The following is a 67,658-nucleotide window of genomic DNA, read 5'->3' as shown; positions in this document are numbered from 1 at the left end:
CACAGGAAAGGGGAGGAGACCTTTCTTTCTGCTCCTAGGCTGCCCCAGGACCTTTGCACTACCCTTGTCCCAGTGAGGAAGGCTCTGGGCTGCGCCTGACAGGTCTGTCAGCAGCCTCCTCTCTACACTGACCTGTGCTCCTGGGACACCAGGCAGGCCAACGAGCCGCAACTACCTGCTGGGCGCACACAACTCACTGAGCAGGACATGTGCCTTGCCGTGCCTGAGGCTCGGGTTCAAGGCTCAACACCACATGGAGGTCAAGAGGACGATCACACAGGTGCTGTAGCATCTCTCCTCTTTCTCTGTCTCTCTGCATGTCTCCAGCTGAATAAAAAAGCTGTCTGGAAGCAAAGAAGTTGGGCATATGCAAAGCCCCAGCCCCACAACAGTTATGATCATAAACAAAACAGTTTCCCACTCTGGACACAGCCCCACCATTACTCCAGGGGCTGGCAGCCACACTGCTTCACGGGCCTGCAGGGCTCCCAGCCTTGGCCCCCCAAATCCAGAGGCTCCCTGCATCGAGGTCCTGCCACCCTCAGGCTCCAGCCCCTCCACAGTTCCCAGGCCCATCCCACTCATTTTTGCCTGCAGCAACTGCACCCACATCCAGTTCTGTCCTTGAAACCCCAGGACCTTTGCACTCAAAGTTCCAGCCCTTGACTTGAAGCCTGCAGGGCTGCCTCTCTGCTCCACTGGGCATGCACCCAGGTGCCCCTAGCCCAGACAGGTCTCCCGCCTCCCCCCAAACTCAAAGACATCCGTCATGCTGCCATCCTGCCCTGAAATGATTGCAGACCCCACACAGCCTGTCCCAGCCCAGGAATGCACAGGCCAGGGGCCCAGGAGTGGCCCACTTACCCGCAGGTCCCCAGCAGACTGTCTCCACAAGTTCTGCGGGCAGGCTAAGGGTTGAAACCCCCCTTTCCGGACCTACCTGCCCTGAAGTGGCCCCACCAAAGGAAGCCTGTGGGCTCAATACCCATCTGTTCTCCTGCATGAATGGCCTTCCCTGGGGTCCTATCCAAAAAGAGAGTGGGCCATGGGGAAGCTTTACAAGTGTTGAAGCAGTGCTGCAGACATCTCTTTGCCTCTCTATCTCTCTGTCTCCCCTTCCCTCTCAATTTCTCTCTGTCCTATCAAACAAAATCAATAAAAAGAGAAAGAAAGGGGTTGGACGGGGTAGCACAGCCGGTTAAGCGCAGGTGGTGCAAAGCGCAAGGACCGGTGAAAGGATCCTGGTTTGAGCCCCTGGCTCCCCACCTGCAGGGGGATCAATTCACAAGAGGCGAAGCAGATCTACAGGCGTCTGTCTGTCTCTCCCCCTCTCTGACTCCCCTCCTCTTTCAATTTCTCTGTCCTATCCAACAACAACATAAATGACAACAATAATAATAATCACAACAACAAGGGCAACAAAATGGGAAAAAATGGTCTCCAGGAGCAGTGGATTCATAGTGCAGGCACCGAACCCCAGCGATAAATCTGAAGGCCAAAAAAAAAGAGAGACAGATAGAGAAAGGGGGCAAAAGAGGTAGCATAGGGGGTTGGGTGGTAGCGCAGTGGGTTAAGCACACATGGTGCAAAGCGCAAGGCCAGCATAAGGATCCAGGTTCAAGCCCCTGGCTCCCCACCTGCAGGGGTCACGTCATAGTGAAGCAGGTCTGCAGGTATCTATCTTTCTCTCCCCCTCTCTGTCTTCCCCTCCTCTCTCCATTTCTCTCTGTCCTAACCAACAACAATGACTTCAATAATAATAACCACAACAATGATAAAAAACAACAAGGACAACAACAAGAAAAAGGGAGTGGATGGCCTCCAGGAGCAGTGGATTTGTAGTGCAGGCACCAAGCCCCAGCAATAACCCTGGAGGGAAAACAAAAACAAACAAACAAAAAAAAAAACAAAACAAAAAAGAGAGAGAGATAGCATAACGGTGATGCAAAGAGACTCATGCCTAAGGCTCCAATGTCCTGGGTTCAATACCCTGCACCAACATAAGCCAGAGCTGAACAGTGCTCTGGGGGAAAAGAAAGAAGAAAAAAAAAAAAAAGCCGGTTAAGCACACTTGGCGCCAAGCGCAAGGACCAGCATAAGGATCCCGGTTCAAGCCCCAGGCTCCCCACCTGCAAGGGAAGTCGCTTCCCAGGCGGTGAAGCAGGTCTGCAGGTGTCTTTCTCTCCCCCTCTCTGTCTTCCCCTCCTCTCTCCATTTCTCTCTGTCCTAGCCAACAACGACGACAATAAACCAACAAGGGCAACAAAAGGGAATAAATAAATATTTTTAAAAGCCTGGTAGTAGCCCACCCAGGAGAGTGCACACATTATAGTGTGCAAGGACCTGGGTTTGAGCCCCTAGTCCCTACCTGCGGGGGAGAAGCTTCACAGAGAAGCGTTCTCTCTCTCACTCTCTCCCTCCCCTCCTCTATCTTCCTCTTCCCTCTCGATTTCTTACTGTCTCTATCCAAAATAAGTAAACAAAATAAAAAAGGTAATAAAAGAAAAACGGAAGCGAAGGAAGGCAGGCAGACAGGCAGGAAGAGAGGGAGGGAGGGAGCAGGCAGTGTGGGGGGGTGTCACCTGCTCCCCACATTCCCTGCAGAGGTACCTACCTGTGAGGCAGGGAAGCCTCCTTCCAGCCCAGGGCTGCTTTCCTGGCCAGGTGGCAGGTAACAAGATGTGGCCGCAGTCTGCGGTGTTGTCAGTCAGTGCTCACAGCACACCGGGAGGCAGGCCCCCTCCCCCCACCAGAGGGAGCACAGAGCTCCCGTGACACTAGACTCGGAGAGGGAAGCAGAGGGTGCTGCTGTGCACCCCTCGAGAGGCCAGGTGTTACCGGGTGCCACAGAAGAGCACGGTCCATGAAGGAGAGATGAGCGTTTGGCCTGGGTGAAAGCACACATGCCTGCTCCATGCGGGAGCCCTGCGGGGAGAAGGCGCACGGAAACCAGGCTTGTCCAGAACACAAAAACAGCCTCTAAACCTCCTGGCAAGGCAGCAGAGAGCCCCATGAGAGGGCCGGGCAGCGGCACACCCAGTGAGCAAGGACAGAGGTTGGAACCTCCACTCCCCACCCGCAAGGAGGACACTTCAGTAGCAGTAAAGCAGGCTGCAGATGTCTGGCTATCTCCCTCTCTGTCTCCCCTCCCCTCTTGATGTCTCTCTGGTCTAGCAAACAAAAGAGAAAGGGAAACAAATGCCACAAGGGGGCAGGAGATGGCTCTCGGTGAGAAAGCGTCAGCTACTGTGTGGGGGCACCCTGGCTCCAGCCTCCAGGGCACTGGAAGGGCCAGGAATTGAGGAGCTCCAGGGACGGTGGCATCTCTCCCCTCCCTCCTCTCTGTCTCTCCCTCTCTACGGTGGCATAACATTCTAAAGAAGGCTTTGCTCGGATGACAGAATAGCAACAGTTCAGAGCTCGGCCAGTGAGAACCCCCAGGCTGAAGACAGTGCCAACTGCAAAGGCTAGCTAGCAGCCAGCTTCTAGCCACGCTGATGAGAATCTCAGGAGATAAGGCCCTGCACCTGGCAATTGACTAGGACAAGAAAGCTCCCGCAATGCCAGGGTAGCTAGACACATTCCTTCCCCATTTCCCCGTGAAACCCACCTTCACTGGAAAGGCCTGTGCCAGTGCCTCTCTGCCCAGCTGTGGCCCTCCCTGCTGGCCGGCCTCCCTCGGTCTCCCCTGGGAGGCCCTGTCTCCTTTTGACTGTCCACCCTGTCCTTCTCGGAGGTGACTGCTTCCTAGCTTTTTCATTCCAGCAAGCTCCCTATACCTTTGGCTGTGTGCTGCCTTCTCCTCTCTCGGATCCCCTGGGTATCACCGGTCGCGAGAGGGGCACATCTGTCTTCACCCTTCACCTCTCCAAACATCTAAAGAGTTGGGCTGGGAGCTGGTGCAACATTATTTCAGATGTGCGAGGCCCTTGACTTCTTTGTCACACACACTCACATACACACACACACACACACACACACACACACACACACATACACATACTCTGACCAGGGAGGTGGCTCCGAGGATGGGTGGAGCATAGGGCCTGCCTGAGTGAGGCCCTAACGTGGAGTCTCAAGTGACACTGATGCCAGAGATCAAGTCTCATGAAAACAAACAGGGCTTTAAAAAACAAAAAAAAAAAAAAAAAAGGAGGGGGGAGGACGTGTCATCAAGAAAGAAATACAGATGGCAAAAAAGCGTGTGAGAAGATGTCATATGTCCTTAGTGAAGTGACAATTCAAAAGTGGTGTGAGATATGCCTCTGAGAATGGCAGTTCCCAAGTCCTGAGTCCCAGGCCCTGGGGCAGCCCCTTCAGGGCAGTGTGGGCTGCAGAGGCCAGCAGCAAACAGGGAGGTGTTGCCACACCGGACAGCCACCATGTGCCCCTGGAGTCGCCAGTGAGGCAAAAGTCTGCTCACAGCACCTTCACTCGGCACCAGCAAACACTGCGGCACCTAGATGCTCTTCGGTGACAAAGCCGGCATGTTCTCACGTCACAGACTGGCTCAGTGCTTAGGGAAGAGTGGCACCATGGCAACACGACAGAGCTAGTGAGCACATGCAGGACACAGGGGCCAGGGAGGGTGCCACCTGACTCTAGGAGGCCTTGGGAGCAGGGCCAGGAAGTGATTTTGTGTGGCCGGCACCACCACCCAGGGAGCCAGGCAGCAGAAAGCGCACCTCCCAGACAGGCAGCAGCAGCACACCTCGTGTCAGGGAGGCGGCCCCAGGCAGACTGCCATCGAGAATCTGGTGGGGGGTGGGTGGGTGGAGAGGGCCTGAGCCCGGCATGCTGGGAGTGGGCAGGGACTGCAGGCTCAAGGCAAGGGGCACCAGCCGGAGTGGAAATTGAGAGCCAGTGAGGGAGAGGCCGATCTGGTGTATAGGCAGGCAGAAATGGAGGTGGGGATGTTATCAGAAGGGATGGTCCTAGCCTGACTGGGAGCTGTGATTGGCATTGTCAAAGGACTCATGTCTGGGGTCCCAGCTCGCCTTGCGAAAAGGGTGCAGTGGGGGAGGGGCAAGGCCGAGAGTGTGGGCTAGCTCAGTGGCAGAGCGACTGAAGGGTCTTTCAGGCAAGCCCCCCCATCACTGCAGAGGTGGCCGGGACATCCTCCCATGGCTTCATCCTCCCAGAACTCCGGGTGGCAGCAGCCCTAGGGGACATTCACGTGTCTGTGCTGCAGAGAGCTTGGCACCAACGGCGCCCTTTCGGGGGCTCTTTGACCAAAGGGTGGCAGCACACGCAACCCACACTGATGACCCCCGTGAGCCCAACACTTCTTTGTCAGCAGAAGGGCCCTCACCACAAGGGCACAGTCAGTGCCCACACTTTGCCTTCAGACCCAGCTCCCAAGAAGTACTCACTCCCTGGAGAGATGGCAGGCTCAGGGCTGGGACAGAAAGAACGCGAGACGAGCAGGGTGTGCAGTGTGTGGGGGTGAGAACAAGGCATGTATGCTCACACTCGGGCACTTGTGCCCAAGCGCCCAACGATGGGGTTATTGCAAAACCACCCAGGGACCAACTGCCCCGGCTCCCAGGGCTCCACTCACTGAGGTGGGGAATCTGAGCCCGAAAATCGAGTGGACCCGGGAAATGGCCTGACCTAGGACACCAAGTATGGAGTTTGAGCCCGACTGCCACAGGAAGGTGCCACGCATGGTGCCATGGACCACGCCATAAAAACTGAGCAGTACTGCCTTGGCCCTCCTCCTCCACATATGAAAAGGAAAGACGGGTTAACCGCGCGTGACGCCAAGCGCAAGGTCCGGCCTAAGGATCCCGGTTCAAGCCCCCGCCTCCCCACCTGAGGGAAGTCGCTTCACAGGCAGTGAAGCAGGTCTGCAGGCGTCTGTCTTTCTCTCCCCCTCTCTGTCTCCCCCTCCTCTCTCCACTTCTCTCTGTCTATCTAACAACGATGACATCAGTAACTACAACAATAAAACAAGGCAACAAAAGGGAATAAAAATTTTAGAAAATACGCCAAGCACAAGGACCAGCCTGAGGATCCCGGTTCGAGCCCCCGGCTCCCCACCTGCAGGGGCGTCGCTTCGCAGGCGGTGAAGCAGGTCTGCAGGTGTCTGTCTTTCACTCCCCCTCTCTGTCTTCCCCTCCCTCTCTCCATTTCTCTCTGTCCTAGCCAACAACAATGACATCAATAGCTACAACAATAAAAACAGCAAGGGCAACAAAAGGGACTAAATATAAAAAAAAAAAAAAAAAAAAAAAGAAAGAAAAAGAAAAAAAGGAAAGACAGGAGCAGGTGAAATCTGTTGATCGACTGGCACGTTCTTCGGCCGAACAGTGCTGGCCAGGTGGTGGCACACCTGGTTGAGCGCTCACATTACACCATGCAAGGTGTAATGTGAGTTCAATACCTCAGCCCTCACCTGCAGGGGTGAGCTCCACGAGCAGTGCCGCGGGTCTGCAGGTGTCTCTCTGTCACTCTCTTTCTCTAGCTCCCCCTCCCCTCTCAATTTCTCACTGTCTTATCATATAAACAATCTTAAGATGTTAAAATATCTTCTAAAACTAGTAGAGCAATGCTGGGTCAGAATCCCGAGCAGAAATGCCCAAGGCCTTAGAGCTCACTCACTGGGAAAAGACGTGGGGTGGGGTGGTGGGGTAGGCACTGCCCAAGGTCCCCCTCAGGATCCCCCATCCACCCTGATGCACCCCAGGGCCCTCCTCCAGGCTGCCTAGGACAAGTGAGGTCCGGTATCAGTGTGAGATCCTGCGACTGAAAAAGCACTGGGGGCGGGGGCGGGGGCGTGAGCCAAGGACACAGTGGACAGATGCCTGCGTGTGGGGCCGGGTACGGTGTGCCCTCTGCTCACAGCCAAAGCGACCCTCACACAAAGCATGAAGCACAGCTCCTGGGGTCTATGTGTGCACACATGCAGCTGGGGAGCAAGGCTGAAGGCACCCCCAGGCCCCAGCCACCCCCCCCTCAGGCCCCCACTGGCTGGCTGCTGGCTGCACAGAGTCCCTGAGAGGGGTCCCGCCTTTGTTCCCAGCTAATTGTAATTCCACACTTCTCCACCAGCCTCCAGCTGCCAAGGGCCTGGGGGGGGGCAGCTAGCCCACCACCAACCACCCCAGATTCCACCCCCCTCTCCTGTCCTCCAACACTGGGTCCCTTCCCAACTCCACTTCCCAGGCCTCCTTGGACAATGGGAGCCCCACCACCTCCTTCCAAGGCTCCTCCTCCCACCCCAGCCCAGATGGCGTGGAGCAGAAGGAATGCCCCAGGTGGGGGGCTGGGGGTTGGGGTGGGCTCAGGGGCCAGGAGCCATGGGGCAGCTCAGGATGCCTTTGGGGGGAGGGCGGTGTCCAGGCCGTCCAGGTCCTGGGGTTCACACTCCCCTCATCCCCAGCAGCTCCTGTGAGGGAGGGTGACAGGATTACAGCTGTCTCAGCTCCCTGAGGAGCATCCTGGGGACCCTCTGTAACACTGTAACTATCCCTATCAGTGAGGACACAGGTCAGCACACAGGAGCTCCCAGCCTCGGGAAGGCCATCAGAGGGAGGACCCGGCTCACCCCGTGGGCTCAGACCACAGAGTGACTACCATGCAGAGGAGGACTCCGGTGCCTCCCTTTTCCACCCTGGGTTTGGGTGCCAGCTGAGCTGGTTCCCAGGGATCAGAGGGGGCCCAGGAAGGGCCAGGGCAGAAGCGAGGCTTGGGAGGCGGTGCTGCTGGCGCAGGGAGCCGGCCAGGTCGTGCCCGATCTTGTACACTGAGAGAAGAATTTCCTTCACTCCCCAGGGTGGGGCGGGGCGGGGCGGGGCGGGGGGCTGAGGTACACGGCAGAGGCCCCATGTGCAGGGCCTCAAGTCATGGGGCGAGGACAGGAGTGCCCTTGGGGAAACCTGGGGAGGTGGGGCGGCCCTGTCAGGTCTGCTGGGGCCCTGCTACACCCCAGCATTCAGAGCCCCCCCCTCCAGCAGTCTCTGAGCTCAGTAGTCCTGCTACAGCTCTCTGTGGCCACCTGTGTCACTGAGTCCCCTGGACCCAGGGAGGCATCAGCAGCTCAGGCATAAGAGCTGGTGGCAACCTTGGCCTCGCCGCCCCCCACCTTCAGAACAGCAGAGAACTTCCCCAAAGTGCTGGGGTCCGGAGCCTCTGCAGCGCCGCCCTCCCCGCTCCAGCAAGACCGCTTCTCCAAAGAGGCCTCACTTCCCCACTGCCTACAGCTCCCCGTCTGTCTGCCTGCCCCCGGGTCACTGCCCCCCACCTTTCCAGCTTTTCCTGTGGGCCCCACCTGCTCTCAAGTGTACACGGGGATGCCTGTGATCCTGCTGGGCTCTGAGCTGGCCCCCTAGCCCCGCATGGGCTGACACTTGCTATCACCCCTGTCTCCAGACCAGCTGCAGTGTCACGGTGGGCCAGCAGACACTCAAGTTAGGGTCTGTGCCACTTGGAGGGGCCCCACCCCTGGTGCACCTTGCCACCCCCCACGTCCGCTGGGGAGGTGTCCAGAGCAGGTGCTAGGCTGGGTGGAGCTGTGGCCCTCCCTCACCTAGCAGGCTCAATCTGGCTCGGGCCGGAACTGCTTTTCTCCCTGAAGCCATGGATGGCTGAGGGTTTAGCTTAGCAGGATGAGCCATCTGGGGACCGCTGGGTGACAATCCAAGAGCCGGCTTGGGGGAGGGGGCATCTCAGAGCCCGCCAGGACAATGACCCCTTTCCTGCTCAGCCCACGGCTGCTATCTGCCCTGGAAAATTCCAAGCAGGCTGCTCAGCTGGTGGCGGGGAGGCGGCCGGGCACCGTGACTCTTGCTGGGGAGGCTCGGAGGTCTCTGGGGACAGCAGGGGGAGAGTGGGAAGCTGGGGCCTTCCAGCTGAGGCCTTTGAGGGAGGGTCTGTGCACCCACCAGGCGCCAGGGGGCAGCCTTGTCCCACAGCCGCCCAAGTCTCCCGCAGGTGCAGGTGGAGGGCTGCCAGTGCGCGACCACACACTTCTGCATGGGTGACAAGACTGGCACTTGCTCGTCAGCCAGGCGGGCTTGTTTCTGCCCACAGTAAGGGACACCCTTCACCCCCAGAGCAGCGGCCATGACCTCCAGCTCCTCTCCTGCTCCGCTGCAGGTGGGCAGCCCCCCACCCTGGCAGCCCATCCTCTGGTGCAAGGCGGGTAGCAGATCAGAGTGGCCCTCTGCCGTTCAGCTCTGGGGAGTGCGGGACCTGGGGATGTGTGACCCAACAGTGGCAGCCCCGCTGGGAGTCAAGTGAGATGGGCCAGGCAGGAAGGTGGAGAAGGGAGAACCTAGCGGCAGGCTCCCTGCAGAGGGGCGAGAGCAGGCGTGGGGGAGCTGGGTCAGGCAGAGGCTGGCCGGTAGCAGCCCTCCTGCTCCCCCAGCTGCTGCTCCAGCTCACAGGAGGGAGGTGGAGGAGGTGGGCGGAGAGATGGGAGGCGAGGGGCGGGGGAGGGGAGCGGCGCAGTCGTGGGGGTGGGGCGACAGTGACATCACCCGGGAGTCGCTTCTTAAGCGGCGGCTGGCCGGCTGGGCAGAGGCGGACCATCCGAGCTCAGTGGCCAGTCGCTGAACCCTTCGCGTCCCCACAGCGGCTGGAGCCACCGCCAGGAGGAGGGGGCGAGGCACCCAGACTGCCCTCCGGAGCCGTGGGCCAGCAGGTCTCGTGGTGGGGGTGGTGGTGGAAGGGGGGACGGGTGCAACCCCTCTCTGGCCAGGCTTGCAAACAGCGGGCACTCCATGCTCTCCTCACCCCACTAGGCAGAGCCTGGGGCCGGGTGCGCCGCCGCAGCCGCTGCCTCTGCCGCTGCCGGAGCTGCGGATAGGATCCTTGGGAGCCACCGCCGCCCGGCCGGGGCCCACCGCCACCCGCGCGCCCCCGGGCCCCCGACACACATGAGATTCTTCAGGCTCACTTTCAAGTGCTTCGTGGACTGCTTCTGACTGCGCCGTCCCCGCCGTCCCCCGCCCCGTCCCCCAACCCGGCCGACCCAGGCCCCTAGGTGGACCCGCGCCTTCGGCTCCCGCACTGCCACTGGCGCCCCCCACCCGCCTTCCCACCTGCCCACCCACTCCCCAGCCCCCCGGGCCTGCCAGAGCCATGGCGAAGAAGAACACCGAGAACGGCATCTACAGCGTGTCCGGAGACGAGAAAAAGGGCCCCCTGATCGCTCCTGGGCCCGACGGAGCCCCAGCCAAGGGCGATGGCTCTGCGGGGCTGGGGGCACCCGTCTGCCTGGCCGTGCCGCCACGCGAAACCTGGACCCGCCAGATGGACTTCATCATGTCATGCGTGGGCTTCGCCGTGGGCCTGGGCAATGTATGGCGTTTCCCCTACCTGTGTTACAAGAACGGCGGAGGTGAGCACCCCCCCCCTCAGCTGGGGCAAAGTCCGGGGAGCGGGGAGGACCCCAGTGGCCGGCCGGGGGCTGGGCCACCCCTTGCAGCCGCAGCCTCCACCCCCAGCCGGTCATGTGCTTGGCACTGTGGGGGGGGGGGAGGGTGACTGCACCCCGGGATAGTGCGCTAGGGCTGCCCCCCAGGCCCGGACTTCATGCCCAGGACCACTGGGCACTGCAGTGGGCAGGTCAGGCTGCCCCAGGGGCTCCCAGAGGTGAGGATCCCGGGTGGCCCCCATTGGCCAGCACACAGTGGCACATTGTGCGATCCTCCACGTGCGCACATAGGAACACACACACAATGGGCCACTCTGTCCCTCCCCTTGCACTCCCCCCGCCTGTCAGCTGGGCCTGGAACACTGGGTGCCCGAGCCAGGCTTGGGAAGCTGTGGCCTGGGCTGCCTGGCGCCGCTGCTGGCCGCACTGCATGCCCGCCCCGCGCCCGCCCACCCAGCCCCGCTTAGCAACGGCAGCGGACACGCGTGTCCCTGGGACCGTGAAGCAGCCCTGGGCATACGGGAAACCGAGGCCCCTGTCCAAGGTCATAGGCAAGAAGGATGCTGGGCCTAGGAGACAGGCAAGCCCCAGCCCAGCACTGCCCAGGGACCTGAGCATAGAGAGCCGGCACCCAACCTGCCGCCCCTGGTCGCTGCCTACCCCCAGGTTGGAGCTCGAGGGCTCCCTGCCTCCCTGCTCCTCTCGGCCTCCCCACCCCCAGCCCCTTCCACTCCCTGCCCTCTGCATGGGCTTTTGCACTGCCATCAAGGGTCTGCACGGAGAGAGGGGAGGCCAGCCAGTGCCAGCCCGTATGCCAGCCATGGTGCACGCACACATTCGCACGCACGCACGCACGCACGCACGCACACGCCTGCTCCTTCCTGTGCTGCCTGCCTGGCAAATGCGACTGCGACACGAGGAATGGCCTTGTGTGTGAGCACGTGCATCGTGCGGGCCGGCTGGGTCACCCCAGGTGGGCGATGCATGGGCTGAGGGGGTGGAAGCCCGTGGGCACAGGCTGCCCTGGGCCAAGGGAGCAGAGCTTGAAAGACCTAGCAGGCAGAGCCCCTCCAAGTGCATTCACCTGTGAGTCACGGGCCACCCCACCCCCCCGCACTGATTCAGCCTGTGGGAGGCTGTGCTGGAGCCTGAGCTGGCTCTGCCACAGAAAGCCACTCTCCAGGCCCAGGGCTCTGCGGAGGGCAGCCACCCATGCTCCCCCCTCTCCCCCAGGTGTGTTCCTGATCCCCTACATCCTGATCGCTCTGGTGGGAGGAATCCCCATCTTCTTCCTGGAGATCTCACTGGGCCAGTTCATGAAGGCCGGCAGTATCAACGTCTGGAACATCTGCCCCCTTTTCAAAGGTCTGCACCCCTGCTTCCCTGTGCTCCCGGGGGCGTGGGCAGGTGTGCTCCCCCAGGTGACCTTCAGAGATGGGGGAAGAGTGGGGCCATGGACGGGCTGGGAGGGGACCCAGGAGGCCTCCTGCACTGCTTGGGCAGGGCCCCCTGAGTCTGAAGGTGGCTGTCCCTGCCAGTTCGAGGTCGGAAGTGAAGGGCAGAAGGCCAAGGTCACCTGCGCCCTTTCAGTGTGGGCAGTGTCCCAGCACTTCTCAGAACCTTGGAAGGGGTGGCAGTGGCACTGAACCCCCTAGGGCTGGGTACCAAGCTGGCTGCATGTGACCCCCAGGAGCCCCCCCCCCCAGTGGCTGTGTGTGGCAGGGACCCACACGTAGGGTTGGATGCGGGCTTCAACAGCACGGGACGGGGAGGCCGAGCTCTGAGGGTGGGCGGGGAAAGTGGGGAGCCTTGGGGGTGCTTCAAGGTTTCCGGAGGCATGCAGAAGGGGAGGGAGGCTGCAGTGGGTCCCAGCCAGGCCAGGGACCAGCCGCTCCCCGCAGGCCTGGGCTATGCCTCCATGGTGATCGTCTTCTACTGCAACACCTACTACATCATGGTGCTGGCCTGGGGCTTCTACTACCTGGTGAAGTCCTTCACCACCACGCTGCCCTGGGCCACGTGCGGCCACGCCTGGAACACTCCCGACTGTGTGGAGATCTTCCGCCACGAAGACTGTGCCAACGCCAGCCTGGCCAACCTCACATGTGACCAGCTTGCTGACCGCAGGTCCCCTGTCATCGAGTTCTGGGAGTGAGTCAGGCGCTCTGGGCCCATCCTGCCCCTCAGTTCCCTGCCCCACATGGCCGAGTCGCCGTGTGCCAATCTGCCCCACCCCCAGACCGTTGAGGTCTGGTCTCCATGTTATGGGCATGTGTGGGGAGCAGGCCTCAGGCCTGTCCTGCAGAGTCTTAGTTTGGCAGGGGAGAGGGATGCAGAGGCCCGGTTCCCCGCTGAGCACCACTGCCACCCGTGGGTCTGGTCACTCGGTCTGGAGGGAGGATAGCTACTGGGCACACATGTGTGCCGGGGACAGCCCCCTCCCCCCCCCCCGCAGGCTCTTTGGTCCCCTCACGGCTCCACCCCCTAGGAACAAAGTTCTGCGGCTGTCCGGAGGGTTGGAGATACCAAGAGCCCTCAACTGGGAGGTGACCCTGTGTCTGCTGGCCTGCTGGGTGCTGGTCTACTTTTGCGTGTGGAAGGGTGTCAAGTCCACGGGCAAGGTATGGCCGGGCATTCAGAGAGGGCCCTGGGCGGTGGGGAAGGGAGGGATCAGAAGCCTCTGCTGGGGTCTTGCTGTCGCTCTGCCTTTGGCCGCCCGGGCCTAGCCCCCAGAAACCAGCAGGGCCACGACTCCAGCCCAGAGCCCTGCAGGGCCAGCTGCCCAGTCGCCCCCAGGCCGAGTGCCCACTCCCACCCAGGACACCCCCAGGCCGAAGGCCTGCCCGCCCCTCTCCCCACCTGAGTGAGCAGCCCACCTGAGGGCTGCCTGCCTGCCTGGCTCCGCACCCCGCCCGCCCCAGCCTGGCTCGGAGGGAGGGCGGATGCAGCCAGTGCGGCCACTCTGAGCCCCGCCTCCAGATAGTGTACTTCACGGCCACGTTTCCCTACGTGGTCCTGGTGGTGCTGCTGGTGCGGGGAGTGCTGCTGCCCGGGGCCCTGGACGGCATCGCCTACTATCTCCAGCCCGACTGGTCCAAGCTGGGGTCCCCGCAGGTGAGGGGGCAGCAGGGGCACCTCCCCCAGACCCCACCCCACCTCACCCCACCCCACCCCTCAGGCCGTCACATTCCCTGATGCCACCTGTCTCCTCCAGGTGTGGATCGATGCCGGCACCCAGATCTTCTTCTCGTATGCCATCGGCCTGGGTGCCCTCACTGCCCTGGGCAGCTACAATCGATTCAACAACAACTGCTACAAGTAGGCCCGTGCCCGCGCCCGTGCCCGCGCCCAGGCGGCAGCAGCCTGGAAGGCGACAGCCCACACGGCACCCTCTGCCCACAGGGATGCCATCATCCTAGCGCTCATCAACAGTGGGACCAGCTTCTTCGCGGGCTTCGTGGTCTTCTCCATCCTGGGATTCATGGCCGCAGAGCAGGGTGTGCCCATCTCTAAGGTGGCCGAGTCAGGTGAGGCCCCAGCCGGCTGCCCTCTGCAGACCCCTGGGCCCAAGGGATGCCCTGCCTCGTAGCCAGCAGCATGCACAGCTGTACCAGCTGGGCCAGGGCTGCAGCGCACCTGGGGCCGGCTGTGTCAGGCCCCTGCTGGCTGAGCCCAATGCCACACAGCTGCTGGGGGGGGAGGGGCAGGGAGCTACCCACCCTGGCGAGGCCCTGGCAGCCCGGGGCTTCTGGGCACACTTGTCTGCTCTGCCTTTGCAGGCCCCGGCCTGGCCTTCATCGCCTACCCGCGCGCCGTCACGCTCATGCCTGTGGCGCCGCTCTGGGCCGCCCTGTTCTTCTTCATGCTGCTGCTGCTGGGCCTGGACAGCCAGGTTCGTGGGGTGCTGGCTGAGGGGGAGGGGCATGCGGGTGGGGTCAGGGCATAGCCGAGCACCTTGCCCTCCCTCCCCTGCAGTTTGTAGGTGTGGAAGGTTTCATCACGGGCCTGCTGGACCTCCTCCCGGCCTCCTACTACTTCCGCTTCCAAAGGGAGATCTCTGTGGCCCTCTGCTGTGTGCTCTGCTTCGTCATCGACCTCTCCATGGTGACAGATGTGAGTGACACGGGCGGGGCCCCAGGCTGCCCCAGCACCGTCGCCAGTGCCCTTGACCCGCTCTGTCCCCAGGGCGGGATGTACGTCTTCCAGTTGTTCGACTACTATTCGGCCAGCGGCATGACGCTGCTCTGGCAGGCCTTCTGGGAGTGTGTGGTGGTCGCCTGGGTGTACGGTAGGTGTGGAGGGCCGAGCCCGGAGTGGGGGCACGGCGGGGGCACCCCCTGACCCTTCCTGGCCTACTCTGCAGGAGCTGACCGCTTCATGGATGACGTGGCCTGTATGATTGGCTACCGGCCCTGCCCTTGGATGAAATGGTGCTGGTCCCTCTTCACACCGCTGGTCTGCATGGTGAGGGCCAGCTGGGCATGGCCGGGTGGGTGCGCGCGGGCATGGGCGCGGGCACGGCTGACAGCCAGCTCTCCTCAGGGCATCTTCATCTTCAACGTGGTGTACTACAAGCCGCTGGTGTACAACAACACCTATGTGTACCCGTGGTGGGGCGAGGCCATGGGCTGGGCCTTCGCACTGTCCTCTATGCTGTGCGTGCCCCTCCACGTCCTGGGTTGCCTGCTCAGGGCCAAGGGCACCCTGGCTGAGGTCAGTGCCCACGGGCCGGGAGCCTCGGGCGGGCGGGGGTGAGGCCTACCCCACTCACCCGCTGTCCAGCTGCCAGCCTAACCCAGCCCTCTCTCCTGCAGCGCTGGCAGCACCTGACGCAGCCCGTCTGGGGCCTCCACCACCTGGAGTACCGCGCGCAGGACTCGGATGTCAGGGGCCTGACCACCCTGACGCCAGTGTCAGAGAGCAGCAAGGTGGTGGTGGTGGAGAGTGTCATGTGAGCACGGGCCACCAGCGCGCCCTCTAGCCATAGCAGCCCCTCGCTTCTGCCCCCACCCACCCCACCGGGGGCCGCCTTTCCCTGACTCTAGGGGTCTGCCTGGGGGGAGGGGAGGAAGCACCTAGAGTGCTTGCTCAAATAACTTTTTCCATTTTTAATAAAACGCCAAAAATACCACGACCCACCAAAAATAGATGCCTCCCCGCCCTCCCTTAACCAGGCTGGTGCACATGCTGCTTCCCAGGCCCCGCCAGCCCTCCCGTAGCTCCCAAGCCCAGCCGGCCCGCATTTCCAGGCTCTGCCCAGTGCGCCTGGGGCAGCTTGGGAGCAGGGCAGCGGAGAGGAGGGAGGGGCAGGGAGCCAGGCACCTCTTCCAGCTGGGCTAGCCCCCTCTCCCCACCCCAACTCTAGAAGCTTAGAGAGCCAGCCAGCAAGGGAGCCTTCCGGTCCCTGCGCCTACACCACCAATATCAATTGTGAGCTTGTGTCTGAGTGCGCGCGTGTGAGTCCATGGGCATCGTCTCCAGGTCTCTTAGCCAAGGTGAATGCCAGGAGTGGACCCTGCCTGTGGGCAAGTGAGGCTTGTATTTTGCACATTTTATAAAAACTCGAGGAGAGATTTCCACTTGTATATTTCTAAAGAGAACACAGCCCTGAGCCCTGTCCGCCTCTCCCTGCCCTGCCCGCCGCCCCCCTCATTCCTCAGCCTAGGCGAGGAATGACTTTGTAGAGCTCATTTTCCTAGGCAAAGCGAGAGCTTCCAGCTGTGAGTCTGCCTGTGGGTCTGCGAATGCAGTCCGGGCCAGGCTGGGTTGGAATAGTGCTCGGGTGCCCACACTCGGCTCCCAAGCCAGCGTTGTGCCCTGGGGCACGGGGGCTGCTTAGCTGGCACCCTCAGGCTTGCCTGCTCCCGGCCCACCCCCACCCTGGCTGGGCACCACTGCAGGACCTCAGGGGACAGCGGCCGGCCGGCGCCCCCTGCGAGCTTCGGGCCACCGATGCACTTTTCACGTCTCAAGTCTTCCATGGAGCGAGCAGCAGCTTTAATTAACCCTGTCTGTGTCCCCTGTTCCCCAGACAGCCGAGTGCACCCTGGAGAGGCCCCCATCCACATGGGCTGGAGGGAGGGGCTGGGTGAGGGCGCACCGCGAGGACACTGACTGTGCTGCAAAGTCACTGCAAACATAGCAATAAACACGTGTCATTTTCCAGAGCTGCCTCCCACGCCTCTGTTTTGGGGGAGGGGCTGGAGGGAGCTGGGGGGCACTACCTTGGGTGGCTGTGCATTCTGGGGGGCCGTGGGACCTAGGGGCAGAGCCATCTGCTATAGCGGGGAAGGGAAGGTGAGCGTGCAGCGTGGAAGGTCCAAGGAGGCCACAAGGTGGCCCCCCCACCAGTGCCATTCGGAAGGCCCAGGAGCAGGCCAGCTGTGTGGAGGGGGATGTGGGGGATGTGCTCACAGGAGGGGGTGCCCTGTGAGGATGGCTGGGGGTGGCTAAGATCCCCCAAGGCGCCAGGGGTCAGGAGCTTGGGAGGGGAGGGCCAAGAAGTCTGAGTCCACAGGAAGGAGACTGGGCAGGTGGGTGCTGTCCATCAAGGGGTCAGGCCGGGGTAGCACGAGTCAGGGGCGGGACAGGGGACCAGGAATCCCCAAGAGCGCTGGGTGGGCGCCAGCACTGCCACCCAGTTGGGGGTGGGGATGCTGAGCGCCAAGAGGTGGATGGCTGGGCTGTGGGCAAGGTCATGGGGACTGGGGGGGGGGCGGTGAGTGTGGTGTAGAAGCAGGGTGAATCAGACGGAAGCACCCCCAAGTGGCCCCTGACCAACACTGGAGTTTGAGCAAATGCTGGAGTACTACTTGGCCTGGAAAAGGGACATTGTAACCAGCAGCTACCAACTACATGGCAGTAAGCTGGCCTGCGGGGTGTCGCTGGACAGGATGGGGGGGCGGCAAGAGGACGTAGTTTGGCTCAGGAGGACGTGACAGTCCGAGGACTGCCATCAATGCTCCACACCTATGCTATGCACGCACAATAAAAACAGCATGTGGGAAAGACAAGCCTGGCCACTCAGGTCCTCAGGGGCAGGACACGGCCAGGGGCTCTATGCAGAGCCAAGGAGGGAGGGAGGGGAGGAGGGGAGGAGGGAGGGTGGCAGAAGGGCCAGCCTAGTCATGGGACACCGGGCAGTTGGGGTGGCTGCCTGCCCCTCTGGCCCTCTTGGGCCAGTGTCCTGAGGGTCCGGGCTTATCGGCACTGCCCTGTGGCCCTCTGGGCCTTGGGAAGGAGCCAGCAGGGGCCCGGAGACTGACCTAGCGCATGAACAGGGTCCAAGCTGGGCCACCCCATACCTCTCACCCACCTTGCCTGCAGCTTCGGAGCCAGTGTGGCCGCACCTGCTTCTCCTCAGCGGGAGGCCTGGCCCGGGTGAGTCACTGACCCCACCCAAGCACAGGGCCGGCTCCAGGCTCCCCAACCACTCTCCCCGCCATGCCTGCAGCCCTGTCCTGGCTCAGGTCCTCAACTCTCCTGCCAAGCAGCCTCCAAGCCACCTGCCGTGCTGCTGCTCAAGACTCGGACAGCCGGGCCACCGCACACAAGGACCGGCAGGTGGCAGCCCGGCCAGGCAGGCGCCTTCACTCGGGACCAAGCCCAGGAAAGGAGTGTGGGACAGAGAATCCAGGCACTACTGGCAGCACCGTAGGAGGGTACAGCCTACCTGGCCTGGAGCAATCCTCCGGTCTAGGCTTCTACCTCTGACACTGCTTCCCCCAGGGCCCTGTTGCCCAGGAAAGAAGCCACAGGCCGCTTGGACTTTGCCTCTGCCAGTTCAGAGGACAAGCTAAAGGGGGCCGAGGGAGGCCGGGAACACTTCCTGGAAGATGGGGACCAGCCCACAACCAGCGAAGCCTGCTCAGAGGCTGGCAGTGTGTGTGTGTGTGTGGGGGGCACAGACAGAGTTCCTCATGAATAGCAGGGAAGGGCGGGGGCAGTAGCATGTGGTTATGCAAGAGTTCAATCCTCAGTCCCATCATAAGGCATGAGCAGCGTGCGTGCGTGTCTCATTAAAAAAACAAAACAAAAAAAAAAAAACCAACCATCAGGGGGGTGGAGCAGCCTGGGCAGGAGCAGATCGGACAGCGCGGACACCCAGAGGAAGCACCTCCATCATGCTCTGACCGCACCCAGCCCCCAGGGCGGGCAGAAAGGGAGCATAAAATTGAGATGGACCATGGCAACTCCGCCTCAGGTCCTGCTGAGGGCGGAGGAGCCAGCTGGGGTTTGCACCCGACAGGAGGGCACCCACCCCTCACCATTACCCAGCTCTGCCCAGGGCCTGTCACAGGTCACAGCCAAGGGCAAGTGTCCTCTGCCAGGCAGCATTAGTCAGAGGTCATCCTGTAAGGCTTCAGGAGGTGGGGCAGGGAGTGACTGGTGGCGCTCTGCCACCTCCTATCTGTCCCAAGTGTGATGGCCAGGCCCGAGAGGTGGCAGGCAAGGCTGCCACCCGGAAGCCCCACTGGCTTCCTCTCCCTTGTGCCAAGCCTCAGGTGTTGGCTGGAAAGCGGGGTCCAGGAGTGGAGGGAAATGGAGGATCCAGGGCGAGTACTGTCATGGCCGAAGGACACAGGCTGGGGGTCTCTGGTGAGTGGTCCTGCTCACGTCTGCCTGCCTCAGTGATGCACACACGCCACAGAAACGTTAGTTTTTATTGTCTCCGAGAGAAACACTAGCCTGCCTCCTCCACCCCACCCTACCGCGTGACCAGAGCAAATGAGCCTGGAACCCTAAATGCAAACGTGCAATGGAAAAGGGGGTTGTTCCTGGCACACCGGCCGTGGGTGCCCCCCTCACACTGGGGGCGGCCGGGACTGTGGAAGTGCAAGCGGTACAAGGAGGTGGGTGGCAGCAGGGACCAAGCCAGGTTCCATGGGGGGCAGGCTGGGTGGCCACCGCCGGCGGCGGGCAGGGAGCGGACCCTCACTCCTCCTTCTTGTCCGAGGGGCCGTCCACGGCTGCCTGCAAGGAACAGAAACCAGCGTGCTGGCCCTCGAGCCCTCCAGTCAGGAGCTGGTGTGCTACCCCTTCGACAGCACCCACAGAGCCCCACTTCAGCCAAGACCCGAAGCCTAGCACCACTTCTGTGGTGTGCGAGGGCCTGGCTGAAGGCCCAGATGGAAGCCGGTGTGTCACCACCTCTCCCGGAGCCCCTGAAGCCTGCCTTGTCACTTCCTCCTGGGTGACAGCCCCTGCCCAGCCTACATCCCTCCTGCAGGGCATGCCAGTGGTGTCCAAACTGTGGGGTACGCACCTCACCGGAACACCACCCCTCAAGCCACCAAGCTTTCAGATGGGGTTAGTCTGAGGGCTCAGGCCGGGCCTGGGGGCGGGGAGGGGGCCAGTGGTGCTTCAAGCTCAACAGGGGCCCCACCACGGACCAGGCTGGCACAAAACAAGAGGTGCTCTCAGAGCAGACACTGAGCATGAGGCACAGAAGGCCGTGTGCAGTGCCTTCTCCCCGCCAGGGTCACCTTACTGAGTGGTCATCACCTACTGCCCACTCCTGCCCACACAAGGGGCGCAGCGGCCGGGCCTGCGAACCTGCAACTTGGCGTGCTCCTCCAGGAGGCGGTCGTACTCCTTGGTCAGGCCCTCGGACTGCTTGCGCATGGCCAGTGCCGCGTTCTCCGCCTTCTCCAGCTCTGGGCCGCACGATGAAGGAAGCAAGGAGGATGGGGGTTAGGGGGAGCAGCCTGGGCCCTGAGGGGCAGGAAAGCAAGGAGGGCTGGCCCACACAACTGGGGGGGGGGGAACCCAGGCCGAAGGTTGTGAGAACGCTGGGGGAGAGGGAAGAAGAGGCAGCCAGGCAGGGTTTCCAGAAACTGTCAGCTGCGGCGTAACTTCTTGTTTCTCCACCACCACCAGCCCCGCGCCCCCATTAAGAAGTTGGACAAAAGACTCTAGACTTGGTCCTCAGCCTACGGGGCTCCTTAGGCTCTCCTGGGTAGGACCCCATAGGCAGCACTGACGCCACTCCCAGGGGCTGTACAGGGCACCGTGTTTGCGCCTGGCCTCTGAGCACGGGAGACTCAGGGACCAAGACTGGCCCGAGGCGAGTGGTGGCAGCGGTGGAGGTCGGTCCCGGACACTCACTCTGCCTGCTGACCGCCAGTTCCTCCTTGAGCTTCTTCACGTCGGCCTTCAGACTCCTGTTCTCTTCCTCTACCTTGCCCTGGATGTCTCCGCCCCCCAGCTTCACGCCACCAGCGGCTGCTTCCTGCGTAGGGTACCAAATGCCTGTGTGAGGGGCTGCCATTCCTCAAGCTGCCTGGGCACATACCCCTTGGGAAATGTCAGTGCAGAACTGGGCCGCTGCTGTCCCCAGCCACCCAGCAGAGGCCAGGGTGTGGCTGCCAGCCGAGGGCAAGGGCAGGGCCAGCAGGGCCACCTGCTCGCAGGCCACACGCCCCGCCTGGCCCCCAGCCCTGCCTCCTTGCTCAGCAGCTCCGTGGGGCTTACCACGCCGCCAGTGACTCAAGAGCTGTAATCTCGGGCTCTCTGCCAGTCACCCCCAACTGACCAGACACCCTTCCTTCCTCTTCCAAGGCCCCGCAGCTCACTCAGGCCAAGGAGCCCTGAACATGGCTGCACGTGAGCAGCCAGGCACCTGCCTCTTGCCTGCTTGGCTGGCACCTCTCCCGGCTGGCCTTCGAGGACTAGCCACCCAGCCCCGGCCTTATCCCCAGCTAAGCACCATCTTCAGGAGCCCAGGGCCTGCCTCCCCTGCTCGTCCACCCTGAATCACACATGGTTCTGGGCCCAGGGGCCATCTCATCTAGGTTCTCAGGGCAGAGTGGGGACCCCTGCTGCTCAAGTGCCCCACTAAGAAGCACTCCTCCGGGCCGATGCTCAGCCCTTGAGCCAGGAGCCCTGCTCCACAGATCCCAGTCCACGGGGCCGTGAGGATCAGCGTGGCCGGCAGGAGATCTGGTGGGACACACCTTCTTTAGCTGGTCGTTCTCCTCCATGTACTTCTTGGCCGCCTCGCTAGCGCTCTCCGCCTGCTTTTTAAAGGCTTCGTTGGAGGCCAGCAGGGTGGCCTGCTGGGAGATGAGAGTCACCAGGCGTCTAAGCAAGCTGAGATTGTTTACAGAAAGAAGAAGTGAGCAAAAGAAGCGAACCGTCAGCGTGGGCTGCCCTGCTGCTCCCGCCCCACGTCCACTTCCAGCCCAGACCTGCCCTCCCGGCAGCCGGGGGAGGCTGCTGGCCTCCCTCTGGGGACTGGAGACGAGGCGAGAGGTGAGAGGCGGAGCCGGGTGCCGCCAACACAGTGCACACTGCCCTGGGGCACAGGAAGTGGGGTGCCCGGAACCAGGCCCTCACGATAAGCTCAGGAGGCTGCTGGCATCCCCTTGTCCACCCTGCTGCCTTGTGTCCCCAGAAGCAAACTCAGGCTCAGCACTGAAGTCGCCGGACAAGGTTGAGGGGAAGCTGGGGCAGTCGGCCTCCTGTGGCCTGCTCCGAGGGTCGGCAAGTCCCAACTAAGAGCAGGAGGGCACCAGCCCTTTCTCTAGCCCGGGCCCGAACACCTTTGCACAGAAACTGTCACACGGGACCCACACGCCGGATAGCATGGCCACACCAAACTCTCCCAGGGCAAGAGACAGAATGGAAGGCCGGGGCTCGGGGGCACAGCTGGCGCCCACACGGGCCCTAGGAGCAGACAGGTGGCCGCAGGAGCCACGGAGCCGTTTCCCAGAGCCACCCTTGCTGGGAAGGCCGGAGGAAGGCAGGCCTTGCTCCACTGCTGAGAAAGCCCCTATTCCAACAGCCCCCAATTAGGGAGCTGCCCCGTGCTGGGGATGGGGCTCTGGCCTGCACGGCTCGGTGGGAGGCGCAGAGTGTGAGGGGCTGCAAGGGAACTGGGCTTGTGGCCTGGCAGGCACTCCCACCCGAAGCACTCCAAACACCTGGGGTGGGCAAGATGCCAGGCAAGCCATCTCCAGCCTGGGCACGGCAGGCACTGTCACCAAGGGAGAGCGGGTTGGAGGGGGCTTCCTGCTTTGGGGAGAGACTCCAGGGGGCCTTGGCAGTACAGACAGTCAGGTTGTTGGTCCCTGGCAGAAGAGGGCAGTTTCCAGTGACATGTGCTCTCTAAAATTAGCGCCTGGAACCTCGTGGCCCAGGGCTCAGGTTTCCCTGTCTCAGCCCCCGCTACCCACCAGCCTGGCCCCCACGGGCTAGGGCTGCAGCCGGAGCTGAAGGGGGTGCCCAGGCAATGGGAAACTGGAGAGGAGATGGTGGTGGGTCCCCCCAGGGCAGGGCAGGAATCTCTGGCGGGCCTTTCCAGGCAGGCATGTTGGAGTGGGCCCCACCCTCCCTGCACTACGTGGGGTAGCTCGGGGCCCAGGACGGAGCTCCTCCCAGCTGGAGCTGGCAAGGGGGAGGGCATGCGTGCCACCTGGCAGACCCAGCAGAAGGGGGAGGCAGGTGGATACCGTGGGCAGGACTCCAGCAGTGTTGCGAGTGACCAAGGTGTTGCCCCAATTACCCAGGAAGGTGACAGCGGCAGCAGTGATGACAGCAGCAACACGGCAGGGGCCCAGCTCTCCTCAACACCCTCCCAGCCACCCCTCTGCAGCCAGGCAGGGCCAGGACGGGCAGCAGACCCATCCAGGGGCCTTGGCTGAATCTTCCCAGGGTCCCTCAGCTGTGAGAAGGCTCCAGCATGGCGCCTGGTGCCCAGCCTGTCCCTCTGAGCACCCTTCTTCACACCTCTTCCTCCCAGCCACCCAAGACAATCCCACACTCTCATCTCCATGTTCCCGGAACCCCACTATCCCTGCACCCTTCCTTCCTCTGTGCCAACCCAGCAGGACCATCACTGTCCATGGTGCCCAGCTGCCTGTCCCTCGGCTACCCGTGCGTCCGCAGTCTGCAACCAGCCCTGCAAAGTTCTATCTGTGTCCCCTTCATACGCCCCCACAATAGGGATGTCCCGCACTGGCTCTGTCCTGCATGATCCTAACAGCTCCGAACGCCCCACACGATGCCAGAGTCACCTCTCTCCACAGTCCCAGCACATCGTCGCTCCTGTCCCCCACTCAACGTCCAGCCCCCGCCCCTGCTGGGTGTGCTGCCAGGTCTCCCCTCCTGGCTGAGAGCCCCGCTCCAAACCCTACTCTGGCAGTGAGTCTTCACACTCGGGACACGGGCAGAGCCACAGAGGGACACAGGCCGATGTGCCCGAGTTCCAGGGGAAAGGAAACGGCAGCAGGACGGTGCCACGTCAGCCCCATGCTGATGAGCCAGCAGGCTTGTGACTGTGGCAGCCGCTGAGAGGGCTCAGGGCACTCAGTGCCAGAGGCGGAGTGAGGAGGCCCGCTGGGCCCCCAGGTCAAGCCTAGAGTAGCACTATTCACTCGTACCAGGCCATCCGGGCACCTTCCCTGCACCTTAACTGTCCAGACCCAGCAGGAGGCCTTTCTGCCTGCGCACTCCCCGGCTGCAGCCACAAACCCCGGGGACAGCAGGGCCAGGAGGAAGGGCAGAGCCAGCCGTCAACAAGTGTTGGTCCACCTCCCCTGCCCGCACATCATGGCTCAGAGAAGTGGTCTGGAAGAGTGTTGGCATGCCCAGAGCTGGAGGGGTTCCTGAGGTTTGGGGCTCAGAGGCCTGGGGAGTCAGGCTCCAGGCACCAAGCTTAGGAGGAGACAGACAGCCCTGAATTTGGCTTGGCTGCAGAATGCATACTCGCGCCGGTATAAAGGTTGAGTCAACAAGAGAAGTAGCCTTTGTGGATACCGGGAGCCGCCAAGCACAGCGAGGGGCGCAGACAGGCTCCTCGCCCCTCCTGAGGCCCTGAGCCAGGAAGCGGGCCTTCCCAAGTCCCAACTGAGGTTGACCGGCAGTGGCCATGCCTCCCGGAGTGCCACACTCTCTCGATGATCTAGGTCAGGAGGCCTCAGGAACCATGGTGGGACAGCCAGGTGGACAACCCCCCTTCACCCCACTGGCCCTAAGGCAAGTGGGAAGCTGGTGTCATAGCGCCACCTGTTGACAGTCCGGGGGGACGGCAGCCCTGCTCCATGGAGTGGCCTGGCCCAGGGAAGGCTAGGAAAATCCCTAGCAGGAGGCAGGGAAGCAGGAGCCAGGTGATGCCCCGGGAAACTCCCATGAGCAAGAGCCTGGTGTCCTGGCAGGAAGAAGGAGTTTCTGAGAAGAGCCAGAGAGAACCTTCCTAAAGGGCCGCCCCGAGTGCAGCTCAGCCGCAGTCAGCCTCGCTCCTGACTTGGCACGGACGCTGGAAAAAGGGAGGGTCTGCAGCCGAAAAGTCAGCCTCTCAGAAGCCTGGGCCCTGCTGGCGCCCAGTCCCTGCAATGCTAAGTCAGCTCAGCGGCCAGGGACAGGGCATGCGGCCAGCCAGCCTGTCCCCCAGCCTCAGGAGTTGGATCGACCTTCTCGTGGTGCATCCCGTGAGTACCCATTCATTGGGGAAACTGACGATCCTTCCTAGCCGACTGAATCCACATGGATCCCAGTCACTTTCAAAGCCAGCAACAAGCAGCTCCTGACAGCTTTCAACCTGACGCTGTTGACTGGCTACGGAAGAAGGGCAAATGCTAGAAGAAGAAGGAGTTAAAAGCACCACCACCGGGAGTGAGCCGACTCTGCGGCCTTGTGGCAGCCGGGAGATGAGTGACCACAGAGAGCAGACCACTGGTCCCCACGTGCTGGTGGCCTACCTGGCAGTCTCCACGCAGTCAGCGGGAGGCAGGGGCCTCAGCTGGGCGCCCAGCACAAGGAACTGAGTCCAAAGGCCCACAGGCATGGCCCCCAGCCGTCCACCAGCCACGGCCAGAAGCAGAAGCAGCAGACACCGACAACTGGGAACTGGGAGTGTGTCCAGCACGGACACTACCAGCCTTGCCAGCCTGAGTGTCTGAAAGTGGCTTCAACAGGACAGCGGCACTGCCGGCTGTCAGCCGTGCTCCGGGGTGGGGTGGGGGGTGCAGCCAGCCCACAGCCAGTCAGTGAGGTGCCCAGTTCCCTGGGGTGCAGGGAGACCTGGGCCCTCCCACCACCCAGCCTGCTCCCCATCCCCCAGCTCTCTGCTTCAGGCCTCAGAGGGACAGACCTGGAACCGAGATCCTGACTTGCTTCCAGCCCCTCTGGAGGGAGTGAGAAGGCATTCCCGGGCCCAGGAGGGCACAAGGACTGTCTGCTGGCGCCGCCGGGTGTCAGCTCAGCCTGGATTCTGTGCAGCGAGCTCTCACTACACCGGTCCCCCTCCTCCCTCTGGGGGCCCCTAGGCCCAGCCCTCAAGGACATGGGCTCACAGCCCCCGTGGAGGCCTGAGGCCCCTGTGTACCGGAACGCGGCAGTGGTGGCCAGCACACCCGAGCCCAGCAGCTCTCCCTCAGTGGAAGCGCCGTGGCCTCAGTCACCTGATCTGGACACTGGCTTCAACTGGCTGAGTCAGTGAGCTGTGGGTGAGCAGAAGATGTGAAAGGTCACCTGAGCTTCACTCTGAGCTCTGGTCAGATGCACACACACACTCAGGACTCCTATGACGTCTCCCTCCTTCTCTTAGTTTCCTGGAGCCCTGCTCAACTCTGGATGATGGTGGTGCTAGTGAGTGGACCTGGGGCCTCAGAGCCTCGGGCTGCCAGGGAGTTTTGCAGATCCTCTGTGCTATCTCCCCAGCTCGCTGCTCTCACGCACGCTCTCTCTCTCTCTCTCTGTCTCTCTAACATCATAAACCGAGACATCCTTTTGCCAGTGGTGGCCTCCAGCTCACATCTAGTCCAGGCAGTGAGATGGGGGGTGACTGACTGGAGGACACAGCTAGCCACTGACAGCTAGCTACCACCAGCCCTGGGCAGGAGGAAGGAGGCAGCCACCCAGCAATCTGCAGAGTGGCCCCACATGCAGGGGGTAGCCGTCTCCTAGAAGTGGGGGAGTCGCCTAGCGAGGAGCAGCACAGCTGGCTGGCCGTGGCCACTCAAGCCTGCCAGAGGGAGAGGCGGAAAGTGAGAAGGCCCTGGGGACAGTGTTAAGGTGAACAAAGGCAGGCTCCCCTGGGGCTGGATGGGGGCCACCGCCTGGGTCCATGCCTCAGCTGACATTACGGCGAGGCAGAGAAAACCAAGACGTGACAGCCAGCTCAGCAGCAGCCTCAGGGGAGCACCGCCAGCTCCGGTCCCCAAGCGGAGAGGAGAGCACCAAGGAGACAGAAAAACGGCAGCAGAGGACGGACAGCTGCCGCCACCCCAAGGCTAACTGAAGGGCCTGCTGACCGCAGCCTCACCGGAACCGGGGCCCTCTCACCCCCACTAGGGGCTCCGGGGCCAGATCTCCTGGGGCCCAGCTGGGCCAGCTCGGGACACCTCCAACCATTGCCACAGGACAAGGTTGGTCCAGACACACAGGTCTGAGGCTGTCCCCTCAGCCCGGAGGCATACGCCAACACCTCACAGGCTCAGGCCCTCGGGGGAGCAGAAGCTCCTGGGAACAGCCCCAGCATGTAGGACAGGGCACCTAATGGGAGGGGCCATGTCCCAAAGGACACAGTGCAAACAGGCCGGTGGGCCATTCCAAGAGTCGGAAAGGTCACAGGGTAGGGATAGGCTGGGGGAGTGAGGCCGGATGGGCTGGCAGTCTGCGTGGCCTGAACAGTGAAGGGGAGGCCCCGGGAGTGGGCACTCGGGCTGTGCTGGGGACAGCACAGCGCTGCAGATTGGTCATGTGCGCGTGGGCTATGAGCACCGGCCTGGACACACAGAAATGGCTCAGACAGCCTACCGTGGCCAATGTGAGTTTCAGAACAGTCTAGAAAAGCCACAGGAGGGGCTGGAGGCAGCAGACTGGCAGAGTGCAGGACTTGCACACAACAGGTCCCAGGCCCGACCTCCAGCACTGCCGGAGCAAGAGCTCTGGCCACACCACCCTTACGAGGGCACGTGTCCCCCGGCACGGAGAGGCGCCGAGGGGCCAGGAAGAACCCTTGGGAGGTGCGAGCCCCACAGTGAATTCCCAGAGCTCTTCTAGCCCCCCAGGCCCTCTCCCTCAGGGCCAGCCTTGCCCCACTGACCTTCCCGGCACCCGGGCTGCTTGCAGGGAGCCCCCGACTCCCCACACAGAGTTCACCCCTCGCCCCTGGGCCTTGGCTTGCTCCCTACAGGTGCCCCCAGAATGCCACCAGCGCCTCAGTCACCGGGCTCCCTGCAGCTCTTCCCCGCCCTTGCAGTGGCCGGCACTTCTCACGCCCCTCTCGCCACCTCTGGCTCGGGCTTCAGCAACCTCCAGCCTGCACCCGCTCGCAGGCCCTCCTGCTCCAACCCACGCTGGCACTGCGGTCGATGCGAACCTGCAACTGATGGCACCAGTCACTGGAGAAGCTCGCCCAGTGCTCTTCTGCATGGAACTCGGGGACACACCTGGGCCTGGGCCAGGTCCACTGACTCCCACCACTCCTGCCCTTCCTAAGTTCAGCCCAGCCATGCTGGGGGCGCAGGGAGCAAGGAAGCACCTCCTCAGCCCTCCATGAGATGAGTGAGAAAGAAAGGCGCTAGGAGATCCCTGCAGAGTGGCCACAGAGAGGGTTAACCACCGTTCGTAACAGGAAAAGACCAGGGAGACAGGCTCAGTGTTCCCAGAGGGCAGCTGGCTGGGCACAGTTAGGGACAGACCGCTACCCTCGGACGGCGTTCGGGACGGACTCCATGGAGCCCAAGCTCCACACGGCAGGTCTGGCTAGGCATGGTGCTGAAGGCACGGAAGGCTTTGTAATACCTTCTTCACTTCTTAACTGGGCAGACACAGAGAAACTGAAAGGGAAGGCGCCAGCCATACCACCCTGAACACACCCGATCTCACCGGATCTCGAAAGCTAAGCAGGATGGAGCCTGGTGGTATTTGGGCGCGAGAAACTGCAAGTGGAATGTGAGGAGGGGGTGGGGGTAGGAGACCTGCAGTCCTGCCATTCACCAGAGCTTCACCTGCAGGTGGGCAGCAGGCTGGAACCCAGGTCGTTGCACATGGTAGCACGTGCACTCAACCAGCTGCACCAGCACCCAGCCCCAGAGGATTCTGTAAGAAAGAACCCAGTACCACAGCTGTGGCTCTGAGTTCTCGGCTTCTCGGCTCTACGGGAGACTGCTTCTGCGAACTTAAGCTACGTCTCTCAACTCTGAACCCCGGCTTCTCGCAGAGCAGATGTAAGGATGAAGGTGCGCCTGGCGGGCAGAGCGCTTACAAGTCTGCAAAGGCGAACAGCATAAGTACAGCCACCAGTGGCTGCAAGCACATTCCAGAAAAAGCCTTTCCGCCTTTCAAGCCTCTCCACCCTCCAGTGACTGCACTAGCGAGAGACTCAGCAAGACCCAGCCATGTGAAAGGGACAAGGGGCTGGGTGTCAAGGCTCAGCAACCTGGGAGTAGCGAGGACTTGGAAGCAGAGGATAGCTCTTTGATGGGACAGGTGCCTTCCAACCAGAAGAACAGACTGTAAGAGCAGTCCCGGCTTGGGGGCAGCGGGCGGCGGGGGTTGGCATGCTCAGCTGAGTGCATGCTGCAGTGTGCAAGAACCTGGGTTCAAGTGCCTGACCCCCACCTACGGGGGGAGCTTCACAAGTGAAGCAGGGCTCCAGGTGTGTGTCTCTCTCACCTGCAGGGGGAAGCCTCACAAGCAAAGCAGGGCTCCAGATGTGTGTGTGTCTCTCCCCTCCCTCCCTCCCTCATCTTGTTCTTCCATCTCAGTTTTCTGTCTCTAGCCAATAAATGAACAAATAAAAGATTTTAAAAGAGTAGTAATGGAAGTCGGGCGGTGGTGCAGCAGGTTAAGCGCACATGGCACAAAGCGCAAGGACCAATGTAAGGATCCCGATTCGAGCCCCAGGTTCCCCACCTGCAGGGGAGTCACTTCACAGGCGGTGAAGCAGGTCTGAAAAAAAAAATTGGTCCCGGAGTGGTGCAGTGGCTAAGGCACTGGACTCTCAGGCATGAGGTCCTGAGTTCAATCCCCGGCAGCACATGTACCAGAGTGATGTCTGGTTCTTTCTCTCCTCCCATGTTTCTCATAAATAAATAAATAAATAATTTAAAAAAAAAGAGTAGTAAGGCGCACAGCAGTCCACTGTGGTCTAGTCAGAGGCGGGCATGCCCACATCAGCCTGCCAAGCTGCTGTCTGGCCAGGGACACAACACAGACTCGGCCCCTCTGAAGCCCCCCTTTTTTGCCACTGAGCCCCTTTCTCGCCAGAGCTGCACCCCTGCCTCCTCCATGCCCACATGTGGCGCGTCACTGCTGCCTGGCCAGCTTCAGCCACAGTCAAAGGCAAGCCACACAGACAGCCCATACGGGCGGGGCCAGCCTTCAGATGTGCCCCATCGTGACAGATGAGAACACGTCCGGCTGCTTCTGCAAGGCCACACGGCAGCTGAAGGGGAACCAGGCCTCCAGCGCCTGGAATGTGCACCTGCTGGGGAACCCCACCGGCTGCGGCCTCTCGCTGGCTGGAGACACACTCGGGCTTGTCGGGCCAGGACTGTGAGTGGAGCAGCCGGCAGAGAAGGGCGACAGGGCTAACTCCCTCCCACTTCCACACGACTCGCGGCAGCAGCAAGCCACAGCCCACGGTCCACTGGGAGAGAACACGGGCCAGAGTCAGGAGGGGCAAGGAAGCAAGGACACTGACACGCTTCGGAGGGATAGCACATGCTGACAGAGGCGTGCTGCGAACAGAAACAAGCCAGGGCCGCAAGCTTCCCGAGACACCCTGGTGGGGTGTGGGGACAGTAGGATTGGCACTGAGATGAGTGACAGTGCAAGAGTGAGGGACAAAGACAGCCGGAGCAGGCAGAGCCTGAGTGGCTTGGGGACAGAGGTCCCGCACTCTCTCCAGCGAATGCACCCAGATGCACAGTAAGCATGGCACATGCGCTTGCCCAGGTCCAGATGAGCTCCATCTCAGAAGCTCCGATGCCCCAACGCAGCCAAGCTAAGCCCGTCCTTCGGGCATGGCCCCTGGACCGGGGAGAGCAGCACTGCAGGGCCAGGACACCAGGTGAGCTTCCAAACATCAACAAGAGAAGGCAACTTCCACAGGGTTCTTTCTACTCACATGTGGAATACAGACAACCGAAGCCCATGAACTTCAAGAGGGGGAAAAACGCACAGAACAGCCAAACTGACGGTGTGAGGACCGTGGTGTTTATGACGGAGCACAGAACGGTAGCGGTGGGCTCAGCAAGGAACTCCACCCTCAGACTCTTGTGAGGATATCCTGTAAGCCATTAGGAAATCACTAGGAAGAAAAACGTGTTGTTTTTCGAAGGGAGGCTGGGTGGTGGCATACCTAGTTGACCACACATACTACAATGCACAAGGACCTGGGTTCAAGCCACTGGGGCCCAGCTGCAGTAAGGGAGCTTTGTGAGTGAGGAAACGGGGCTGCAGGTGTCTCTCTTGCTCTCTCCCTCTAGCTCCCCTACCCTCTCGATTTCTGACTATCTCTTTCCAATAAATAAAGATAAAAAGAAGTAAATCAAAGAAAAAAAGAGAGAGAAAAGAAAGAAGAGACCACAGGCAGAGCACATGAGCGCAGGAGTGTAGCCCAGAGGCCAGCTGTGTGGAAAGGCAGCTTTTGCTACTCAGAAGCTCGAGGCAGCGCCCCAGCAGCCATCAGGGGACTTGTCAAGCACACAATGGTCCCCCGTGTGACGGGACACTGCCAGGCCACTGACAAGAACCCAAGAGGGCTGAACGAGTCATCCGGAAGAATCACCGAGCCAGGCTACCGGGTGAGAAAGGTGGGCGAAGGCAGAGCAGGCGAAGCCCAAGGGTCATGCGATGCTGTAGGAGGTGCAGGCCGGCCGTGCTGCCTGTCCCTGCTGTCCCTGGCAGCACAGCTATGTGGGGAGGTGGGCGGGCGGGCGCCGCTCGGGCCCTGCTCCCACCTGTCCGACTTCTGCAAGTGCGATGGCAGAGACGCGGCTTCCTGCCAGCTGTGCCTGGGCAGTGTAGACACAGGGCTCTCTCCAGGGCTACACCAAGGGTCACGACCACCAGCCAGGACCTAGCTCCGGCCTTGCCAAAAAGCTGCAGAGCGACCCCCACACCAAGGGGATCCCAGCTCCCCCTGCTCTTGGGGCTCGTCAGTGGCTGCCGCTCCCCGGTACAGCCCTCCAGCTGTGTGCTCCTCTGGCGCAGACAGGCCTCACAGCTGTCCACCCATCCTCCCGTGGTCTCTCCGGCTCCCTTCAGACTCACCTGCAGTGGCTCTCAGCACTTTGCCCCGCAACCTGCCCCCGCTCTGTCAGACTACACGGCCGCGCTTCCGTGGAGCTCCCTAGGAGTCCAGGGCATGTGTCTGACTACTGCCGCTGCCTCGCTTTGGGCTTGGGAGTTTCCAGACTCGCGCTCGCAGATGTCTCCCGATAGGCACACGCCTACCTAAAGAGCTTGCAGCTCCAGCCCACCCCACTCTGCCACTCTGCCCCGTGGGCGGCGCAACCAGGGAGGGGAATCACTCCAAAGCCGGCACACACTGCCCTGGTGACCCCGGGGAGGAGCCACCGAGGAGCAGCACAGCGGGCCTCTCCGGAGCGCCATCCAGAGCTACCGGCTATACCGAGACAGCGGGGCTCTGAGCACGGCCGCAGCGAGCTTCCTTTTGGCTTGGCCTGCCATCAGCCGCTCCAGCCCCCGGCCAGGCACTCGGCCATGTGAGAAGCCTCCCTCCAGAAAGCCCTGGGAGGTCCAGAGCTCGTGTGCTACTGCAGGGACAGACTTCCCACATCAGGGAAGGCCTCAGGGACGGGGTGCGCCTCAATGCACGCTTCTTGGGCCAGGACCCCAAACATCAACCGAACTGGGCTTCGAAGCGCACCCCCAGAAGGTCCCACCTCGCCACTTCCTCAGGCTGCAGTGTGAGCCAACGAGGCGCTTGGCCTGCAGTTCCAAACAGCAAGACCCTCCCCCGCCCCCCGTCCTCTGCCCCACAAGTCCACGTCACAGACTGGCCCGGGAGCCCCCACCCTCCCCCACTCACAAGGACAGCAGCAAGGAGAAGCCAGCGATGTAGAGGTTCCTCTGCGCGCGGAAGAGCTTCATGTGGAAGTGCTCCACGGCCCCAGGGTTGTTCTGGAGATTCACCTTCTCTGTCACGTCGTCGTACTTCCGTGTCTCACGGAAAGCGTCTGCAAGGCAAGAGATGGGGGGCGTCAGCGCCCCCGGGCACGGCGGGAGGGGGCGCCTTCGCCCCATTAGCGCTCTCTTCCGCACACAGCTCCGCCTTCACACCTACTTTCTCCACAGGCTCTTCTTTCCTCCACCCCCATCCTACCAGACCGCAAGCCTGTTATCATCTGGGTGGAATTTCTGACCGAGTCAGAGGGACTGCAGGCAGGGAGGAGGGCAGCTCCCTTTCCCATGGTGCCTGGCGACTTTTCCCATGCTCTCCAGTCAGGTGAGCCAGCAGCCAGCCGGCTGATAAGCCGGGGCGGTCCTGACGCCTGCCAGAGCCAAGCCTGGTAGGTGGTGCCAGGGAAACGCAGGCCTTGTGCACGGCGAGGCATGTGCTGTACCCCAGCCACGTTCCAGTCCCTTGTCGAGCGGCCTCACCTTAAGCTCTAAGGCACTAGACGTGTGGGAAGAGCTCGGTGATGGCGCAATGACCCCCGGGAGGGTGCAAGGCAGTACGTGCCCCTTCTACCTGAAGCTGTCACCTCCAGCTCCACGGCCACACACTCTTCCCTTTGGAACACACGCCACGCTTGAAGACACCTAGTGTCCATCTCCCCCAGAACAGAGGGCAGGTCCTACACGGCACAAAGCTGCCCACCATATGCTGGGGCTGCCAAGCTCCAGGCACCCAGGAGCATATGCTCAGAGGTGGAGAGGGTCCCTGCCAGCTACTGGGTGGTCCAGCAGAGACATATTTACATTGGTAATGCAGGAAGGGAACCATTCCAACCTACTGCCCCTCACCCAGGAAATCATTTTACGTGAAGACATGCCATGCCAAAGAAGGCTCATGACAGACCCCCGAGAACGGCGAGGCATCTGTGTGGGCACCGTCTGCTTCTGAACTTTTCGTCTCAGGTGCCGTGGTCTGGGCGCCAGCATCCGGGTTCAATCTGAACCGGAAAGCGTCTCCAAGGGCATCAGCAAGGCACCAAGAGACCTGAGAGTTCTCTTCCTCTCCCCCGAATTCTCGCGCCGAAATCGAGGACCACCCCCCAACATGAAGGCATCGCGCAAAGCTAGCCCTTTAGGGGCTGATCAAGTTGTGAGGGTGGAGCTCTCATGAGCGGGACTAATGTCCTTGTCAGAGACCCTCAGAAAGCTCTGCCGTTCCTCTTTCCATGTGGGAACACAGCAAGAAGCCAGCTGTGTGAGCCGGGAAGGGGGGCCCAACTCCAACCGCACTGTCATCTTGATCCTGGACTGTCCAACCTCCTCCTCGACAGTGAGAAAGAAGCAGTCCTTGCTGAACACCCCCGTTGGGCACATTTGGGTCAGTGGCCCCGGGGACTCAAAGCTGGGAGCGTTTCTAGCCTGGGCTGCATCGATACCACCTCTCGGAGTGTGCCCTCAGATCTCTGCATTCGCTCCTGTGTGAGATGCTCACGGGCATTTGTAAGAGGGCACTAGACTGCAGTGTCATCGTGGGACCGGGCGCAGTGTAATCTTTCAAAAGATCCAAAGACTGTAGACAGCTGCCTAAGACCTGGTCAGCAAAAAGAGCACAGTGCAAACTCATCTGCAGTGGGACTGGGACACGAGTCCTATCCCGAGTGCCGAGCAGCACAGAAAGTGCCCTCGGGTGGTCCGGGAGGTGGTGCAGTGGCTAAGGAACTAGACTCTCAAGCATGAGGTCCTGAGTTCGATCCTCGGCAGCGCATGTACCAGAGTGATGGCTGGTTCTTTCTCTCCTCCTTTCTCATGAAAAAATAAATAAATAATTTTTTTTTAAAAAGTGCCCTCGGGAGTGATTAGACTGCTGCTGACGGCGGCCTGTGAGACGTGGGGTCATGGGAGCACTTCAACTCTCCAAGTCAAATTTCTCACATTTAGAAATCACAACGCCAGGAGTCAGGCCGTAGCGCAGCAGGTTAAGTGCAGGTGGCGCAAAGCGCAAGGACTGGTGTAAGGATCCCCGGTTCGAGCCCCCGGCTCCCCACCTGCAGGGGAGTCACTTCACAGGCGGTGAAGCAGGTCTTCAGGTGTCTGTCTTTCTCTCCTCCCTCTCTGTCTTCCCCTCCTCTCTCCATTTCTCTCTGTCCTATCCAACGACAGCATCAATAACAACAACAAAAAGGGAGGCAACACAAGGGAAAATAAATAAATACAAAAAAACCAGAAACCACGATGCCCTCTTTGGGGGGATGAGAAACATGCCACTGTTACACTGTCCCAGCAAGTAGGGAGGAGCCCCACCACCTCAGGACGAGCGTGGTCAGTAGCAGAAAGCAGACTGGTGACGGGAGGTGTTGGGCCCCACTATTCAGGACACACAGCAGAGTGCTATGATCCCGGCTCTGGCCTCTGCCCAGTGAAGGCTAGGACCCAGTTCCAGCTGGTGGCACATGTGTGCCAGCCACTAGCACTTACCACAAATTTATGGCATTTGTGGGGGCTCTCCTGCCCCCTGGAGGTTAGGGAGCAGTCATCAGAACCAATACCTCTCAGTAACTTTTTTTTTTTACCAGAGCCCTGCTCAGCTCTGGTGGATGGTGGGGGGGGGATTGAACCTGGGTCTTCAGAGCCTCCAGCATGAGAGTCTCTTTGCATAACCACTATGCTATCTACCCCTGCTCGCCTCTCTGTAACTTCTGAGAGCTCCCTTGACACCAGCAAAGAAAATGGCGACTTTGCCAACAACTGGGCTTTCCAAAGTGCCCCACAGCCCAACTGGCCGAGTCCAGGCCATGAAGTGTCACGTGCAGGAAAGGTAAGCCCCCGAGGGCACACCCGAGCTGGGTCTCCTGCCTCCCCCCCTCAGCCCTCAAAGTTAAGTCTTGTAGCCTGCTCAGTGACTTACACTGCACCCCACTCACTGTGCTCAGAGGCCACTCAGGGGAAAAAAAACTGACTGTTAAGTGTTTCTTGGAGCCTTGCTAGGTGTTCCAAGAACTGCGACATCTGTGAGTAGCTGGCACCCACTCTCCATGGCTGGGAAGAGTCGGCCGCACCTGGCCTGTTCAGAGACAGTCCTGCCTGAACAGATCCCGTCAAGCCCGGGAGGTTAGGAAGGAGAACAGCCTAACACTTCGGCTAGTGGGAAGAGCTGGCTGCGGCCCCTGCTTCTAGCACTCCCCCCGCCACGCCCCTGGCAATTTTTGGCTGGAGACTTGGGGAGGAGGGCACCGCAGCTCCAAGACGGGAGCACTGTAGTCTATAGCAGCAGCAGGCCAGGACTCTGGAACCCACACCGCTCACTCACCACAGCAAAGCATGTGTTTGCCAGTCAGACCTGAGCACTCCTGGGAGCCATGGCACAGAACGTCTGCCTTCTGTCTTAGCTCCACCTGGCCCACGGCACGCTCAGGGCCTGCTCTCTCTAAGCCCTACCTACCCCTGTGCGTGACAGAGTGAACAGCAGGGCTGGAAGGCCCAGAAAGGTCTGACGGCTGGCCCAGGTCTCCGGCACCCTGGGACACGCACCCCACACGATCTAGGCTGCCAGGCCTCAGTCCCCACACGCTGCAGGGTGTGGTGCACACAGGACTGTCGGGGACCCAACTGGAGGCCTGTTTCCCACAGGAAGGAGAAGCCGGTCACTGCTCTCCAAGTGGCGGGGCAGCGCTCTAAACTGAGGTTGGCATGGGCCCATTTGTGTCTTGTAGCATCAATGCTAGAATGCCCCGGGAGCCACGAGTGTGAGGCGGTGCCCGCAAGGCTGCCTAGTGGCTGCTCACCACTGCGGGCACCCCGCTGGCAGCCTGCAGCACCTCTCTGCAGGCACAGGGACCCTCCTCTGGAGCCAAGAGGAAGACCAGTGCTCTCTCTCAGTGGTCTGTCTCCGAACAGCATGCTGAGAACGTGGCCTGGGGCCCTGCGGCAGAGGCCTCAGCCGAGGGTCTGGGGCAGGAAGCTGGCCCCTGGCACAGCTCACTCACCAAGGAGCAGCAGCACAAGGATGACGATGAGAACCAGAAAGAAGGTATTGCCGTAAGTCACCACCAGCTCCACCAGGCGGGACTTGAAAATCTTCTGCCATCTGTTAAGGGAAGACAGAAAAGTTAGGGGGAGACAGAAAATGTACCCACTCGGGCCCCAGGACCCTGAGAACAGAATCCAGTTTTGTACTCTTCTCCCACGAAGGGACATCCCACACAGACTCAGCCTCAGCCCTGATGTGACATCTGCTCGGCAGTTTGTAAAACATTAAGAAATGCGTGTCTACAACTAGAAATCTCTAGAAAAGGCCTTTAAAAGAATGTAATGCTGGGGATCAAATTCAGGGTCTCAATAAGCGCCTGTGATTCCACTGAGCTGCGCCCAACTTTGATCTTCTGTTTCCTGGAGAGAGAGAGAGAGAGAGAGAGAGAGAGACACCACTTCGTCACCCACAGAGTTCTTGCGGGGCTCCGACTTAGAGCCCCATACCGCAGGGTGTGCTCTCTACTTATTCACGTCCACCCCAGGTCGGGGAAGACAACGCTAAGTGCTGATAGTCTCCGAGAAGGGGAAATCAGAAACTTGGCGGCCAGGCGGTGGCACGTCTGTTACAGCAGACACGTGACAGTGCATAAAGACCCTAGTTCAAGTCCCCAGTCCCCACCTAGAGGGGAAAAGTGTCCCGAGCAGTTAAACAGTGTTGCAGATGTCTCTCTTTCTCCCTACCCCCTTCCTTCCCAATTTCTCTCACCCAGACCTCTACAGGCCTGTTATTGGCAAAGCACATCACTGACCGCCTTTCACTTCCCCCATAAATACTTCCAGATGCAGCTTTGCCATAGAGCAGCCTTCAGTGCAGTCACCATGCCATCAGCAGACGCTGAGAGTAGCAACAAGAACCCCTCATTATCGGAGCCAGAGTCCCAGAGTCCAACTGTCATCATTTTTCTGTCCCTGGAGGCAGGTCTGTGCCTGGACTGGTAGTGTTCTGACTCCGCCTTCTGTCGATAACTATCTCAGATCTGTCACTTCCTGTATGCTCCCTCTTCCCTTTGGTTTTCTTTCCGGTTGACTTCTGGCAAGAACCAGCTTGGCTGCCCTCAGAGACTGCAGCTCCCCTGCCTCCCCACTGACTCTGAACCAACCGAAAGAGGCGAGATGGACTCACACAGCAGCCTCCTGTCCAGGAGCCCTGCAGGGCTTCAGAGGGGTCTGCATGGCCCAGCGGGCCACAGCAGAGAGCTGTGACTGTCAGTAAAAGCACCTCGCAGAGACTCAGCTTTACTTGCAACTTCCTAAGTCGGAGCGATGTGCTCGTGTAATTAAAAAGCCACTGCCAATTACCTCCTACCAGGTCTCTTCATTACGGGGACTCCGGCCTCATCCTTCAGAGGCTGAGTAATGCCGGGGAGGCTACCACGCAATGCCAGCGAGAACACTTAGGAGGGCAGAAGTCACCAACTCACCACCCCACGCTGCCATCCCTGCACCCCAGGGACCCAAGGGGAGGGAGAGGTCATCGTCCCCGAGCAGAACTGGAGCCAGCTTTCCTCCTCTTTGGGGCACCGGGAAGAGAGCTGACTAGAAAAGATGTGACCACGCAGAACTGTGGCAGAGGTAGGCAAACGGCAAACATGAGCCCTGCCACCCTCACCCCCCAGACGGGGTCTGCCTGTGTCCGCCGCCCTGCTGCCAGAGCCCCCACCAAGAGGCCCCTCGCACCCCTACCTCTTGGGAGAAATGAAGGGGATGCAGAGCAGCAGCACGAGGAAGACTTCGGCGTACAGGAAGGTGGCCACGGCAGTCCACTGCAGACTCATGGTGCTGCCCGAGCTGCTGTCCTGGCCACACAGGGGACGGGTGTCAGGGCGGGGGCGGTGCCACCTGCAGCCCGCGGCCTCCCGGCTGCTTCCCGCACGCAGACGGGACGTGGTGACCGCCCCGCCGAGGCGGCCTGGTCCAGTGTCCCCTTCGCCCAGTCACCCGCGGCCCGCCTGCCAACGTGGGTGACCGATGACCCCTGCGCAGGGTCCCGGGAGAAGCGCTCACGGTGACGGTGGGGACAGGACCGGAGTCCCCGCAAGGGGCGCGGCAGACGGAGCTCCGCAGCAGGCCCGGGGCGACGCTGTTTCAGGAAGGCGCTCGCCCCGAATCCGGGGCGCCCCCTCCTCCCCCGCAGGGCCGGGGCGCAGGGCCTCGGGCGGGGCAGGCCGGGCACCCCCACCGGGCAGGGGCGGCCCCGCACACGAAGGCCGAGGAGCAGCGGTCCCTGCAAGACCCCCCGACTCAGCGGCCCGGGAGCCGGCGCGGGCGGCCTCCACCACACCCCGACCCGGGCGGCGCCCCGAAAGGCTCTCGCCGCCGCCCCCGCGCCCGCCCGGCCCCCGACCGCACGGGCCCTAGCCGCCGCCCAGGGCCCCGAAGGGCCTGCTGTCAGCCGCCGCGACCCCCGCCAGCGCGCTCACCGACTTTCCCACAGTCACCGCGCACGCCCCGCCGCGACGCACAGCACTCTCCCACGACAGCCGGCCCCTCCCTCCCGCCCGCCCTCGACGCCGGAAGCCGGAAGCGCCGCCGCCGCGCAGGCCCCGCCCCTGGGAGCGAGAGGCTTCGCCCCCAGCCCGGCCTGCGCCCCCGGCGCGCGGAGAGCAGCGACGCCTGGAGGACGGCGCGCGGGAAACGGAGCGGGGCCTGGGCGGAAGGCGCCTGGCCGCCCGTCTAGCCCGCGCGGTCCTCCCACGTCTCTGTGGTCCGCGGAGGGGCGGGCCCCCCAGGCCCCCCCCCGGCCCCCCCCGGCCCCCCCCCCCGCCGTTGGGCCAGGACTGGGTGGGGCGGTGTCGCCTCGGCTCCTCCTCCTGCCACTCCTCCGCCTCCTCCCCTGCCCTGTCTCGCCCCGGGAGGGGTGGGAGGGGATTCAGCGAGGGTGTCGGAGTCACGGTCGCGTCGGCCAGGATTCCGAGCAGAGAGACGCGCCCGGTGCCCCGAGGAAGGGCACCAGCAGGGCAGGAACAGAGGAGAGGAAGAGACGCCCTCCGGGCCCATCCCTTGCAGCTCCTGACCCAGGACTGGGGACTGACAAGTGCAGGCCGCGACCCTGGAGGGCCTGGCGCTCACCACGACCCCTGGGGTCCCAGCGCTGCCCCGTGGCCCTCAAGCGTCGGGCTCAGGGACCACAAGGAGGTTTCCAGTTGCCTAGACAACGAGCCTGGGGTCAGAGCAGCCGACCTGCCAACCAGCCGCCTCGGACACCAGTCCCACCCGGCCCAGGCATCCAACCCAGGCGACATGCAGGTGCTCTCCACCCCCCGGGGCTCCCGGGGAGCCATGCTTAAGCGCACGGCGGTGATCCTGGCCCTCACGGCCTATGGAGCCCACAAAATCTACCCTCTAGTGCGGCAGTGCCTCACCCCGGCCAGGGGCCCACAGGTGCCAGCGTCGGCCGCGGTGTCCACCCTGGAGGCCACGGCCACCAAAGCTGGTGTGAACCGGGTCTTCCTGCAGCGACTGCTGTGGCTCCTGCGCCTGCTCTTCCCCAGGATCCTGTGTCGGGAGACCGGGCTGCTGGCACTGCACTCGGCTGCACTGGTGAGCCGGACTTTCCTGTCGGTGTACGTGGCCCGCCTGGACGGCCGGCTGGCCCGCTGCATCGTGCGCAAGGACCCGAGAGCCTTCGGCTGGCAGCTCCTGCAGTGGCTCCTCATCGCCCTGCCCGCCACCTTCATTAACAGTGCCATCCGCTACCTGGAGGGCCAGCTGGCCCTAGCCTTTCGCAGCCGGCTGGTAGCCCACGCCTACAGCCTCTACTTCTCCCAGCAGACCTACTACCGGGTCAGCAACATGGACGGGCGGCTGCGCAACCCCGACCAGTCCCTGACGGAGGACGTGGTGGCCTTCGCTGCCTCCGTGGCACACCTCTACTCCAACCTGACCAAGCCACTGCTGGACGTGGCTGTGACGGCCTACACCCTGGTGCGGGCAGCCCGTTCCCGCGGGGCCGGCACCGCCTGGCCCTCGGCCATCGCCGGCCTCGTGGTCTTTCTCACGGCCAACGTGCTGCGGGCCTTCTCCCCCAAGTTTGGGGAGCTGGTGGCTGAGGAAGCTCGGAGGAAGGGGGAGCTCCGCTACATGCACTCTCGAGTGGTAGCCAACTCAGAGGAGATCGCCTTCTATGGGGGCCACGAGGTGGGCAGCCCCAGGCGGCCCCAGGTGTGGGGCTGGAGGGGTGGGTGGGGGCAGACGCAGGCAGTCTGAGTGACAGAGAAGCCGTGCACTCACAGGCCAGGCCCCAGGCAGCCCAGGCTTGAGCCCCAGAATGGAGAAGCAGACAGGCGGAGAGTGGAGCGCAGTGGTAGGGTGGCCGCCTGCCTGCCCCAAGCCACTTCTGCTTCCTGCTCGGCTCCTGGTAGGTCTCAGGTCCACATCCTAGCAGACTCGGACTGGGGGCTCCCGGCTCAGGCCACTCCCCTGGCCAGCGGGGGCTGAAGGTGGGGGGAGAGCTCCTGCCTGCCATCTGGAAGCAGGACAGGCAGATGCAGCCTGCTGCCCAGCCCCTCCAGGGCGCCTAGGTCCTTTGAAGGCTGGCGTCCAGCCTCGCTGACCAACGGGCATTATGGACATGACTCAGCCCAGGCAGAGGTTAACAAGCAGCACCCAGTGCTCAGCTCAACAGCCGCGACACAGCAGGGTGAAGGTTTCCCCAGCCTTTGACCTCTGCCAGCAGGGTTGTTGGGCTTCCAGCAAGGCTGCACCCCGCACTAGGGTGCTGGGCTAGGGCTGCTGCCTCGCCTCTGCGGGAGGCACTTCCTGCCCGCAGCATGACTGCCCTTCTGCCTGGGCCCCCAAGCACAGCACTTGTGGGCAAGGGCCGACACCAGGCAAGGTTACTGTGGGCCAGGGCTCCCTTTCTCTTGCCCGCCCCGCCCCTTCCTCCAGCGGGGCTGCAGCTGCCTCAGGCCCGTCCTCGTCCTCTCTGGTTTCGGTTCTGAGCTTTCTGGGAGCGGGGGAGGGGCACAGTGGCCTCTATCTCTGCAGGCCGCCCGCCCTGTGTCAGGTGACCTCAGCCTGCCCTGCTGTCAGGGGCCAGGCAGAGAAGCAGGCTTGTCCCGCAGCAGTCTGTGTGGGATGAGCATCCTGGGCCGCCTCCTGCTCTGCTCCGGGTAGGGAGTGTAGGCAGGCCCTGCCCCTCCTGTCCCGCACACCAGTCCCCGGGGCCTTGGCAAGTGGCCTTGGCCTTGGGCAAGGCACTTGGCACACTCCCCACAGCGACATTATCAGCCCTGCTGGCTCTGGTGCACTTGCCAGATCCCAGCACAGGCTGGAGTCACCGGGTGCCCCAGGAGGCATGAGCTGGAGGAACGGCCCTGGGTGGCAGGGAGCTCACCACTCTTTGAAGCCTCCGGGCTGCTTGGCAAGCTGCTCTGTGGGCAGATGAGATGTGCAGCCTTGGACTGCACCCTAGGCCGTGGCCCAAGGGCTGGAGGGCAGTGCAGGGCAGCAGGTCTTGTGGCTGCACTGGCCGTTCCTGAGTGAGGGCTCCTGGGTCCTCTGGACACAGGCCCCGGTCCAGATCAGCAAGCAGGGCAGAGGTGCCGACTCGCAGGGAAGAAGGCAGCAGGCCAGCCCGTTTATATGGGGCTCCAGCGAGCACACACATACATGTTCTCTCCCCCCTCTCTCCGCTAGGGAGCAAGGCGGGCCTTTCCGAATAGACCTTGGTGACGTTTCCAGCATGCCTCTCTTCTAGAGATTCTGCATGTGGCCCAAACCCTCCAGTGGGTGCTGTGCCCTGGGCAGGTCAAGTTGCCTCTCTAGGCATGACTGTCCATGGTGTGGCGGGCCTGAGAATCCCCGTGCCAGGAGACGCGACGACACAAACCGTAGGCTCAGGTGTGACAGCTCTTTTCACAGGCTGTATAGGCAGGCTGGGCACCTGGCATCAGCAGGAGGGCAGGGCTGGGGCATGTCCCCCGTGCCCACTGAAGAACTGGTGCCCAGTGGCCACCTCACTGGGACCTCTTGCTGACTGAAGGCTAGGCTGTACATTAGGGGGCGTTCCTCGAGTGTGTCCACGGGATAGCAAGGTGTGGTTTTTCTCGAGGGGAGGCGGCGTGGACAGGAGGTAGAGACTGCTGTGCCAAGTCCCTCCAAACCCACAGCACTGCCTTTTGCTCCTGCCCCACTCTGAACTTGCCTGAGGCATCTAGCCCACGTCCAGCAGCCGCCCAAGTGGCACTGAGAAGTGCCATCCAGGTTGCCGCTGGAGAAGAAGGGGGCAAGGAGTGGGTGACCTCTGAAGGTGGCTGGCCTTGGACCCCCTGTTCACGCCACTGTACGCCAGCTCCGTGTCGCTGGGGTGCCATGAGGCCTGGCACTATGGGCAGACATGGTGGCAGCCCTCGGCCCTGGGTAACCAAGAGCCCGCGTGTCCCCGCAGGTGGAGCTGGCCCTGCTGCAGCACTCTTACCAGGACCTGGCGGCCCAGATCAACCTCATCCTCCTCGAGCGCCTGTGGTACGTGATGCTTGAGCAGTTCCTCATGAAGTACGTGTGGAGCGCCTCGGGCCTGCTCATGGTGGCCGTCCCCATCATTACGGCCACTGGCTACTCAGAGTCAGGTGAGAGGGAGCGGGGCACCCCCTCCAGACTCACTGGGCCCATTGCAGCCTGTGCGCCACAGGCACCTGTCCTCCCGATCCGGGGCTTGGACCAGAGGTGCCAGCCGTCCCTGTGCTCGGCCGCCAGAGGCTTCGAGACGGCTGCCTGACCTAGGGTGGTGTATGGGGACCTGGGCCTGAGGCCGGCAGGCTCCAGCCCTAGGTGGTCTCAAATGGCATGGCGCTCCTCTGCTACTTGGAAGCCCGCTTGCTCCCTTGGCAAATTTCTGAGTTTGTCCTCTGAAGGTTAACGTGAAGACCTGCGAACAGCCAGGTTAATCAATAGCTCCTAGCCCGCACCCCGGAGGACTTGCTCTTGCCCAGCCCCAGCCGGCGCTGTGGCTCTCACACTGGGCTTCCACAGGAGCCTGCGGACGTGCGTGCAAGTTCAGCCTGCGGTCACCCACCGCTGCACTCACAGCCCTTCCCCACAGCCCGGTGACTTCCTTCTGGAAAGACAGATCGGGAAAGTTCTTCCTAGGGGCTTGGGGGTGGGCGAGGAGAGGACAGACACCACAGCTCCACTCCACCATCCACTGAGCTCCCCCGACACCATCCATGTTCCAAGGTGGCGTTGGGCCTCAAACCGAGGGCCTCAGGCATGACGAGCAACAGGTTTTAGCAGGTGAGCTATCTCTCAGCTTTCCTCCACTATCCTGTTGCCGAATGGGATTTCCTCCACCTGCCGAGCCCCTGCCCCCACACCTTGACTTTTGTTATCCGCAGTCCCAAAGTCGAGTTGCAAGGGGTGGGGGTGGGGGCTTCTGCTTTGTCTTGGTGGGGAAAGGTGTCTGTGACCTCGCATCTGTGCAGCCTGCCCCCGCACATTGTCATGTAGCGTGAGGTTGGCTCCTGCCTCCTGCCATCGATGGCCGCCGGCCACAGTGTCAGCCTCCAGTCTCTTCTCTATCCTGCTCAAAGCTGGGTGGCGGGGGTGGGGGGGGCAGGACTCTTTTCATCGATCTGCATACATCTCTGCATCACCTTTGCTTTCTTTTTAAATCCAGAATCTTCTTTTATAGTCTGTTGATTTCCGAGAGAAAGATCCAGAGCATCAATCTGGCACGTGTGCCGTCATGATTGAACTCAAGACCTCACGCTCACAGGCCAGACACTGCCCACAGCACCACCTCCCACTGCTTCCTCACTGCCTCCCCCTCTTCCATTTTTGGTTGTTTTTTTTTTTTTTTTTTTTTTTTTTACCACCAAGGTGATCACTGGGGCTCAGGGCCTGAATGATGGGTCCATTGCTCCCTGTAGCTTTTTTCCTTATCTCAAAAGAGAAGGAGAGAGACAGAGAGAGGAAAGGCACCACAGCACTGCTCCACCATTCATGTACCCTCACACCGGCCACCTGCAGGTGCTCCCATGTGGTGGCTGGGGGCTCAAACCTGGGTCCCTGTACCTGGTAACACATGCACTGTGCCAGGTAAGCCCCTCCTGGCCCCAGCAGTCACCTTTCAGATACCACCTGCCTCCTCCTTCTCCTCCTCTTCCTGCCAGGCTCTCCCTGTGCTCACTGCCCAGCCCTGTCTGCGCTCCTCTTTTTTTAAATTATATTTATTTATTTTCCCTTTTGTTGCCCTTGTTGTTTTTTATTGTTGCTGTTGTTACTGATGTTGTTGTTGTTGGATAGGACAGAGAGAAATGGAGAGAGGAGGGGAAGACAGAGAGGGGGAGAGAAAGACAGACACCTGCAGACCTGCTTCACCACCTGTGAAAGGACTCCCCTGCAGGTGGGGAGCCAGAGTCTCGAACCGGGATCCTTCTGCCATCCTTGCGCTTTGTGCCACTTGCGCTTAACCGCTGCGCTACCGCCCGACTCCCTGCGCTCCTCTTTTGATGGCATCTGGAGCTCAAGCTTGGGGCCTCACACAGGCACTCAGTTGCTGAGCAGCCTCCTTGGTCCAACTCTGAGTTTCTTAAAAACTGTATGTATTTATTAATACAAGAGAGAAAGTGAGAGATGAGAGAGAAGCAGAGTATCACTCTGGCACATGTGCTGCTGGAACCGAACTCTGGACCTCATGCCCAAGTCCAGAACTTTTAACCACCGTGTCACCTCCTGGTCTGCCAATTGTTAGCTTTTTTAAATCTAAGAGAGGGTGGGAGGGAGGGGGAGATAGAGAGAGAGAGAGAGAGCGGGAGAGGGAGGGGGAGAGAGAGAGAGAGCGGGAGAGGGAGGGGGAGATAGAGAGAGAGCGGGAGAGGGAGGGGGAGATAGAGAGAGAGAGAGAGAGCGGGAGAGAAAGGGAGGAAGAGAGAGAGAGAGAGAGAGAGCGAGAGAGAGCGAGGCCTGTCATCACTCTGGCACACACAATGCCAGGGATCAAGCTCAGGACTTTATGCTTGCAAGTCCAGAGCTCTACTCACCTTGCCACCACCTCCCACTGGCCCAATTTTAATGAGAAAGACAGAGTGGAGTTCTGCCTGGTTTTGTTTGTTTGTTTGTTTTTGTTTGTTTGTTCATTTGTTTTTGGATAGAGACAAAAGCCGCCGATAGGGAAGGGAGAGATAGGCAGACATAGAGAGGGAGAGGGAGAGGGAGAGGGAGAGGGAGAGGGAGAGGGAGAGGGAGAGGGAGAGGGAGAGGGAGACAGAGAAGCAGGGTAGGAGTGAAGCGGCCTGAACCGGTCCTTACGTACTGTAATATGTGCACCGAACCTGGCAGCTTCTCAGCTTGGGAGACGAGGGTTGTTGATGGGGGCAGTATTCCTTCGCACCCCAGACTCCCAGTCACAGATTCTGTGGCAGCTCTTTGGCTCACGGACCTGGAGCCCCGGCTTCTGGTGGAGCCGCCCTGCACTTGCTCTAAGGGTTCGGGAGCACACCTGCTGCCAGCCTGGCCCTGGCTCTTGGGAATGGCCCTCTCGCCTGGGAGCACAGCTTGGCACTGGCAGCGTGGAGAGGCAACCTTAGCACTCACAGGGAGCCTGGCTTCCTTCAGAACCAGGCTCTTCCAAGGCCCTAATGGCAGGCGACAGACAGGGACTTGCCGCCACAGACCTGCATGGAGAGCAGCCTTGGTTTAAGTGCATGTGAGAGCCACATGGGAGGCGGCACCTGTGGCCACCAGCTCCCCATTCTGGCCTCTGGGCTTCGAGCGCACATGAGCTGGGGCCCTCGCGTGGTGCCAGGTGGTGTGGGCCTCACAGTTGGCCCCCTTTAAAAAGGAGTGGCCTGGGGCCAGGCAGGGGCGCACCTGGTTAAGTGCTCACGTTCCAGTGCGCAAGGACCCGGGTTCAAGCCCCTGGCCCCCACCTGCAGGGGGAAAGCTTCAGGAGTGGTGAAGCAGGGCTGCAGGTGTCTCTCTGTCTCTCTCCCTCTCTTCCACTCCCCTCTCAATTTCTGTCTCTATCCAATAAATAAATAAATAAAGCTTTTAAAAAAAGGTAATTCCGTTCAAAAATAAATAAATAAAAAGGAGTGGTCCTGTGTTGTCCCCAAATACTGGGCATGTCCCTGCCGTGGGTCGTGTCGGGGGTGTTGTTCCCCCAATCCCTGAGGTGCCGATCCTCCAGGAGGAGCAGCCCTGCCTGAGACTGACACAGAGGCACAGGTGACCACAGGTCCCTGTGCCTCTCCCATCCAAATCATAGTCTTGGTCAGGGAATGAACCTGGGGCCTCACACATGTGTGACCATGGCTGAGCTGCCTCCCTGGCCCACCTGCCATACTCTTTACAGCTTTGCAGCACAGAGGGGGAGAGGCGGAGGCGACACAGCCATGCTGCACCATCCGCGGAGCACAAGGACCCAGGTTAAAGCCCCTGGTCCCCACCTGGTCCCCACCTGCAAGCCCCCCTCTATATCTCTCCCCTCCATTTCTCTGTCTCCATCAAATAGTAAATAAATGAAATCTTTTCAAAAGAGAGAGAGGGAGAGAGAGAGAGAGAGAGAGGGAGAGACATCTGTAGCCCAGCTTCACCACTTGTGAAGCTTCCCCCTGCAGGTGGGGACTGGGAGCTTGAACCTGGGTCCTTGTGCATGAGAATATGGGCGCCACCGCCCGGCTTCTGCACTAAGAAGCCCTTTGTACATTCTAGGTGCTGCACCTTCTCCGTTGTGTGATTTGCAGACATTTTCTCTCCACCCCTAGGTCTTCTGCTTACTTATTCAAGGGCGTCCTTTGGTATCTGCATTTGTTTGTTTGGTTGTTTGTTTGTTTTTTGCCTTCAGGGTTATTGCTGGGGCTTGGTGCCTGCACCATGAATCCACTGCTCCTGGAGGCCATTTCTTTCCCCTTTGTTGCCTTTATTGTGTATCGTTGTCATTATTAATATTGTTGTTATTGATATCTTTGTTGTTGAATAGGACAGAGAGAAATGGAGAGAGGAGGGGAAGGCAGAGAGGGGGAGAGAAAGAGAGACACCTGCAGACCTGCTTCACCGCCTGAGAAGTGACCCCCCTGCAGGCGGGGAGCCGGGGGTTCGAACCGGGATCCTTATGCGTGTCCGTGCACTTTGCGCCACGTGCGCTGAGCCCACTGCGCTACTGCCTGGCCCCCCGCATGTTTGGTTTTTTCAGGGGGGGGGAGGCGGGGGGAGCAGGGCGGGAGCTATTTCACCTGCAGAGCACACACCTGGCCTTGTGCAAGGCTGTGCGTGTGAATCCCAGCACCACATGCAAGCACTAAGGACAGCACCAGGAGGAGCTCCGTGGATGGTGCAGCATGGCTGTGCCACCTCCACCTCTCCCCCTCTGTGCCACAAAGCTGTAAAGAGTATAGCAGGTGGGCCAGGGAGGCAGCTCAGCCGTGGTCACACATGTGTAAGGCCCCAGGTTCATTCCCTGACCAAGACTATGATTTGGATGGGAGAGGCACAGGGACCTGTGGTCACCTGTGCCTCTGTGTCAGTCTCGGGAAGGAGGTCAGCAGGGTGCACCTCTGCTTTCTCTTCTGTGGCTTTGTAGCTGGACTCCTCACTGAGTCAGCTGCTGGGGGGGCCATCCGCAGGGCACCCTGTAGCCTGTAGACACCGGCATCCTGGGTCCCAGTCCCTCCTGGATGGACACTGTGAGCTGGGGAGCCAACCATCATTGGATCACAGGACTTGTGAGCCTGAGGCCCCAGGGCTGCCAGGTCCAGTCCCTAGCACTACCGCCTGCAGGGCTGAGCGATGCTCTCTCTCCTCTCTCCTACAGTTAAACCAGGAGGTGATGCAGTGGCCGGAGCCCTGGACTATCATGCATGAGGTCCTGAGTTCAATCTCTGCCTTGCCTTCACCACAGTGGTGCTCCAGTTCTCTCTCATTGATTAATAAATAGATCTTTCAGGGAGTCAGGCAGTAGCACAGTGGGTTAAGCACGCGTGGTGCAAAGCACAAGGACCGGCATAAGGATCCCGGTTTGAACCCCCAGCTCCCCACCTGCAGGGGGGTCACTTCCCAGGCGGTGAAGCAGGTCTACAGGTGTCTGTCTTTCTCTCCCCCTCTCTGTCTTCCCCTCCTCTCTCCATTTCTCTCTGTCCTATCTAACCACGACGACATCAAAACAACAACAACAATAAAAAAACAAGGGCAACAAAAGGGAAAATAAGTAAAAATATTTTTAAAATTATAAAAAAAGAAAATACTCTTAAAATAATAAATAAATAAATAGGTCTTTTAAAACTTTTAAAAGCCAGGTAAAGAAGCTTGTTTCCCCCCCGGGGGGTCTCCCATGCCCCTCTGTAGACTCAGAAGCTGTGAAGAAAGCGGCCTTGGAGATGCGGGGGGAGGAGCTGGTGAGCGAGCGGACCGAAGCCTTCACCATAGCGCGCAACCTGCTCACAGCGGCTGCAGACGCCATTGAACGCATCATGTCGTCCTATAAAGAAGTAAAGCAGCCCCGCCCCACACAGTCCCGCCCCCGTCCCCGTCCCCGTCCCCGTCCCCGTCCCCGTCCCTGTCCCTGCTCTGCCCTGCCCCTGGTGCTCAGCCAGGGGTGCCCTCCCGCAGGTGACTGAGCTGGCTGGCTACACTTCCCGGGTGCATGAGATGTTCCAGGTATTCCAAGAGGTCCAGCACTGCCGCTTCAAGAGGCCGGGGGAGCCAGAGGAGGTGCAGGTGGGGGCCAGGGCCGCGGTCAGGCCAGGCGTCCGAGTGGAGGGACCCCTTCAGATCCGAGGTGAGGGCACCCTACTTTCCCACTGCAGTGGGGGTACCATGGGGGGCAAGCTACTGCGGGCCAACCCATCCTCCCCAGGTCCTTGGGGGGGGTACTCCCAGGGTGGGGTTCACCCTCCTACATGGGGCAGCAAGGTGGGAGAGGTAGTGGGGCAGGTTCAGTACACAGTGCCTGAGGGCCCCACCCCTGCCCACTGTCGCCCACCTCCCCTTGTCCCTGCAGGCCAAGTGGTGGACGTGGAGCAGGGGATTGTCTGCGAGAACATCCCCATCATCACGCCCTCAGGAGAGGTGGTGGTGGCCAGCCTCAACATCAGGGTAGGTGGAGCAAGTTGCCCCTGAGTGTGGACCAGACAGGGCGGGCTTCCTGGAGTCAGAAATCTTTAACCTTCGGTCTGTGGCAGGAGCATTAAGGTCAAGGTGCAAGGTTGTTGTCCCATGCTGGTTCTAGAGCAGCGTGGTCAGAACTGATAACAGACCCCAGCAGGTGACATAGCAGCCAAGGGTCACCGAGCAGCCTGGCCCAGCCACAGCCACGGCACGAGGCCCAGGACTTGGGGACTCTGTTCCAGCTCTGCTCTCTACCCACCCACCAGATGTGGGGTCTGCCTAGCTGCTGCTAGAGGTTCTGGACACCAACAATGCACTGCCTCCTGCGTCCCTAGCCAGGGTTCAGATGGGGTCGGGTAGTGGTAGAGGAAGAGGAGGGATTTTGAGCACCGGGCTGGCACAGATAGCAGACATGCACTGGGGACCTGCCCTCAGGAGGCCCCACTCTGGGGAACCCCAAGTGTCCATCAGGGAGCACTTGAAGGGTGCTCACGGTCCCTGGGGACAGCTGGAGTTCAGACGGCACTTCCTCCAGGCAGTGGGCCACAAGGCTTGGTGGACAGGGCATGTGGGCAGAGCATCAGCATGCAGGCAGAGGGCTGGGCACTGGGGGGAAGGGCCAGGGGGGCAAGAGGAGGCTGGGGAAAGGTTCTGAGAACCAGCTAGAGGCTGGGCACAGGCCCTTAGTCCAAGCAGCACAGAAGGCTGTCCCGGTCACCCCTGGTAGTGGTGACTGCTGTGGGTAAGGGGGCTTCCCAGCCCAGTGTAAGCCCTAGCGAGCAAGGACCTGAGGCCCTAGGGCAAAGGGGCGTGGCTGTGGGAGCCTGGTAGGACCTGGAGGAGCAGGCAGCACTGGCTGTAGGGCATGAAGTGTGGCAAGGAACCACGATCGACCAAGCAAGCAAGGCGCTGGGGCCTGGGGGTTGTCTGTCTTGGCTGGCCACTCAAGCACCCGAGTCCCACTGGGATGCACCACATGTCCAGATGGTGGGAGGCCTAGAGCGTGCCATGGAGGCCCATAGTCATGCCTCTTCTCCTGGAGAGTGCCCAAAACCCTGGCCAGGGCACTTTGTCAAAGGGAGGGAGCCCTGGCCCAGCCTCCACTTGGCCTCATCATGCCCATGAGTCTGTGCCCCAAGGTCCCCTTTTTAAGGGTGCCACTCAAGCCACCCCCGCCCAGGAGGCCTCGTCATTTCAGTGCAGCTGTTTACATATGCCAGGACTCTGAGTTCCAAATAAGGTTGTGCTCTGAGGTCCTGGGGTTGCAGCTGACACACTTGGGTGTGGAGGGACAGAGGTCAGCCCGTGGTGCACAGTGTCACGACTGTGCCCCATGCTCCTGTGACTCCCAGCATGATGGCCTCCCTGCCCCCAGGCACCCTCACACACACTGTGTGACCTTGGTGAGAGGCCGGGGAGCAGGCAGGCTGCCTGCAGAAGCACCTTTCTTAGGCGCTCCTGCAGGCTGCCTGCAGAAGCACCTTAGGCGCTCCCAGGGAGTGGCTGGGGCAGTATGGCGGATGGCAGGGGTCCCCGTGGGTTTGGGGATGTTGACCCAGGGGTCAGGGTGAGATGGAGGGTGTCCAGCTCTGTGCCTCCTCGCCAGGTGGAGGAGGGCATGCACCTGCTCATCACGGGCCCTAATGGCTGTGGCAAGAGCTCCCTGTTCCGCATCCTGGGTGGGCTGTGGCCCACGTATGGTGGCATGCTCTACAAGCCCCCGCCCCAGCGAATGTTCTACATCCCGCAGAGGTGAGGCCGGCCGGGCGGGGCCTGGGGCTGGGAACAGGGCTGTGTGCACCGTGCTCCACCCACCAGCCTGGCGGTTGTGCCCTCAAGAGAGCCCTGCGCACGGGGCGGTGCGTGCGGCGGCTTCATGCGGGGCCGTCCGTGTGTGTGGCATGCACACGGGAGCATGGCGTGAGTGGCGTGTGGGACGTGCGGGGGCCAAGTCCGCAGCAGTCTTTGCTGGTGGACACGCACCTCTTGTGCAGGCCCTACATGTCCGTGGGCTCCCTGCGTGACCAGATCATCTATCCCGACTCGGTGGCTGACATGCGGAGGAAGGGGTACTCGGAGCAGCACCTGGAGGCCATCCTGGACATCGTGCACCTAAACCACATCCTGCAGCGGGAGGGAGGTAGGCAGCGGCGCAGGCCCTCTTCTGGCGCCCTTTGTCACTAGCAGTGCCCTGCCAGAGGCCAGAGCGCTGGGGAGTAATGACAGTCACACGTGGCCTCGTGGTAGGGAGCCAGGGCTCCCCAGGACAGGTCTCGGGCGGGGAGCTGGCAGGTGGGAGTCAGGATTCGGTGGAAGACAGAGTGAGGGCCGGTTGGTTCCCCAACCTTGCGGTCTGTGTGGAGCGCCCAGCACACCCTCCTGGGCACGGCTGAAGAAGGACCGCCACCTGGCTTTTCTGGGTGAACCTGAGAGTCGGGGTGTCGCTGGCCTCTGGCCATGGTGTGATCTTGACCGCAGACCTCAGCTCCTGCGCCTCTCTGCCACAGGGGTTGGCGGCCAGGAAATATTCGCAGGGACTCTCTGTGGTTCCTTCCCAGTCCTTGCTTCATGGGCCAAGGTGCTGGACTTGGGGTACAACTCCCCTCCCAAAGCCTGGCTGGACCCCACCCTCTGCCCTAAAGTGCATGCACCCCTCCAGCTCCCCCCTGTAGCCCCTCCCCCTCCGAGTGCCCGAGGATGAGGGAATGCTGCCAACGCTGAGCACCAACTTCGGCCCCACATGCCGGAGCTCACCTTGTCCAGTGGCAAGCCGTGCTCTGCGGCGGCTCTCTGTCCTGCCCCTCGGCCGGCCCCGTAGGAAGCTGCAGTGCTGGTGAAGGGGTGAGCACCCTTCCCGGTGCCACAGGCCCCCAGGACCAGGAGGTGCACATAGAGGGACCGGGCCGTCTCCCCACCTCCCCAGGGAGGCCACGGGGCTGAGGGGTGGCACAGGCCCAGTGGGTGGGGGAGACGGGAGGTGGCTCGGCCTATAAATGCCATGTGCTCTCTGGGTCTGTGTGTTGGCCGCACTCATTGGGGGTCTACACCCACAGGCTTGGAGCGGGGCCCGAGGACCTCACCTTAACTCCATCACCTCTGCCGGCCCTGGGGCCACAGTCCCATGGCTTGTCTAGGAGGAGACAGGAATTCTGCTCCCCAGTTTTCCTTGGCGGTTGCAGTCCCACATGCAGACAGACAGGTCCCCAGGGCACAGGCGACCCCAGGCTGGCCTTCCCCAGAGCTGATCTCCCGGCTCCAGCAACAGGCCTGCCTGCCGCCCCTCTTTGGCCACTCCCCGGCCGGCCGTGCGAAGCTGAGCAGCACCTGTGCCCCTTCCAGGTTGGGAGGCCGTGTGTGATTGGAAGGATGTGCTCTCGGGCGGGGAGAAGCAGAGAATTGGCATGGCTCGAATGTTCTACCACCGGTGAGTGGGGTGCTAGGGGTGGTCAGGCGGCCTGGAGTCTGTGGCAAGAACTGAGGGCCCCCCGATGCCCCCACAGGGCTGTGTTAGGAGGCCTCACTCAGCCCAGGGGCCAGCCGGAACTGGGCCGCTGGGAAGCAGGGTCAGAGGGGAACAGGGTTCCCAGACCTCATAAAGGGAATACACATCTCTCCCATCCTCCAGGCCCAAGTACGCCCTCCTAGACGAGTGCACCAGTGCTGTGAGCATCGATGTGGAGGGCAAGATCTTCCAGGCAGCCAAGGACGCGGGCATTGCCCTGCTCTCCATCACACACCGGCCCTCCCTGTGGTGCGCACCTCTCCTGGGGATGAGGGCCCTGCACCCTGTGGGGGGCAGGGGAGGAGGCCCCACACACACACACACACACATGGACAGCACCTCCACTCAGCCTCGGCCGCTCTCTTTCCTCTCCTGGTAGGAAGTACCACACACACCTGCTGCAGTTTGACGGGGAGGGAGGCTGGAAGTTTGAGAAGCTGGACTCGGCCGCCCGCCTGAGTCTGACAGAGGAGAAGCAGCGGCTGGAGCAGCAGCTGGCGGGCATCCCCAAAATGCAGCAACGCCTGCAGGAGCTCTGCCAGATCCTGGGCCAAGGCCCCGGGGTGCAGGGCCCTGCTACCTGACCCGCTGTACCCCCCCTCCTCACCCCACCCCCAGCCCACGGATTATATGAAGGAAACAGCACCACTGCCTGCCTGCCCACCCCCCACCCAAGCCCACCTCCTGAGCCGCCCTGCATGCCTGTCCCCTCCTGGGCCTCCCCCTTGGGCCTTCCCGGCCTGAGGACTGCCAGGACCCGGGAGAGGTCCCCAGTCCCACCTCAGGCACCTCAGGCGAGTGGACACAGAGGATCCTCCCCCACTTCGAGCCTTGTCCCCACCCTTGTGACTGTGACCCACTGGGATAGCCAAGTCCTTTCTTTCCTCTGTGGATGGGGAAGGGGCTCAGGAACCCTGGTCCTGACCCTGGAGCCTTGGAGGGAGCCTTATCTGTGTGGCGCTGCCTCCCAAGATTCTGATCCCTGTCCCCCTCCTCTCGGTCCAGTCCTCCACTGTCACCTGTCATGAGAGCCGCCACACAGGCCCTGGGGATCGGCACGGTCCCTGGCACCTGCTCTCCCATCCTCACCTGTCCCACAAGATAATTTATTGGATCCCTTGTAGCAGTGTGATTGCCAGCACGCTCACCACCAGCATGGCCAGGCCCGGCCATACTCCTCCCGGGCCCGGCCTGCGGCCCCACCAGCCTACACTGCCAGCTGAGGGGCCCAGATGCTGGGGCTGCTGGAATGAGGGCACCATTGCTCCCAGCTCAGTGCCAAAGAGGGGTCATCCGGGCACTGTGTCTGCAAAGAGACCCCCGCCACCTGTGCCTTTCCCGGGGGGCACCCTCGAGCCAGGAGCTACCCCGGTCCCCTCAGTAAAAGCCTCCCATGGAAATTGCCACCTGCCTCTCAGAGTGTATGCTGGGGGGGAGAGGCACTCCCAGCCTGCCTTTGGGGAATAGTCCTCTTCCCATGTGCTGAGGGGCAGGCACTGCTTTGTCCTCGACCTGCTTTGTCCTCGACATGTGACTGCTTTGTCACAGCCACATGTCACAAAGTGGGAGGGGTGCTTTGCATGTGTGAGGCCTCAGCCTGCCCCTCTCTCTCCCTCTGTGTGTGTGTGTGTGTGTGTGTGTGTGTAAGAGACCGTGCAAGGCCAGGGGAGATGCCTGGTCCCTGCCTGAGGACCTCCCAGAGTGGAGGAATCTGCAGATGGCAAGGGCACGTGCAGGCAAGGAGGGCTGGGCCACTGAGGAAGGCTGACTCCGAAGATCCACGAGGACCTGGCCACACAGAGCTGGTGTGGGCAGCTGGGCATGGCCCTCGTCATGGTCACGTGAGGCGTGGGGCGCCCAGGGGCCCTGGCGCTTCCACGCCAAGATGCCCACCCAAGAGGACTGGATCCATGTCCACCAGCCACAGAGGACTGGTCACAGCAATGAGACTGGTGACAACCACGATGAGAAAGCAAGCAAACGAGCAGCAGCGACTGTGCCCAGTCCCCAGGGCTGTGCCCATGTGAAGTGAGGGGCTTCTGTCCAGGTTGGACTCAGGGCACTGGGGCATTTCCATGTAGCTGAGGACACATCCAGAGCCACAGCCCACACGGCAGGTGCCCTGGCTGGGCTGGGTCATGGAAAGTGATGGTCCAGGGAGCACAAGGCTGACGGGCGTGCTCTCACACCATCGAGGTGACAGCTCCATGATTGTCTGAGCGTTGTGCGCCTCAAAAGCAAATCTCTGCGTATGTCACCTGGAGGAATAGACAGGCGGCAGATGCACGGATGAGAGATGGCAGGGACAGAGTCAATGAGAGATAATAGACGGGGGGGGGGGTGTCACCCACTTCAAATACCCAGGCAAGAAATCCAGGAGATGAGTATGACTACACACAGAAGTCAATAGGGGGCCAGGCACTGACTCACAGTTGAGCACAAATGTTACCATGCACAAGGACCCAAGTTCGAGCCCCCTTCCCCACCTACAGGGAGGAGCTTCACAACCTATGAAGCGGGTCTGTAGGTGTCTTTTCCTCTCTCCCTCCTCTCCCCCTCTCAATGTTTCTCAGTCCTATCAAGTAAGATAGAAAAGAAAGGAAAAAAGAAAAAAAAAAAAGATGGCCACCAAGAGTGGTGATTCGTACTGCTGCCACCAAACCCCAGTGATAACCCTGGCAGCAATTAAAAAAGAAATTATAAGGCTTTGGGGGTACTGGGCGTGGGAAGAGGCAAGGTGACCCTGCATTGGGCTTGGTGGTTCGATGGCACCCCTTGAGGAGAGAGGCCTGAAGGAGGGACAGGTCGGGGGTGTTCAAGGACAGCTGGGAGGGGATGCCAGATCTCTCTCCTCTGGGGATGGCGGGTAAGTGCAGCCGCCCCTGCATTTGAAGCTGAGATTTTTTCCCCGCTCCTGGAACAGGGGGCACTTTCAGGGACTGGGTCATTTCTCCCTCCATTAACTCTCAAGACTGTGTGAGTCAGCTCTGCCCAAGAGTTGGTTCTCTGTTTGCAAGCCTGCACACCTAGAATGGCTGTTTGGTCAGCCAGCAAACCCTGAGGCCGACGGGGGAGGGCTGAGGGCAAACGCATCAGGCAAAGAGGGGCTCAGCGCTGAAGACTGTAGAAGAGCCTTGCACGCCCAAGAAAGGAGTCTCTCGTGTGGGCAAGATACAGGGCCTCAAAGGGAGGGTGGCACAGAAAGACACGGAGGCAGGACGTGCCTGAATCTGCGACTTCACCATGACAAGCCCTTCCCCCGCCACTGGGCAGGGGGCTCCGGCACACAGAACCAGCGAGAGGCCAGAAAGCCTGAGGCAGCTGGCTTGGGGGAGGCGCCTAGCTCCAGGCAGGCCTGACAGCTCAGCATTTGGTGTGGCACACATCGTGCCCTCGAAACCCATGGATCATGCGTCAGGTAGACAATGAGACTACAGTGCAGGGCGGGGGAGATGGCAGTGGTTCTGCAGAGACTCTCCTGCCTGGGGCTCTGAGGTCCCAGGTTCAATGCCAGCACAACCATCAGTCACAGTTCATCAGGACTCTGGGAAAAGGGGGGTGGGAAGACACTACACTGCAGTCCTCCAGGGTGTTTGGCAATTCAGGGTTTAAGAGACAAATCCTAGGCCATCAGAAACTCGCTGGGTGGGTCACTGCTTTGCCATGCACACAGCCCAGGTTCAAGTCCCAGCATCACGTGGGAAGTACTATGCACTGGGGGAAGCTCTGATGCCACAGTGTGATCCTTCTGCATATAAGTGAAGAAAAAGGAAAAGGAGAAAGAGAAAGGGGGGGAGAAGCCTGGAAGCTATGAAACTGCATATCCAGGCATCAGTGCCATCAACTGGGTGCACACACAGAGATGCACATCAAATCCAAAAACTCCACTGACCCAGTGGGTGAGGAAGCCGATGTGAAACCAGTCTGCACTGCTCCACAGAGCCAGCAGGACAGAGTGTCTCCATGTCGCTGAAGAGAGCATCGGAGGACAGGGAGACGAGCATGGACTTGGGAAGTAAACAAAGCAAATGCCAGGAGAGAGAAGGTGAGGAGGCCAGCAGAGAGAAGGCAGCAGAAGCAGCAAGGTGGGCACAGCAAGGACACGCCTCTGGGGACAGTGGCAGGCTGGCCCGGCAAGGGCAGCACTGGCGAGCCACATTGGGAGGGGTGCCACCTCCAGAGCTGCCTTTGCTTCTAGACATGAAGGAGTGGCAGTCAAGGGTGGCACGAAAAATAAGGTCTGGTATCACCAGGGAGGGTGGCAAGGGCCCACAGGAACATTTGGGAAGCTGGGCAGTGGGGCTTCTGACTGATCTAGGAGATCACAGTGACCCTTCCAAACAGGGGGTGCAGTTCTCTGGCTGTCCTTTCAGAAGGAAAAAGGCATATGTGGGGGGGGGTGCAGCACATCAGGAGGGCAGGCACACAAGTCCAGGGAGACAGCATAGTGATTCTGCAAAAGACTCTCCTGCCTGAAGCTCTGGGGTCCCAGGTTCAATCTCCAGCACCAACAGAAGCCAGAACTGAGCAGGGCTCTGGGGTGGGGAAAAAAACATAAGTGAGCTTGCAAAATGGCTCAATAGGAAGGGCATCAGACTTTTCATGCTTTCATGCCTGAGGTTCCTGGTTCAATTCCTATCACTGCATGTACAAGAGCGGTGCTCTCCTTGTCTCTCTCCTTTCCGTTTCACGTGAAGCTCTTTCTCACATGTAAGAAATACAATAAATCTTTAATAAATTGATGAATACAACGTGGGGGTACATAGCTTAATAATGATGCAAAGAGGGAGCCGGGCGGTAGCGCAGCAGGTTGAGCGCACGTGGCATGAAACACCGGTGTAAGGATCCCGGTTCGAGCCCCCGGCTCCCCACCTGCAGGGGAGTGGCTTCACAGGTGGTGAAGCAGGTCTGCAGCTGTCTGTCTTTCTCTCCCCCTCTCTGTCTTCCCCTCCTCTCTCCATTTCTCTCTGTCCTGTCCAACAACGACAACAGCAATAACAACAACAAGGGCAACAAAAAGGGAAAATAAATAAATAAATTTTTAAAATAAGGATGCAAAGAGACTCTCCTGTCTGCAGCTCCTGGGCCTCAGGTTCAATCCTACACACTACAATCAACCAGAGCTCAACAGGGCACTGATTAAAAAAAATGAATTAAGGGGGCCAGATGGTGGCGCACTGGGGTAAGTGCACATAGTACGAGGCACAAGGACTGGTGTAAGGATCCCAGTTCTAGCCCCCGGATCCCCACCTGCAGGGGGGTCGCTTCACAAGTGGTGAAGCAAGTCTGCAGGTGTCTGTGTTTCTCTTCCCCTCTGTATCTTCCCTTCCTCTCTCAAATTCTCTCTGTCCTAACCACCAACAACAACAAATGGAAAAAAACATGGCTGTCAGGAGCAGTGGATTCATAGTGCAGGCACTGAGCCCCAGCAAGAATCCTGGAGGCAAAAAAGAAGAAAAAAAGAGCTGATACATAAGTAAAATAATCAGCAAAGTGCTCTTTTGCAGCCCTGGGGGTGGTGCACTGGCTAGAGTTTTGGACTCCCAGCAGGAGGTCCCGAGTTTGGACCCCCAAGATCACATGTGCCAGGGGATGCTCTGCTTCTCTTTCTCATTGGTTGACAAATAAATGGATCTTTAAAATCTTTTATTTATTATTTTGATGAAACAGAGGTACAGAGAGAAATATGCAGAAGGAGAGGGACAAGAGCACTGCTCAGCTCGGGATGATGGTGGTGCTGGGGATGGAACCTAAGACCTCAGAGCCTCAAGCATGAAAGTCTATTGCAAAATCATTGTCTCCCCAGACAGTAATAAGTCAACCTTTTTTTTTTTCTCCAGACAATTATAAATCAACCTTTTTTTTTTCTTTCCAGGATTATCACTGGGGTTCAGTGCTGGCGCTACGAATCGACTGCACCTAACAGCCATTTTTTCCATTTTGTTTGATAGGACAGAGAGAAAATAATTTGTAAGTCTTTTTAAAAGTGAGGTGAGTGGTCCGGGAGGTGGCACAGTGGATAAAGCACTGGACTCTCAAACATGAGGTCCTGAGTTCAATCCCCGGCAGCACATATGCCAGAGTGATGTCTGGTTCTTCCTCTATCTTTCTCAAAATAAAATTTTAAAAATCTTAAAAAAAAAAAAAGCAAGATGGACAGCCAGAAAGTTCAAACAGAAATCAAACAGGGAAGTCTGGCAACGTGCACATGTGCGATCACACACACATGCCACACTCAACAGCAGCACCGCTGGCGAAGACGAATGCCTGAAGCCTCCTGTGTCACGGTGGCCAGGACCCGCCCGCCCGCAATGTAGATCGACCAGCAAACGACATGGGCATGGGGCTGGCTGTGACGACAGTGACTTTGGTGAAAGCAACAAGTGACAGGAGAGACACCAGTATGATGCCACTCCGAATTTTAAAAAGGGAAACTATGGGGGCCAGGCAGCGTCACATCCAGTTAAGTGCACACATCACATTGCAGAAGGACTTGGGTTCCAAGCCTCTGGTCCCCACCTGCAGGGGGAAGACTTCACGAGTGGTGAAGCAGGGCTTCAAGTGTCTCTCTGTCTCTCTCCCTCTCCTCTCTCAGATTCTCTGTTTCTATCCAATAATAAATAAATAACTTTTTTAAAATGAAAGGGAGACCTAGACTGTGTAGCACTGTGGCCTATTTGGCACTCCATGCTGGGGGAGAGATGAGGGTATTCCTCCTCCTCTCCCCCTCCTCCTCTCCCCCTCCTCCTCTCCCCCTCCTCCTCTCAGCCATGCTTGTGCTCTGACATGTCCTACTGAACAAGCCACAAGCATCATTTTGCAGGTCAAAAGTGAGGGGATTTTAAACAATGCTATCAGATTATGACCTCTCCAATTTCATTATAAGCTGAAGCCAAAATAATCTATTTGAATAGGACATCAGGCAGTAGCACAGCTGGTTAAGCTCACATGGCACAAAGCACAAGGACCGGTGGAAGGATCACGGTTCGAGCCCCCAGCTCCCCACTTGCAGGGGAGTCGCTTCACAGACGGTGAAGCAGGTCTGCAGGTGTCTATCTTTCTCTCCCCATCTCTATCTTCACCTCCTCTCTCCATTTCTCTCTGTCCTATCCAACAACAACGACAACAATAATAACTACAACGATAAAACAACAAGGGCAACAAAAAGGGAATACATAAATAAATATTAAAAAACTATTTGAATAGATTTGATACCTAAATAAAATGTGAATTTTCCTAGGAGAAGATGGTTAACCAAACACTGACTCAGGCTGGGGAGACAACATAGTGGTTATGCCTGTAGCGTTCATGTCAGAAGCTCTGAGGCTCCAGGTGCAGTCAGTCCCTGGTACCACCACAGGCAGAGCTGATCAGGAGCCCAGTTTTTTTTAAAAAATGATGATAATAGGGGGTCCGGTGGTATCACAGTGGGTTAAGCTCACGTGGCGAAAAGAGTGAGGACCAGTGTAAGAATCCCGGTTCAAGCCCACAGCTCCCCACATGCAGGGGGATCAATTCACAAGTTGGGAAGCAGGTCTGTAGGTGTCTGTCTTTCTCTCCCACTCTTTGTCTTCCACTCCTCTCTTCATTTCTCTCTGTCCTATCCAACAACAACAACATTAGTGGCAACAATAAGAACAACAACAAGGGCAACAAAATGGGAAAAAATGGCCTTCAGGAGTAGTGGATTCATAGTGCAGGCACCAAACCCCAGCAATATCCCTGGAGGCAAAAAAAATGATGATAATAATAACAAAATGAAATATTTAACAAAAATAAACTCAAAATAAAAAAAAAGCATCCTAAAATTTACCTGGCATATCAAAGTCCCCCCAGAAAGGTAACACCTTCAATTCTGGAGAATCCAGAGGCCCTGATTTTCAAACACATTCCCAAACTACAGGAGTTACAACGGTGTTGTACCGCCATAGTGACACTTGATCTCTGGAACAATGAAGACTGCAGAAACAAATCCTCACCGCTGCTGTGATCCAGCGACCTTGGACAAGGTGCCAGGCCCCGTCTATGATGCCCAGAGGTGCTGGGGAATTATGCAGATGCAGTCACATCTGCCAAGCTGGCCCCTCAGGCTAGTGCCAGTTCCCGCAAGAGTTGGGACGTTCTCAGAGTACCTTTCCCAACCAATCCTATCCTGACACATCACTCCTGGTTGTTGCCTTATAAAGCCCTTCTTCTGCTCCTCACCTCTCTTGCCCGTTTTTTCACTTGGGTGACTAGACGCAAGGGAGGGGGTCTGGGAAGAGGCCATTTTTGCTACCTCCACGTGGCCTGAACCACTGCGCTCTCATCCAACTCTGAGGTGCCCGTGCCAATAAAGATTTGTGTTCCCTCTCTGCTCTGGATCTCCTGTCTCTCTTCTCCACAGCACAGCCTGACACCCGGCGCCCAGCATGGGGCTCGACTCGCCCAGACGCAGGTAAGTATACAGCCGCTTCACTCTCTGTGGCCCCATGTTCCTCTCTGCCATGGGATTCATTCCATTTCATGAAGTGGCTTCCCAAACCCTCTACTCTTTTCTCAGGGGACAGGCTTTCTATCTCGGAGATGTTTTACTTGGGGCCGCACCGTGGATCCTCTTGGCTATGTTTGCAGCTTTCGGGATATATATAAGGCACCCTGCCAAAAAGTTAACAGACCTTGAGGCTGAGATACAAGAGTTAAGGGATATTGTCTTGGCGCTTACCCGCCCTAAGCCCTCTGCATTTTGCCCCAAGAGTTCCGTTTTGGCAGACATGTGTTCGGTTTCTCTGGCTGCCGCTGTTCCTGCTGCTCCTCCGGTGGCTTCCACTTCTGTGACTCCTTCCCTCGCTGCTACCTCGTTATCAAAGCAAGTCCACACCTTCCCGATAAATGTGGCCCCCAATAGACAAAACCCTCAGGTGTGGGATCCATACTCCTCCAGAGAACTTAGGGAGTTCAGACAGGCAGTTAAAGATGACGGATTTCATGCCCCATGGACAGTAACACCCATTCAAATCTATCAGCAGGGCTGGTGTTATTAGTAGAAGGAACAGAGAAGGCAAAACGCTTACAATCTTGTGGATACAAGGGAATAGAGAAAAAACTATCTTGTATATCAATAGCTATGATTGGAATTCCCATGGGAATTGCAGAAGCAAGAGGCAAACTCCCTTTGGGGGGAGCCCCAGACCTGCATGGTTTTATTAACTGCATGGAGATCTTGGAGGAGGCATCATTTTCCCCAGCACTTTTTAGTCACAAAGACAGGAGTATTCCATGGGTTTCAGGAATGACAAATGTGTCCCAAGGACAACTGCTCTTGGACGATCTCTTTTAAAATTTCTTTTTTTTAAAAATTATTTATTTATTTATTCCCTTTTGTTGCCCTTGTTGTTTTATTGTTGTAGTTATTATTGTTGTCATCGTTGTTGGATAGGACAGAGAGAAATGGAGAGAGGAGGGGAAGACAGAGAGAGAGGGGGAGAGAAAGACAGACACCTGCAGACCTGCTTCACCGCCTGTGAAGGGACCTGCCTGCAGGGGGGGAGCCGGGGGCTCGAACCGGGATCCTGACGCCGGTCCTTGAGCTTAGCGCCACCTGCGCTTAACCCGCTGCGCTACAGCCCGACTCCCTCTTTTAAAATTTCTAGCTTCTCCCTAGGCAAAGGTCACTGTTCCACCCAGACAGGCTCATTAGAAAGCCAATGTAAGCAGGGAGTCTGGTTACGAACAGTGGCAGTTAGTATTGGGGGTACTGGTTAGATCTAGAAGTCTCGCAGGAGCAGGTGTTGTGCTCTGCAGAGGCATCTGTGGATACTATAACATCAAGAGATTCCAGAAGATTTCTTCCCAGTAGGTTGGTGCTAATATCAGCTACCAAAGGGTGGAAGTGTACAGTAGTCCCTTCCGGTTCTTCCCACATAAGTGAATCATGTGTGAGAAAGACTTGGGTAAACCCTCCAACTCCATGTAAACAGGGCCCTGGGAGGAGCTCCCAACTCTGGGGATCCTCTGCTTGCCTTAAAATAGTCTTTTCTGCCCCCGTGTCAATCAAACATTTAAAAGGAATATTGCCAATCCTTACTGTCATAGTAGGGTGACCTCGTTCTAAAACAGGAGTGGTCCACAAAATCTCAGGCTCTGAATTTGCACCATTCAGGGGCATGCCATTTTTATGAAACTTGGACCAACAATCTCTCCTCCAATGAAAACCTTTCTGGCATCTAGGACAAGGTGTTTGTGGCCTCTGGCTCCCTGACTGGAGGCGGGGTTGCCCTGACTGGAGGAGTGGTTGTCCTGACTGGAGGCGGGGTCGTGGCTTATCTGGACATTGGTTACGCCAATGCCCTCGGCAACCACACTGAAAGCAGGCCCCGTTTTGCTTATGTGGGGTAGCTGAATAAGCCTGTGTCATAATGGGTGCCCCATAAGAGCCTGGTCTAAGTTCCTGTGTTGCTAAAATCCAATTATCTGGGTGTTGGTGTTTAAGACTGAGGCATGCCTGACGGAGTTCTGGTAGCATTCCATCCCAGACAATAGAACGCAGGAGGAGAAAACAGGCTTCAGGATTATAAATCTTTCTCTCTAAACTTGACCGCACCCTGGCAGTGAAGTTAGCTAGGGATTCATCAGTTTCTTGGCAAAGGGAGAGAATGGGGACTGAGGCTGCTCCTGTGGGTGGGGTTAATCTCTCCCATGCTTGTGACGCGTAGATGCGTACCTGTTCAAAATAACCAACTGGAAACTTGGCTTCTGCCTGCTGAATTCCAGTTTCAAACACTCCCTCTCCAAACAGTGCATCAAAATTCCACTCCAGCTGATTCTGACTATTTCTCTGGGATTGCTTTGAGCATTCATCAGGAAAACATGCCTCCCATTGCAGGTAGAGGGGGTCTGGGAGTGCAGCACGAGCTATATCCCTCCAATCTTGGGGGGTATTAAGATGCTGGAGAAAGCCTCTTATTGGCCAATAGTCCTACAATTTGTCAAGAGGCTGTTAAATATGCCCCTTTTCCATATTTTCATAAGGGCCTTAAGGTTTTTCACTACATGGATGACGTCTTAATATGAGGAGAATTAGATACAGATCTCTGTGCCCTACATGATTTTCTTATTCCTGCCTTAAAGAAAAGCGGCCTTAATGTAGCTCCTGAGAAGGTACAGCTAACTTCTCCAATAAATTTATGTGGGCGACAGCTCAGACGGGAAAAAGCTCGAAAAAGCTTATAAGCCATATGCTCTCCTGTTTTGCTGTAATGGGCTTACCTCTTCAACTGAAAACTGACAATGGACCTGCGTTTACCAGCAAACAATTTAAAGATTTTTGTTCCCTCTGGAACATTACTCATACCACAGACATTCCCTATAATCCACAGGGACAAGGCATTGTCGAGAGGGCCCATCAAACCCTTAAGGCTCAATTAAATAAAGATAAAGGAGGAATGTACCCGCCCAATATCTGGCTAGCAAAAGTCTTAACTACATTAAATCTCTTTAATATTTACAAAAACTATGGACCTACCTCCTATTATTCTTCATTGGCAAACACCATCCACCCTCCCAGCTATTAAGGCCAAATGGAAAGACCCACTCGATAAAATTTGGAAAGGGCCTGACCCCCTATTGACCATGGGGAGGGGTTTCGCATGCGTTTTTCCACAGAATTACTCTAAACCTGTCTGGGTTCCTGCCCGCCATGTCCAACAATACCCGCATGATGGCGCTGCTATCCCTGAAGAACAAGAAATACTGCAAGAGGATTAGATGCAGGATGCACCCCAGGACCCATAATACGACATGGAAAAATCTGGCTCACAGAGCCCTCTCTCCTACCCCTTCTCTGAATATCTTATGCTATGACTGGCCAGTTGTGTTTTGTGAGTGAGTGTGTTGAATGACCAAACATTTTTGTATGACCCATTTGCTCAGAGTACTCTAAAAAACTTTATTGAGTTTATATAAGAATGCTGGACGCAGCCAAGGTTTCTGGAGACATCCAGAAACATTCCAAAAAAATTTTTTTTCTCTCTCTTTTGATTTTTTTATATATAAGTCTTGGTATATATGTAAAGTGCTTAGTCTTAAACTGTGTGAATAAAGACAGATCTAAATTTGTTTTTAAAATTATATGTTTTCATAACAAAAGTTTTTCTCCTCCTGTGTGTTATAACTAAATATTTATGGGTATGTTTCAAGTTTGGTAAACACTAACTTAATGGTTAAAAGTGTAACCTTGAAGCTACATTATTACCAGGCAAGGTAAAATTAATTTGCTAAAAGTAACTAACTATTTAAGGTAACAGTCTAAATGTCTAACGTGACAATACATTCCCAAAACTAAAATACAAATTCTCTATACAGGATGCTTTTGGAGGGCCCCGTAAGCTATCTTGTGGAAATTAATCCACAACAGATCTGGCATCAATCTGACACTGTAAATGTTAAAACCATTGTCACTAACATGTGTTAACTCTCTAAGTTAAGTCAATATATATTTTAACTAAAATTGGTCTGAAGATCCTGCTGTAGAGACTGCTACAAGAGGTCACATTAGATGACCTTTAAACAAAATTATAAAGATATTTAAACAATTATAATCATCGAGTTATCAATTATAGTAAACTTCTAACTTGTTACAAGTTTTATTTTTTTTCACAAGTAAGTGATTACAGCTGTTAAGCCTTCACATGAAAAATCATCTGCTCATATGGTAATGTATTAAACTGTAAAAAGTTCCTCCATACATAACCTATGTAAATTAACAACATTCACATATTCTTCTACACTTAACTGGTGTATCTCGTCTTGCCACTATAAGCCTGCCTTTGTCAGCCAACAATTTAAAGATGGTTCCCTTTATAACATCACCCATGCCATAGACATCCCTTACTACCCCCAAAGACAAGTGGTTGTTGACAAGGCCCGCAAAACACCTAGGCCCCATTAACTAAAACAAAATAAAGAAAGAAAGATATGTCCCCCAATATTCAGTTGGCTAAGGCACCAAACCTCCTTTTCTATTAAAAATTCAAATCAGATGCCTTGCTAACCACGGGAAGCAGATTGTGTTTCTTCCACAGGAATCCCGGGAAAAACCATCTTGACCCCTGCACACTCTTACATCACCCACTAGATGGCACGACTACAGTGGCACACCCCCCCCGAAACCCAAGATGTCACCTGACGTGATCTGAAGAACCTGATTCACAGACTCCAAGGACAGAACTTTCTTACTGCCTGTCTGCCCTTCCTGCTTCTGCTTTGCCTGTCACGTTTTGGCGGTTCCCGTACACTCTCTACAGTAAAGCAAAATTCCAGTAGCTGACCTTCCCCATGGAGATAGACATGCAGCGTTTCATCCCCTGGCATATCTCCTGGTCATCTACTTTGGACTGAGACTTCTATCGGACTTTTTGGTATACCCTTTGGACACTTTACACAATTTTACAGCAGCTTCCTTCCCTTCAAAGACTGACCCACAGTAGTTCATGGACTTTGCAGACTGTTGCCTTGAAGACTATACAATGCCAAATAGCCCCTCCGCTTGGCAGGCCACGCCCTCCCGCCTACAGGTCCTGTCCTTTGAGCCAGGAAGCGCCCCCTCATTATGAAGCCTTTTCCCCCCCAGGGGCAGGATATGTCCCCAGAGGCAGAACCAGGGGACACCCCCAGAGACAAGAAACACCCCTTTGCGCACCAAGCATCGCACTGGCTCTTACTGCTCCCCTACTTGTCCCTTCCTGTTTTGTTATAGCATTCAGGTTTATGCCCATAAGGTTTCTGCTCACCCCTACACTACTATTCCTCTGTCTCAGATAGAGTCTTTTACAGATATTGAACCATCTTAATGTGATGACTAGATAGAATGATAGGGAAAGATGTATAAATATTGTGAAGATATGGTGGAGTTTAACCTATGAGATGAGTCCCTCCAGGTAAGTCTCTCTCTCTAAAGAGGGGTTGAGCACAGGGGGGACAAATGAATCTCACAAGGTTGGCGGCCATGTAAGTCTTCCCTCCCCCACAAAAACTTACCTACATCTTCCCACCTGAGCACGGCATTCCTTAAAAACATTTTAGCCTGCTCCACTCCATATTTCCTATACTGTGTCCATTAGATATAAAGTAAAAGGGGGAGATGCTGGGGAATTATGCATATGCAGTCACATCTGCCAAGCTGGCCCCTCAGGCTAGTGCCAGTTCCCGTGTGAGTTGAGACGTTCTCGGAGTGCCTCTCCCAACCAATCCTGTCCCAACACGTCACTCCTGGTTGTTGCCCTATAAAGCCTTTCTTCCACCCCTCTCCCTCTTGCCCGTTTTTTTCACTTGGGTGACTAGATTCAAGGGAGGGGGTCCAGGAGGCGGCCATTTTTGCTACCTCCATGTACCCAAACCACTGCACTCTCATCCAACTCTGAGGTACCCATGCAAATAAAGATCTGTGTTCCCTCTCTACTTCAGATTTCCTATCTCTCTTCTCCGTGGTGCAACCTGACATGGAGGAGTGCACAGTCACCTGCAGAGGGATGAACTTGGGTCCCTGGGTCAGAGCGAGCAGGTGAGCAGCTCAGTGTGGAGACCTGAATATAAAAGCCCAACACTGTAAATACTCTAGAAGAAAATAAA

The 67,658-nt window shown here is 58.9% G+C and overlaps 3 protein-coding genes across 6 annotated transcripts; 2 read left to right on the top strand and 1 right to left on the bottom strand.

Annotated features, from left to right (window-relative positions):
• Positions 1-9,489: 9,489 nt before the first annotated feature.
• On the top strand, positions 9,490-16,546 carry SLC6A8 (solute carrier family 6 member 8). 2 transcript variants are annotated; one of them, XM_007534877.3, is made up of 14 exons: positions 9,490-9,646; positions 9,747-10,345; positions 11,615-11,746; positions 12,283-12,532; positions 12,870-13,002; positions 13,361-13,495; positions 13,596-13,699; positions 13,784-13,908; positions 14,161-14,273; positions 14,357-14,494; positions 14,567-14,669; positions 14,745-14,845; positions 14,924-15,094; positions 15,196-16,546. In XM_007534877.3, the coding sequence occupies exons 2-14, from the start codon at positions 10,087-10,089 to the stop codon at positions 15,334-15,336; spliced, it is 1,905 nt and encodes a 634-aa protein (XP_007534939.1). In that variant the 5' UTR covers positions 9,490-9,646; positions 9,747-10,086; the 3' UTR covers positions 15,337-16,546. The 2 variants fall into 2 exon arrangements, with proteins under 2 accessions (XP_007534939.1, XP_060038777.1); XM_060182794.1 differs by having other exon boundaries at positions 14,357-14,669.
• A 2,479-nt stretch (positions 16,547-19,025) lies between these two features.
• BCAP31 (B cell receptor associated protein 31) lies at positions 19,026-39,038 on the bottom strand. 2 transcript variants are annotated; one of them, XM_060182923.1, is made up of 8 exons: positions 38,926-39,038; positions 38,189-38,296; positions 36,460-36,560; positions 32,388-32,535; positions 21,337-21,472; positions 20,489-20,612; positions 19,937-20,037; positions 19,026-19,354 (listed from the first exon to the last, which is right to left on the bottom strand). In XM_060182923.1, the coding sequence occupies exons 2-8, from the start codon at positions 38,278-38,280 to the stop codon at positions 19,316-19,318; spliced, it is 741 nt and encodes a 246-aa protein (XP_060038906.1). In that variant the 5' UTR covers positions 38,281-38,296; positions 38,926-39,038; the 3' UTR covers positions 19,026-19,315. The 2 variants fall into 2 exon arrangements, with proteins under 2 accessions (XP_060038906.1, XP_060038905.1); XM_060182922.1 differs by having other exon boundaries at positions 38,189-38,301; positions 38,926-39,032.
• On the top strand, positions 39,039-54,455 carry ABCD1 (ATP binding cassette subfamily D member 1). 2 transcript variants are annotated; one of them, XM_007534875.3, is made up of 10 exons: positions 39,039-40,642; positions 42,894-43,074; positions 48,788-48,930; positions 49,052-49,220; positions 49,443-49,537; positions 51,156-51,301; positions 51,544-51,689; positions 52,889-52,973; positions 53,175-53,300; positions 53,431-54,455. In XM_007534875.3, the coding sequence occupies exons 1-10, from the start codon at positions 39,746-39,748 to the stop codon at positions 53,633-53,635; spliced, it is 2,193 nt and encodes a 730-aa protein (XP_007534937.1). In that variant the 5' UTR covers positions 39,039-39,745; the 3' UTR covers positions 53,636-54,455. The 2 variants fall into 2 exon arrangements, with proteins under 2 accessions (XP_007534937.1, XP_060038903.1); XM_060182920.1 differs by lacking the exon at positions 53,175-53,300.
• Positions 54,456-67,658: the final 13,203 nt, after the last annotated feature.

This window comes from Erinaceus europaeus, chromosome X, assembly GCF_950295315.1.
Source record: "Erinaceus europaeus chromosome X, mEriEur2.1, whole genome shotgun sequence".
Taxonomy (NCBI): Eukaryota; Metazoa; Chordata; class Mammalia; order Eulipotyphla; family Erinaceidae; genus Erinaceus; species Erinaceus europaeus.
Note: the sequence above shows the minus strand (reverse complement) of the source record. Positions and strands in the feature narration are given on the sequence as shown.

What these genes read in the sequence shown, in the direction of transcription:
- BCAP31 (XM_060182923.1), bottom strand. Translation starts at nt 38,280, where the DNA reads ATGAGTCTGCAGTGGACTGCCGTGGCCACCTTCCTGTACGCCGAAGTC. An exon ending in CCTTGTGCTGCTGCTCCTTG is followed by an intron (nt 32,536 to 36,459) that starts GTGAGTGAGCTG and finishes CTTGCCTTGCAG; the next exon opens with ACGCTTTCCGTGAGACACGG. An exon ending in TTCTCCTTGCTGCTGTCCTT is followed by an intron (nt 21,473 to 32,387) that starts GTGAGTGGGGGA and finishes AAACAATCTCAG; the next exon opens with CTTGCTTAGACGCCTGGTGA.
- ABCD1 (XM_007534875.3), top strand. Translation starts at nt 39,746, where the DNA reads ATGCAGGTGCTCTCCACCCCCCGGGGCTCCCGGGGAGCCATGCTTAAG. An exon ending in TCATGTCGTCCTATAAAGAA is followed by an intron (nt 48,931 to 49,051) that starts GTAAAGCAGCCC and finishes GCCCTCCCGCAG; the next exon opens with GTGACTGAGCTGGCTGGCTA. An exon ending in GGGACCCCTTCAGATCCGAG is followed by an intron (nt 49,221 to 49,442) that starts GTGAGGGCACCC and finishes TTGTCCCTGCAG; the next exon opens with GCCAAGTGGTGGACGTGGAG.
- SLC6A8 (XM_060182794.1), top strand. Translation starts at nt 10,087, where the DNA reads ATGGCGAAGAAGAACACCGAGAACGGCATCTACAGCGTGTCCGGAGAC. An exon ending in TTCAACAACAACTGCTACAA is followed by an intron (nt 13,700 to 13,783) that starts GTAGGCCCGTGC and finishes CTCTGCCCACAG; the next exon opens with GGATGCCATCATCCTAGCGC. An exon ending in CCAAGGGCACCCTGGCTGAG is followed by an intron (nt 15,095 to 15,195) that starts GTCAGTGCCCAC and finishes TCTCTCCTGCAG; the next exon opens with CGCTGGCAGCACCTGACGCA.